This window comes from Spinacia oleracea, chromosome 6 (genome assembly GCF_020520425.1).
Source record: "Spinacia oleracea cultivar Varoflay chromosome 6, BTI_SOV_V1, whole genome shotgun sequence".
NCBI lineage: Eukaryota > Viridiplantae > Streptophyta > Magnoliopsida > Caryophyllales > Amaranthaceae > Spinacia > Spinacia oleracea.
Window position 1 is genome coordinate 133,106,403 of NC_079492.1, and position 71,917 is coordinate 133,178,319.

The window sequence follows — 71,917 nt, forward strand, 5'->3', positions numbered from 1 at the left end:
CTCCTGGTGCCGAAGCGACTACGTTGACAACGGGTTGGACGACTTGCTGGGAGAGGATCTGGTCCCGCTGCATCTGAGTTACCGGTGCCAATCCTGGTGTTGGGAGTGAAACGGGTAGAGGCATCGACATGGTCACCATTGGGGGAGGTAACGGTCGGGATGCTGGAGCGGAGGTAGGGATCGACATCATGGCGGATGTCGTCATGCCGGCCTGAGATGGGATGACCCGAGCAGCCGTCGTGGTGACGGTTGTCGTCGATGTTCCTACGGAACTTGGTTTTCAGAGCATCCCAAATTTCCATAGCATTCTTAGATTTACTATAAATCATATAAAGAGAAGCAGTCATGTAATGCAACAACATCCCAAAACAAGTTTTGTTATCTTTCTCAAAATCCCTAGTGGAATTAGCAGGGGCAGCAAGAGCAGTAAGACAATAATCTACCCCAATTTGACCCAAGAAAAACTCCATCTTATCAGACCACATCTTATAATTCTTCCCATCGAAAGGATCTAACTTAGACATATCAGGGATAAAAGGGTTGGAAAGCATGGCAGACGTAAAAGGGATAGCAGTAGGAATATTACCAGCCATTGAAAAATAAAACACGGAAGAAAAATTTCAACTTTAGATTGTAGGAACAATGACTAGTAATGAACGAATAAACTTATCTTTAACCAAGTCGTGGCGTGTATGAACACTGCCCTAAAGTTGAATTTGCCCCGTTATGTACACACGGCCTCTTGACAATCAACCTCCAGGGTTACACGACATCTATCTCGTTGGTGTAGTACAAAAAGATAGATTGAAAACGAGATTGAACGTTGCCCAAAACCGAACCAGAAAGTATGTGTTTGAGAGGAAAAAATTTCGGAGAGGAGTTAAGTTTCTGTGTATTTTTTGTGAAAGAGGAAGGCACAATAAATAACGGAAAGCTGAAGAATTATTTCGGGAAGGAAATAAATTCGGTAATCAATTAGAATCAATAAATGACTCAATTTCCGGAATAAGATCTGTAACCGTTATGGAAAATATTCGGTTACCAAAATAGCCGTTACACAGGACTGATCGGCGGTAAAAAGGGCCCCACCCACACCCGCGAACGCGCCCGGGCCCGGCCCGCGCGCCTGCGTGTGCGGTGGCCTAGAGCCTCCTCACAAGTCTTCTAACAAACCTATTAAGGAAGTGTGGATATATAAAGTGGGTAATACTTTTGTTTTTTGTCAATGTGGGACAAGCACAATTTTCATTCTTTTGAAGCAAAAACTACCTATATTTCCAACAGTCTGTTGACTTGAAAGGTTCAAGTCAATTAGTGTGTGGAGAGGTTGTTTTGTTCATCTCTCAGTTTAGCTTTGCTATGGTGTTTGTTCTCATTGCGTTGAAAATTTCATATCCGAAAGAGGCTCCTCAGCTAAAGATGTTGAGGGTTCATAGCACTCCAATGATTCTCTCTCCCTTTGAGGAGAGACATAGAGTATCCTGTGTTAAGGGTACCAAGTCACGAATCAATGTGACTTTGTTTGGCATCGCACATTCAGACTGGGACTATTCAAACCTTTCGTTCCTTCCATCATTCCAATCCCGTGGTTTAGTAATATGTTGTTTCATGGTCGGCCATCCAAGCTGCTACAATATCCCCATCTTCCTCCAATTGCATCACAAGCGCCTTTGTTATCGGAAAGCAAAGGTAAAGTTTATTTTTGCAGGTGGTTTATCCAAAGTCAAGCGGTATTTGCTTCCAGCAACCGAGGATCCTCGTTCAAGATGGTACTAAGTTTATGTAGTGTTCTTGTGGGTAAATGTGTAAGAGCTAGTAACACTACAAGAATTTGTATCTTTAACGACAACCTAATTACGACGGGTTAAAAATCCCATTGCAAAAGTCTTTTACGACGGGGCTAACAATCAAACAAAGACGGGAACCACCGTCGCAAATGTCTTTTACGACGGGTTAACGACGGGATTTTCCATTAACGACGACCCCCTTTTAAGACGGGTTGGCGACAGGAAATCCCGTCATTAATCAACAATTATTGGTCTTTAGCGACGAGATTTCCCGTCGTTAATGGTACAATTTTTTGTAGTGACAAAGCTCGTAGTGGTAGTTTTTAGTTCAGTTTTTAATTTGTAATTACGTTCGTTTATCATATGTCAAAAAAACAGAAGTAAATCACCCTCGTTCGTTTTTATTTGTGTTTGAACCAGACAATAATACTCTGAATTGTTGCTTCTAAATTCTAATATCGTACACGTCTTGGTTAGACGAGGTGTTGTTTAAGTGCAATTGAAAACTTAGTACGAAACTATTACATATTAATCACAAATGATAATTTTAGTACGAAATCATCAGTCACCAAATTCAAAAGAACATATGTTTAGCTGAAATATCACCAAGATGGCAAGACCTTTGATTTAGCTCTCCTTGGTTCAGAATTCAAATTCTACAAACACCTATAGTTTTCAATAGTACTCCGCAATGTGGAGTACACATTTCTGGTTGAGTGAATAACGCATAGCATGATTCTATTGTTCGAATAATGACGGGATTTCATGTCGCATTGTACATGTTAGCTTGTAGCTAGCTAGACATAATGCAAAAATCTGGCTAGTTAGTGATAAAGAAGCTATTAGAGATTACATTCATTTAATCGGCTACAACTTATTTTGACTTATTTAAAATTATCGAAACTTATTTTATCCAAAATTAAATAAGTCAAAAGTAAAGTTCAAGACAACATGTTATACACATCATAACATTGTTCATGATTTTTTATTAACATTAAGCACAAAATACAACCATACAAAACAAAGTACTTGTGGGGAACAACCTTATAGGAAGAACTCTTCCATCCCACAGTCTCAAAATACAACCATAAGACCCCTTTAACAAAAAAAACTAACACATAACCAACAATTCAAACCATGCCTGGTCAAACTCGAAAATTTTCATGCGGACCAAATCCTAATTCCAACTGTCATAGCCGCTTGAGTGTCTTTAGTAACAATACCAACACTAGTCACCTTATGTTCCCACATAACCTTGTTCCTGACCAGGGGCGGATCTAGGAATTTATATATTGGGGTCCAAAAAAATTATGATTTTCTTCCCTTTTAATGGGTTAAAGTTGAAAGGAAAATAGTCAAAATATTATAAACGCCGTAATAAAATATGTGGAGAATTTAAGAACTTCAGTTTTAGGTTTTCATAACAATAAAACTCAATACCTAGTCCAAAATACAGCAAAAACTTGGCTCGGTTTCAATTTAAAATGAAAAAAATGAGTTTTTCAACTTTGAAGGAGATTTACTTTATTACAATAATTGTCACTGAACAAATAGCATACAAAGACACTTGCGGGGAATTATAAATCTATATACAAAGTAATTCATTAGACCTCTAAAAAGTTCAAAATAACATGCAATAACTATAAGTCTATAAAAATGAAGTATTACATACAGAGTACCTTATTAGAAGTATTCTTATGGAAAATCCAAAAACTTTTTAAGAAAAAATAACACTACTACGGAGTATTATTTTTTGTGTTTTTATAAAGAAAAATCATGAATCATTATAGAAACGAAAACAATAAAAAGTGATGAGGAAAAAGCGACTAACAAAAGGAAAAACAAAAAACAGAATTTAGATGATCAACGCATGACAAATAAAAGATTAAAAAAAAAATCATTATTAATGTCCTATTATGAGAATTTGAACCCAGATTGCCTAGGTAAAATAGAGATCAAGTAACCATTAAGGGTGCGTTCTGTTCAACTTATTTGACCTGAACTTATCTGAACTTATCTGATCTGAACTTATCTGAACTTATTGGAACTTATTGAAACTTATTGGAACTTATCTGAATTTATCTGACTTATTGAAACTTATTAGAATTTCTTGAAACTTATTACTAATAACATTACAAATAATATTAACAATAATAAATAGTAAATAATAAATAGTAAATAGTAAATAACAAATACTCCGTAATAAATAATAAATAATAAATAATAAATAATAAATAATAATATTAATATTAATAATAATAAATAATAATAAATAATAATATTATTTATTAATATTGGAACTTATTGAAACTTATCTGAACTTATTGAAACTTATCTGAACTCATCTGAACTTACCTGAACTTATTGGAACTTATTGGAACTTATCTGAACTTATTGGACCTGAAACTTATTTTTTTAAGGTGAACAGAACGCACCTTAAGACAAAGGTACTTAATTATCATTATTATAGGTTAATTACATATACTTAATTATTATAGGTTAATTACATATACTTAATTATTATAGGTTAATTACATATACTTAATTATTTTAAGTACTCCTAAAAGCCCGGAAAACCCAAACCACTTTAGACCGATTAGTTTATGTAACACAATATACAAAGCAATTGCAAAACTTATTGTCTCCCGCCTCAGGCTTATCCTCCAAACCCACATAAGCCCCTTTCAAAATGCTTTCACCCCAGAATGATCCATTCACGATAATCTCCTTATAGTCCAGGAGATAATGAATGGATTTAAAAACTCAAAATTGAAAGTGGGATGGTATGCCCTAAAATTGGATATGGAGAAATCTTACAACAGAATTGAATGGGACTTCCTCTGGGCAGTCCTAAGCTAGGCTTTCCTCCTATCTAGATAAGCTGGGTTGAATCGTGTGAAACTACAGTCTTCTACTCAGTCAAAGTTAATGGCGAAACTACGGACCATTTCAGACCGTCAAGATCGAGGTCTAAGACAGGGAGATCCATCATCGCCTTATCTTTTCATCATTTGCATGGATGTTTTCATCTACTTGCTAACCAATGAAAGCATATCAACCTCCTCCGGGATAGGGTTTAAGGTCACTCTTGCCACAAATAAAATCCCAGGACTAATGTTTGCTGATGATAGCCTCCTATTCTGTAAGGCCACCAACGCTTCGTGCCATGACCTTAAAAAAAAAAATCGATAAATTCTGCTCGCTCTCTGGACAATTGGTAAACTTTCACAAATAATCTATCGTCTTCTCAATACTTATTCCGAATACCAGGAAAGATGCACTAGCAAACTTCTTATCAAAAGCTGGTCGTTCGAGCCTATTTCAAAGTAACTTGGAAGCCCTCCCTGTTTATATATGCTCTTTTTTCCTTCTTCCTAAGAATACTACAAAAAATCTGGATGCCACCCATCGCAGGTTTTTCTGGAACTCTGACCCTTACAGGGGAGCCACTCCCCTAATTGCATGGAATAAAATCTGCAAGCCAAAGTCGATAAGGGGTCTACGCTTACGTAGAACTGAACCAATGAACAGGGCTTTTATACCCAAGCTAAGATGGAAAATCCTGACTAACAATACCAACCTATGGGCCAATTTAATGAGGAAAAAGTACCTTAGAAACACAAATTTCTTCTCCTGTAAACATATTCTGAACCAAAGGTAGATCCTTCATAAAGGAATCCGCTAGAAACTAGGCAATGGAAAAATATCAACTTCTAGGAAGATAACTGGGCTTTTCACTCTTGCCTTAAAGACAGATAGGATGTGGACAACCGCTATGTTAATGAAAATGCAAAGTTGGCAGATTTTATTCTACCCAATAAAAAGTGGGATATAGCAAAGCTAAGAAGCAGACTTCCTGAATCGCTAGTCCTAAGGAATTCCTATACCGACTCGAGATTTCCTTGTTTGGGGTTGCACAAGCAGTGGGGAGTTTTCCGTCAGATCGGCAAACTGGCTTGCCCACAACCTGCCTAGGGATACTCCTAAATGGGAACATAGATGGACTTGGGATTTGGAGATCCCCCCGAAACTTAAAATCTTTTTATGGCAAATCTCCCATGCAAGCCTACCTTGCAGGGAATCCCTTTTCCACAGGAAGATTCTTCCTTCGCCTCTCTGTCCTAGATGCAATAGCAATGACGAATCCATGAACCACCTCTTTCTCCTTTGCGATCACTCTAAACAGCTCTGGGAGAACAGATTAATCATTCATTGGCTAGATTGCACGATTCGGTTCACCGACCTCTTGCCAGCACTATCTAATCTTCGTCGCTACCCGAAGACTCTTCTACGCTTCATCTTCCTTTTTTGGTCCATCTGGAAGGAAATGAATGGTGTCATTTTCACGCAAATAGAGTTCTTGCATTTGAGATGTTTCTTCAGAGCTAAGCACCTTCAAAAAGAATGGGATTATAGACTCCAACTGGATTCTATTCAATCCCCATCCATCCATCCACCTCACCCTTCCTCCACCTCTAACCACGTCACCTCCTCCAAACCTCTCCTGGTTAGATGGTTACTTTCATCCATCCACCTATTTCGAGATCATCTTGGATCTACGAGAAGTGTTGTTACTTTCAACCTAGGAAACACTCAGGTCTATATGGCGGAAACTATTGCGTTCCACAAAGGAATTTAAGAGTCTATTGAACTGACATCAACAAGATACATATCGAAGACGACAATCTACTGGTTATCAATGCAGTTAAAGATATTTGGAAAACACCTTGGAAATTACAAAATATCATTGGGGACATCAAGGCTCTTATGAATAGGTTTTCTTCAGTCACCATTGAGTACGTTTATAGGGAAGCAAACAGGGCAGCAAATTGGGTTGCAAATGTCGGTCATTTAGTTTAAAATTATTTGTGTATTCAGGTCTCTAGTAGTCGGACTCTTAACAAGAGTTTAGCAAATGATTATTTAGGAGTAACCCTCGAACAGAGGGGCTCCTAAATCTTTTTTTCTCACCTTGTAAATTAAAATAAATAAAATTGCGTGCATGTGAATCGATCTCCAGAATAATACGCAGACAATATTTTCCATTGTTGTCAACTTTTATTCACAGTGGTAACTTCTCCAATTGGTTGAATGTTCTTTTTTCTCACACTATTATTGAGTATTGACTAAAAACAAACACACTTTTCTCTTGAATTGAGTTGGAAACTTGGAAGGTATCCATTCCTTTCACTCTCCTCCTCATCCCCCACCACACCTCCCTCTTTCTCTCTCCTCAACAACCCAAACTTTTCCACCATTAACGGACCTTCACTTTCTCTCTCCTCTCCTCTCCTCTAATGGAATCTCCACCAATCTACCGTCTCCCTCAAGACACCCTCCACATGATCTTCACCAAACTCCCCCTCCGCGATATCATCCGTTGCCGATCTATCTCCAAGCCCTTCAACCACCTCCTCACTTCCCCCTCCTTCTGCCACCTCATCTCCTCCCTCCACCCTCCTCTTTCTCTCCTCGCTCTCCGCCCTCCCCACCACCACACCCGCCACCGTCAAGCCGCCCTTCTCTCCCCTCCTCCTCCTCCTCCCCCTCTCCCTCTCCTCCACGCCTTCGATCCTTCCTCCGATAAATGGCTCAGATTTGACCTCACTTTCCTTCCCTTCACTTCTCTCTCCCCGGTCACTTCCTCACTCGGTCAGATCTACCTCTGGGGTGACTCACCCGAGTCCCCTGCTCGCTCACTTGTTGTTTGCAACCCTTTAACCCGGGCTTACCGGGTTCTCCCCCAGCTCGGGTCCGCGTGGTCGAAACATGGATCGGTTTTATCCGGGTCCGGTGGGCGGATTCTTGTTCTCACTGAACTCGCCACCTTGTATTGGTGTGATCACAGCACTCACAATCGCAGTTACAATAAGAAAATTAGCAACAATAACAAGAATAGTTGGTTAAAGTTTTCGTCGAATTTACCCTCGAAACCTCGGAGCCCCATCTTAGTTGGGAGCTCCTTGTATGCCCTCTGTGATGTGGGATCACCTTGGAGAAGTCTCTGGAAGTTATTCAGCTGTAAGCTGCCCGATTTCGAGACGACGGCGTTGGGATGGAGTAGGGTCGAGAGGAGTGAATGGGGGGATGTGTTTGATATCTTGAAAAGACCTAGATTAGTCAAGGGGGTTGGGAACAAGATTCTAATGGTGGGAGGGCTAAAATCGTCATTTTCATTGAATGCTTCTTGCTCTACAATATTGATACTTAGGTTGGATTTGGAGAGTCTGGAGTGGGATGAGGCAGGGAGAATGCCTTTGGATATGTATAAGTGTTTTCAGGAATCTTCGAAGTTTAAGGTTTTTGGAGGAGGGGATAAGGTTTGTTTTTCGGCTAAGAGGGTTGGGAAGTTGGCATTGTGGGACAATTCCGCTCAAGGAGTAGGTGGTGGAGGTGGCGGTGGCGGTGGCGGTGAGTGGCAGTGGATCGAGGGGGCGCCTGGGTATGGGGACGGATTGTTACGTGGGTTCGTATTTGATGCTTGCCTTGGTTCGGTGTCGTGATGGGTGTGTGGTTCTTTTGGTGGATTTCTCGTCAACCTTACTATAGGGTATGTTTTAAGTTCTTAGTATGTTGTTGTCACTGTATTTTATTTTTATTTTTATTTTGAAGAACATGATCTATTATATATTTCTATGCTTAGAATGTTGAACTTGTAGGTATATATGTTGTCTTTCATCAGTTGTGAAGTGTGAGTTTGATTAGTACTTAGTAGCTAAGGAGTACAAATGTAGCTAGTTTTAGATTGCAATGACTATACAGTCTATAATCGAAACAGAGATGTTTAACTGAACTTTATGTTGAATAGGAAAAGAAAGGCAAATTATGTTGAAGCTTTCATGGCTACAAATGGTGTAAAATAAAATAGATGAAGTGAAGTATGGGAATTACAATCGTTAGGATTAGGAATAAATAAGGTAACAAGTAGAAATTAGGACGCCCTATTCCCAAGTTTTTGGTATTGGTGGTTGATGGGTGAGGAGTAGGGAATACGGAGTAGAGGTTTGGTAACACAGAGAGGGAGAGAGAGATTAATCAAGGAAATTTCACTAAATTATTTGCTATTAACGAGTACTACGTAAGATAGTTAAGACATATAACTTATTCTATCCACTAGGTATATTATCCATCTCTACCTGATGTTAAAAAATTAATTGTCTTGTAGAGGTGGGTAATCTATCCATTGGGTAGAAATAGTTATCCCTGTAGTTTAGTGGTTGTTTGATGAACATAGGAAACATTCTTATGAAGTACTCGAAAGTAGTAGACAAAAAGTTATTTGGTTGATAAATTCATTTGAGATTCTATGTACACATAATTTCTACTTCCTTCAAGATCGGAAATTTGCTTGTCTAGTTTCTTCTTGGTAAATGAAGCTTCCTACGTTAAGTTCTGCTTCCTCCTATTAACCAAACAAATTTTGTACTCCGTATTTCTTTGGAGGTGACACTGCCTAGACTTTTACTGTCCTACGTCCTACTAGACAACCACTTGGTGAATTTCCAACTGCTGGTTTCTACTCTCATATTCTCTCTCAGTCTTCAATTAGAATTATTATGATACAACCATTGTAAATAGGAGATGGTGTACAACTCAAGCCAATCCCTATTTCCATTTGAATAAAGCCTTGTTGATTCTCATAGCTTGTAATCTTTGAGTTCCCTTAGACCATTCTTTTTTTTCTTCTAAAATCTAAATAGTTTTAATCATGTACTTGCCTTCATGACAATAAATGATTAATTGTCGTGTAACTCGTGTTTGATTTTAGGATTTGGAATAAGTAGAAGTGACAATTGGAAATTAGGAGATCTTAGGATTTGTTATTCCGCCTACAAAATGTATCTTGTACCCGGGTACACCTAGCTCGTTCCTTTTGCTCATTTTCTTAGTTTTGCTCATTTTAAAAAAAAAGAAAAACTTACAATGAACAAAACTTTGCAATGAGAAAAATAAAAACCCTTGGGTACATCTAGCTCTAGGTATACCCGAGTACAAGATAGATTTTGTAAGAGAGAATAACAATATTGAGATTAATGAAAGAGAGGGAAGGGGTTGATGAGGACTTTGCCATTTTATTTAAATTAATATATATTATTCCCTGACTATCCCGCCAAGGACAAACCTAAATGTTGTTTAGAGTAGGCGAATATGGCAAATCAGCCCCATAACTTAAGTGTTATACTGTTATGTGCAAATTAGCCCTCTAACTCTTACATGTACTCCCTCCGTCCCAAAATTATAGTCCTATTTGACTAAAAACACGGATTTTAAGAAAAGTGGAATTAAGTGTGCCGGAAATTGAAATATAGTACATTGATGATGAAAAAGTAGAATATAGTACATGTAAAAAAGAATAAAGTACATGGGGAAAAGAAAATAGTACATGTTAAAAGGAATAAAATACTTTTCTTTTTGTTTTGGGGTCCCAAATGAGGATAACATGGGAAATTTGTTGTGTTCAAATAAGTAAATAAGACTATAATTATGGGACGCCCGATTTAGAAAAACAGGATTATAATTTTGGGACAGAGAGAGTAGCAAATTAACCCCACGACTATCATACAAAGTGCAATTAACTCCTTAATGACATTTCTCCACAAAAATCAGCCGGAAATGATGATCGTCGCCGGAAAAAACTTAAATAATTTTATTTTGCTCATTTATAAATATATGAATTATCTGATTTTTAGTGTATATTCACGCTTCTCACCCCCTCAAATCCTCGTTATTTTTTGTCTCATGTCTTCATCTTCTATGGAGTTTTACCTACCGTAGTAGGGTGCTCTCCCTCTTGATCTGCAAATCTGCAATTATATGTACCCATAAAACCCATTCAATGATAAAGAGTAAAACTACATTGTTGTTGGCTTCTGCAATATTCTTTCATCTTTTACTTCGTCTTGTGGTTGTCGCATGGATATTGGATTTTAATCTTATACAAATATATGTATATGAGATGTATGTACATATTTTTTTTTTTTTTTGTGAATACGAGATGTGCATGAAATTAATGATTATATTTTTTCTTCTTTTTGTTAATTTATGGTTTATAATGCGACAATAGTGGGTAACTATTATCTTTTCCGGTGGTATTTAGCCGGAAAATGATACTATGTAGTAAATTACACGTGGCATGATAGTTATGGGGTTAATTTGCTACAATTTAAAGTTGAAAGGCTGATTTGTACATAACATGTAAGTTACGGGATTAATTTGTCACATTCGCCGTTTAGAGTAACTTAGATAGTTTTTGTTTCAATTCATTTTAACTTATTTTGACTTATTTCGGCAAAAATAAGTTTCAGCAAAAGTAAGTTATTTCAATTTAACATACAAATAAGTTCTTTACCGCAAAAATAAATTCAGATAAGTTAATGTCAGTTGAACCTAACAGAACCTTAATTAGTGGTGTTTGATCAATGTAGAGATACACTTCATGTGTGATTTCCCAAGAACTAGGAAGTTAGGAAGTTGTTGGTTGATGAAACCAGTTTCGTGAAGCTAGAAAGGGAACTCTCAATTGAAAAATCATCTATTATTTTGTGAAACCATTCTGACTAGTAATTGCTGGTGGTATAAACTTCTACGCACAATGCAGGAAAAGGCGGGGATAGAGAACAGAATGAGCCATGGGCCAACCTGGAGTTGTTACTCATGTTTGATTAGTATTTTTAATTGTCGTGTTACTCATGTTTGATTTTTAGGATTTGGAATAAGTAGAAGTGACAAATGGAATTTAGGGGTATTGTGATTTGTTTTGCCCTCCTACAAAATCTATCTTGTATCCGGGTACACCTAGAGATAGGTGTACCTAAGGGTTCTTTTTGCTCATTTGCTTAGTTTATCTCATTTAAGGAAAAAAACTTCCAGTGAGCAAATTTTTCAATGAGAAAAATAAAAACCCTTGGGTACACCTAGCTTAAGGTGTACCCGGATACAAGATAGATTTTATAGGGGGGAATAACAATGTTGTGATTAATGAAATAGAGGGAAGAGATTGGTAAGGACAGACGTAACAATTTTTTAGAGTAGTTTAGACGCTTATTGGGTGTTCGATCAATGTTGAAATACACTTCATTTAATCACGTGTGACTTCCCAAGAAGTAGAAAATTAGGAAGTTGTTGGTTGATGAAAACATAGGAGGCTGTACTTCCTTGGTTCTCCCTTTAAAATCTATTTCCTACCATTTGTCGAAACAGTTCTCAACACTTTTGAAGTTAGAAATGGAATTCCCTAGGGAAAGAGTTACTTCCAATGTCCAACCAACCACTTAGTGAATTTCCAGCTGCTGGTCCCTAGTTTCTTTCACTCATGGTCTCACACCCATCTCAGTCCCCACTCTCGTATTTCCAATACTGGTTAATATTGTCATGATCGCACCCCACTGAAGTTGAGTTTAGCGTACCAATTTCATGCAGAGAGGACTTGAACGTTGTGACTGAAGAACACGGATATTAACATGGCATTAAGCTACTTGATATGTTTTCACCTTTTGAGTGCTTTTAAAGTGGATGTACATCTGAAAATCAAACATTACAAAGTATCTGAATCTATTTTAGAAATGTGACAAAACAGTCAAAACTTATTCTGGATATCACAAGCTAGAGTATACACGACTACTAATTTTAAACGGAGGGAGTACATACTGCTAATTGTGAGGTATAAGAAGTAACAATTTCTCTAATTAGGAAACTGTCAATTGAAAAGTCAATCTATTATCGTGAAAACAGTTATCTGATTAGTAAATATAATGCTGGTGGAATAAATTTCTACGCAGAATGCAGGAAAAAGGTGGGGATGGATAACAGAATGAGCCATGGGCCAGCGAACATGGAGTTGTGTAGACTACCCAACAACCATTGATGGCGATTTATGGAAAAGTCGCAGGGCGAAGATGAGAGAATTATAGATTTTAATCTCAACTTCATAACGAGATGCATCTCATACATAATGTGAAGCAGATGAAGCTGGGTCAACTGGTTTTCCTGCAGATATATTTGAAAGTATCTTTGTTCAAGCTGGCTGTTTTTCTTTTGTAGAAAAATATGACAAAAAATGATAGGTTATGATATTTACTACTCCGAACAATACTTTGCATGAATTAAATGTACACCAGTTCAGAAATTTAATTTGAAATATATTAAATTTAGTTCCCATTTGTGTTTTATGAGCTTTTGATTTGTGTTTTATGAGCAATGATCTCTCTAGTGTCAAGGTCAACCAAAGGGTAGATGTCCTTTTCAAGACACGGATTCTTTCATTTGCAAATTTGAAACCAAATACTCGTAAGAATGTAGTCGTACGAATGGAGTCGTCAATCCTAAAACGATGTCAGTCGTTTAGTTTATTTATGGATGCGCTTTGAACGAAAGGTTAAGACATTCCTCCATTTTTTTTTTTTTTTTTTTTGATTCCAATGAGCCACAAGGGCAATATAAATTACAAATGGGTGGAGGGATTCGAACCTGAGACCTATTGTCCACAGGCCCTCAATCTTAACCACTAGGCCAAGACATCATTGGTTTAAGACATTCCTCCATGATTGTACGAGTAAGGTTGTATTCGCCACACGGCAGGATATATCGTACTTAAACGAGACTTGCAGATGAACCTTAGTTGTACAAGGAAGTGTATCCGTACTAGTTGCATTACTCTTCTTTTTATCAATTAAAAGAATATTATATATTGGGATGATTTTACAATTAGCCAATGTAAATTATTAATCGTGACCATACATTTTAAATAATAAATCTACACCACTAATTTGATTGATAAATAATTAAAATAAAAACTATTTTCTGATAAAGAAAAATAAAGTAACTGCTCCATAAACTAGGTATTTCCCTTTTCCTTCCCATATACGGATATACAGTACCTTTCATTTCCAATTCTCACAACAACATTCATGGAAGCCTTCAAATCAGTTGTAAATTTATTAAGTAATATTTATACCATTCTCGTATCGTTAACAACTAACTCCTATTATTGATATATATATATACGGTTTTTTCATGAAATGCCCCCGAGGTTTTAAAAAACGCACCAAATACCCTCGCCTGTTTCGATTCACATAATATACCCCTATTTTTTTCCAAGTTTGCACCAAATACCCCTTAACTGACCTTCCGTTAGTCCTCCGTTAAGTCGTGTTTATAATTCACAGTATACCCCTTTTTATAAACTTAATGCATAATATACACCTATTTTAAAATTAAGTTGCACTAGATACCCAAATTGCAGGAATTTGAATTTAACGGCTAGTTTTTAAACCTAGGAAGCAAAATATAGCCGTTATGTTCTTGCTGCATATAAATGCTACTAGTGTTCACCTCACTTGCATACTTTCCCCTCTCCAAATTAGCCATGAGCTCTCATTCAAAAATCGAATCTTCTTCCATCCCAAATTTAGCATACATTAGAGTTCCTAATAAAAATTGCTATTGCGGGAGAAGATTTGCAATTAGGAGCTCGGAAACGGAAAAAAATCCGCAAAAGCTTTACTACAAGTGTGATCCTTGTGATAATTTCAAATGGTGCAAAGGTTTTCTTGAGCACACAAGTGATGAAGTTCAGAGCAAGGGAAACAGAGATGATGAAAACAGGGGAATGCAAGAACAAAGCTGGGGAATGCAAGAACAGAGCAGGGGAATGCATGAAGAGTTGAAGCTATTGAAGAAGAAGATCAAACAACAGAAACAGCAAATCAATTTTGCAATAAAAATTGGTGTATTAATGTTTGCATTTCTGATTTGGATAGCAATGAAGTAAAGTTGTAACAAATTTCATGAAATAAAGAGACTTTGTTCCATAAATACTTGTTCAAGCAAATAAGCTTTACATAAACTGAACTTTAAGTGGACAAACACCACTGAACTGCACAAAAAGAGGTGTTCTAAGCATTTCACTGTTTCCAAAAAATGATCTCTGCACAACTGTTTCCAAAAACTGATTCTAACTAAACTGATTCTGACTAAACTGATTTGACTAAGTTAGTTTAGCTTTGTGCACTACAATTCACAAAATATAGCCAACTGAGGTGACTATGCAGCTGCCTTTGACCTCTTCCTTGTGTTTGGTCCCCCATTTGATGTACTTGCTCCTGCTGCACCACTCTTTGAAGTACTTGGTCCAGTGGCACTTGTTCCTCCACTCTTGCATGTTCTTGAGTTGTGACCAAACTCTCTACACTTTCCACATTTCACATTTGTGTTCCTCTTCCCTTTCTTTGGTTCATTTTCCCCTCTCTTTCTCTTCTTAGCAGGTCTGCCAGATGGTCTTTTGATGGTTGGAGGCTGAATGGAAGGAAGGCCAAAGTCAGGCCACTGAGATGGATCTGCCATAGGATGAATATGTTCTGCATAGGTTAGCTTGTATGCAGCAGCCTTGAACCATGGGGATATGAAATCATGGGGGTTCATCCTTTGGTCATATATGACCCTCAGTGCATGCTTGCAGGGGATTCCACAGATCTGCCACTTCCCACAGGCACAACTTCTTGTTGCAAGCCTAATTGGGAAGTTGACATGTCCATCCCTAACCTCAAATTCACCCCCTCCACATGCTGTGGCATAACATAACCTGGACTCAGCTGTCCTCTCCTCTAACTCTTTCAATGCATATGCAGTGAGCTGACCTTCCTCCATGTCAACTGCCTTGTCAAATCTAGCCCCCACCCTCTGCATACACCAACTTCTGATTGCTGTACACCAGACATTAACCAACAAACAACAAGTTCAGGGGTATATTATGCATGAATATGATTAAACAACAAACAACAAGTTCAGGGGTAATATTATGCATGAATATGATTAGAAGATTTATACCTTCCATGAGAAGACAGGCATGTCTCTGAAGGGCTTTGTGCATGCATTGAATGACTCCACAAAGTTTGTTGTGTTGTGATCACAACAAACAGTAGAGTCAAACTTATGCCTAGACCACTGCTCAATGCAGCTGTTCAAGTATGCAGTGGCATTTGCATTGTACTCACTGATCTTTTCCATGGCCTTACCAAACACATACTCATTGTATGCATTAGCAGCTATCCAAAATAGCTTGTGGAATGCAGATCCACTGAAGCCATTGTTCTTACAATTCATGTATAGGTGTTGGCAGCAAACTCTCCTAGTTGCTCTAGGAAAAGTTTCTCTAACTGCCAACTCAACACCCTACACATCAGCAAACAACAAAAACAGGTTCATTAATATAGAAACATAAACATAAGAAAAAGTAAAGATCAGAAAAGAGTAAATATCAGATCAGTACACATACCTTCATCCTATCACTGATGAAGGTCCAATCATCTCTGTTGCAACCCTCCTGCTCAAACATTTGCCTCAAACATCTCATGAAGTAGGTCCAACTGTCACAACTCTCAGTGTCTACTATCCCATAGGCAAGAACAAAAATTTCATTATTCCCATCTATGTCAACTGCTGTCAGTAGAATGCCCTTGTAGAAACCACTTAAATGAGCCCCATCTATTCCAATTATGGGCCTACAACCCCTTAGAAACCCCCTGACTTGTGCAGCAAATGAGAAGAAGCAAGCTCTGAATTTTGGGTTCACATCCCCACTACTGGCCCCCCATGTTATAAGTGCATGACTCCCTGGGTTTGTTTGCTTAATCATCTCAGCATATCTAGGCAACAGCTCATATGCTTCAGCCCAACCACCATGCAGCTTTCCCTTTGCCATACTCCTGACCTTGTACAATAGCCTCTTTTTCACCCTCAACTGAAACTTCTCCTGTGCATACCTCCTCAATGTCTCCACTGGAATCTCTGGATTTGCCTCTATTTCCCCCAACATATGCTTACACAACCACTCAGAGGTCACTACTGGATTCTCCTCAAGCCTCCCACAAGTTCTGTGGGACCCACTGATCACCTTAATGGCCCAGCTAACATTGTCAAACAACCTACTGGCATGTATCCTCCAGTCACATGACTCCACTGCACACACTGCTGTGTACCTCCTATTATCAGCCCTCTCAACACTAAGCCCAAACCCCTCCTGTATGCAGTAACTTCTCAACACTTCAAGAAATGTGGCCTTATCATGAAAGATCAACCAGGGTTCTAACTTAATGGACCCATATGGTTGATCAGTCCATATTTTGCCATTTTTATAGGCCTTATCCATCTTTGAGGAACCATTTAGACAATCCTCAAACCCCAAATCAGGAATATCATCAGGAATCACCTCATCATCAACATCAGAATCAATCCAATCATTCAGAACATCCTCTTGTTCAGAATCTGATTCCTCATAATCAGAATCCTCACTCTCCTCTTCTGAACATATCTCACCAACATCAGCAAAAACCCCTGGTGTCTTAGACCTTCCTGTACCCTTTCTCCCTTTTCCCTTTCCCTTGGAAACCCAAGTTCCAGCCTTCTTAGCAGTGACTTTGTTAACCCTAAACCCCTCAGGTCTAGCTCTGCCCCCCTTCTTTTTCACTGGCTGAGCTTGATCAGGTGGTGCTTGATTGTTAGGCTCATCAGTTTGGTTGTTCTGTGGTGGAGTGGGATTTTGTGGTGGTGGTGGAGGGGTGTGATGTTGTGGTGGAGAGGTGGGATGTTCTGGTGGTGGTGTGTGTTGTTGTTGTTGTGGTGGAGAGGTGGGATGTTCTGGTGGTGGTGTGTGTTGTTGTTGTTTTGGTTGGGTGGGTTCTTTCTGTGGTGGGGGTGGTGGGGGTGGTGGTGTAGGTTGTTTGGTGGGTTGTTTAGGTGGGGTGGGTTGTTTCTATGGGGTGGGTTGTTTAGCTGATGCCCTCCTTTTGGGGGTTAGTTTCTTAGAAGCAGGCTTATCCTTGCCTTTTGACTTAGAAGCAACATGATTTGTGTGTTTGGGTGGGGTGGGTTGTTTCTTTGGGGATTCTTGTGTTTGTTTTGGTTGAGAGCAACCTGGAAACACCTCATCAGCATCATCTTTGCTAATGACTCTCACATACTCAACCTTCATGTCCTCACAATCAACAACAGGGACCTCCATAGCCACAGTGTACTCCATTTGTTCCTGTATTTCCCTCAAAATGTCCTCCCTTTCCTGTTGTTTCCTCATTGCCTCTTCCTCCTCTCTTTGAGCCCTCAACAGTTCCTCTTGTCTCTCCTTAAGTTGTCTCTCTTTTTCCTTTCTATGATTCTCAATTGTTGCAACAGCATTCCTAAACACCAATCCTGGTTTATCTGTTCCCTCAACCCAAATTTCAGCAGTGTCTTTACCCCAATTCCATCCCCACAGAAGCCTTAAAGTCTTATCATCATTCAATTCAACCTTACCACAAGGACCCTCAACATACAAGCTAAAGGTACTAGGCAAAAAAACATCTTGCTTAACTGATTCCTCAAAGATATCAAGAAACAACTTCAACAAACGATATTTTTCCATGTCTCCCACTCTAATATCAAAACTATGTGACCCATAACGTAGTAACAACCAAATAGCACTCATCCTAAAGGGAAAAAATAATGAAACTAACATCAATTTTCATTCCAACAACCACAATTGACCAATAACCAACAAGAAAGTTGCGCAATTTTAAAAAAAAAACTGACAATTTCACAAACCCTAACCCTAATCGATTTCGTGAAAAAAAAACAAGTTTACCAGCAAAATTAAACAGAGGAGAAGAGATTATTACCTGGAAGTAGACTAACCAACTTTAAATTCCCGTTTCCTCTTCAACACTAACTCAACTGGAAATCGCCTCAAGTTTCTCCCTTTTTTGTCGCGATTGAAGCAAAATCACAACCCACGAACTCGCCTTTAAGGTGCGCAGCAAAATTCACAAAAATATTGAAGATCTACCCAGAATTTCTAGGGTTTGAGTAGGATTAGAGCTTGAAGAAGAACAGGGGAGAGGAGAGAGAAAGAGAAAAATGTGAACGGTTTTTTTTTTTTTTTTGGTCTTTCTGTGAAAGTGAAGGAAGTCAATGGCGCTAAACCAAAATTAAGGGCAAATAAGTAAAACACCACTAACGGCAGACTAACGGCGTTAGCTAACAGGGGCATGTCATGAACAGTACGGAAAAATAGGGGTATATTATGTGAATCGAAACAGGCGAGGGTATTTGGTGCGTTTTTTAAAACCTCAGGGGCATTTCATGAAAAAACCGATATATATATATATATATATATATATATATATATATATATATATATATATATATATATATATATATATATATATATATATATATATATTGCTACAGAATTATAGATAAAATTAACGGTGTCAATCATATTGCTACATATTGCTACTCTATTAACGGTGTCAATCAATGGAGTTTACTTATTTTTTATTTTCATAAATGGATAATTAATTGAATTAAGATAAAATCTATACTAATATATTAAAAGGCGTTGCGAAAAATGTTTATGTGCCACGTAGAACTCTCCTGTTTACGCCACGTCATTCACTTGCCAAGGTTAAGGGATGTTGTTGACAATTAAAAATCAATACAATAAGGTTCGAACACAAGACTTCAAGTTTGGAGAATAACTCTCATTACCATCTTAACCAACCTCTAATTGTTGTTTATCAATGCACGTTAATTTATAAATACATGTTAACATGAAGTCTAAAACAACTAAATTTCTATGTTACCTCTTATTTCTTATGGACTATATTGGAATAAAAATAATAATTAAAATATTAGAAAAATCATGAATTAAACGATTAAAACATTAAGAAAATTACTTGGCATTATAAAGGTAATGTACATGTGTAATTGATGAACTTAATGAATCTTTTCACTTTTATGGTCTACATGTATTTTAGTCAAATATTGAGTTGAAAAAGAATTTCGAATTTTAATTATTCAAAGTAGCAACCGGGGCATCGCCCGGGCTACACACTAGTTATTGATTAAAAAAAATCAGAGACCTTTAACATAAAAGCCTTAACAATGAAGTTCAGGAGTAGTTCTTCACTTGGAAATTGGTAGTGAGAGCATTTCATTCCATTAAACCATCGTGCAGTTAGTAATCTAGAGCCTTATTGCCATTTACACGAGGACTGAAATTGTGAATAACTGGAAGAAAAAAAATCATTTTTATTTTACTGGTCAAATAAATAAACGGCCAAGATTAATCCTATAAATTTAAAGGTTGAGATTAAAACAATTATAATGGCTACCAAAAAATTGGTAGCCATTGAAAAATCTTCCCATATATTGCTCTTTTCATCGAGAACACTATTAGAACACCCTTAAAATGACCAAAACACCCCTGATAATTAGACAGTTGAAAGTTTGAAACAGAAGACAGCAGTGGTAAAACTCGTACTCTCAAACAATAGAACTGCAGTTTCAAGTGGAGTGTTAATGATCAAAACAGACACAGTTGCGCACAGTAGACAGTTGTGTAGAAATACAGTAAAAATGCGCGGAGTTTGTTAATCACAATGAGCTGTGTGACATTAACGTGTCATCAACTTTCTGCATTACTAATTTCAAACGCACCATTTTTGGCTGCCGTCCATTCCAAAGCACACCATTACAGTTATTCTAGCCCTAGCCTCCTTTGAGTTTCCATCACCGACAAATCATTTAATCAAGTATTCCCAAATTACCAAACAAATCAAGTAGTGGAATACGACACATAGTATAGACTGCCTTTATCACAAGTTATGGATATCATCCCTTATAACTTTACCAACTAAGCTACTTCACGTCTACATAGTAAATTAGTAGACAACTAGACATCATTCCTTGTAATAATTCTATTTTATTCTTATATTCAACACATTAAGATCGAGAGCCTAAATCTATTCCTTTCTTCCTAAAATCATAGTCATGTATATCACATCGGACATCCCGTAATTATAGTCATATTTCCTTATTTGAACATAAAATATTTTTCATATTACTCTCATTTCGAACACACAAAAAAATGCATTGAAAACCTCCTCATGTACTTTATTCCTTTTTACATGTACTATATTCTACTTTCTCATACAAATGAATCATCAATGTACTACTACCTCCGTTTCGAAAAAATAATGACACTTTGGCTTTTGACACTATTCGTAAATTTCCATTTGACTATCATTTGTGATTTACGAGTAAGGAAAAATATAGTCATGTGCAGTCTTGTTTGATTCATCTTAATACGGAGTTTCGGAATATCAATTTTTTATAATTTTAAATAATACTTAGTATAAAATTAGAAATATTAATGTCCAAACATTTACATTGACAAGCTTGAAAAGGTAAACTGTTCCCATTTTGAAACGGAGAGAACATATTTCAATTTCCCACACACTACATTCCACTTTGCTTAAAATCCATGTTTTTAGTCAAGTAAGACTATAATTTTGGGACAGAGAGAGTAGTATTCTCAGGTTAGGAAGCAAATGAATCAACAAATGGAATTGTAGATGCATGTAGCTAGGTTACTTAAGTTTACTACAAACTGGAGTACTATGTACTCCCTCCGTATTTATTTAAGAGAGACATTTGGCCGGGCACGGGTATTAAGAAGAAGAATTGAATAAAATAAAATAATAAAGCAAGTGGGGTTGTGTAGATATTTTAATAAGAAAATAAGTGGAGACCATGTCATTTTGGGGTGTGGGAGGTAAGGTGGATTTTTGAAATTATTTGTTTAATAGGATGGCGGGTCATAGGTAAAATTAAATATATTATTTTATTAAATAGTGGGGTTGATAAGTTACTAAATATGGCAAGTGTATCTCTTAAATAAATACGACCGAAAAAGGCAAATGTATCCTTTAAATAAATACAGAGGGAGCAATAGACACCATTCCTTGTAATAGTTCTATCTTATTCTTTTATTCGACATGTTAGGAATTCCTCTCATAAAAAGTGTCTTCTAATTTTTAATTTTATTTTCCCCTTTCCTTTATAGTTTATAGTTTGTACTACGAAGTATAAAACAAAAAATTATATTCAAAGCACAAGAAGGAAAAATTAAACAAAATTCAAAGCATAAATTTGGTGGTCCATTAAATCCACTAGCAAGCAACCAAAAAATAGCAACCCCACTTCTTAAAAAGTAGATGTATTTGTTTATTTGTATTATATTATACGGAGTAATAATAGTATAAAGTTATGAAATGTCATCTACAAACTACAAATGTTGATGCAACGTACCTACAATTGGAGGGTACGGAAAGGTTTTGGCTTCTAACCAACGACAAAGGACAAGGCCTTAATAGTATCAAAATTTTGATTGCCCATTATTATTATTATATTATATTATAATTACAATGCCAAAAAAGTTTGCAAAGATTTTTGCCAAAAAACAAGTTGTAAGAAATTTCCTCCATTAATGTGTAGTCCTAGATTGGATTATAAATCAAGAAGTTGAGGGCATGCAAGTTGGATGTTGAAGGGACGTGATTTCTAAGGTCCACAAAGATGATTTGCTCGTGGTTTATATAGTTGTTCTGGTAGCACACTAGCATTACCATTTACCAAGTACGCGTAACAATCAATTTAAATGTACATAAAAGTGATGAGGAAGTTTCCGTAAGTACTTGTAGCAACCACCGACTATGACTTGGTACCGTCGTGGACCGGTGGTCCTCGTCGAGGTGGGACACGATGATCTTCCGATCCCACGTTTGATTTTCATTTAAGGATTTTTCTGATATTTTGGCAAAGTTTTTTCAACTTTAGAGCATGATTTTCAAATCTCAAATGTTTTTGAATGCTAATGTGACCTTAAACTTGAAATTTTCCAAAGTAACTTGGTTTGATTCCAGCATTGTTAAGGGATTGTGCAGAAATTTTTCAATTTCATTTCTAATTGTTGGCCACTTGCTACATTGCTAGATTGATTTTTTTTTTAATTTGACTTCTATTGTTGGCCACTTGCTACATTGCTAGATTGAATTTTTCAATTTGACTTCTAATTGTTAACTTGTAATCTATCTATATATTATACTAAAAGAGAGGAAATCAATGTGGTGATGACAAATGTCACTCATTGATTGACCTCTCTTTTAATTAAAAAAATTAATTAAAAAATGTTAATTTAGGTAAAGTATTATTGATTTTATTATACTCCGTAAATCATAATGACTCTTTTGATAATAACATTCTAAAAATAAATGCCTGATCTTTCTCCCTTCCTAATCAAACAATTCAATTACGCGAAATATATATACTTTAGTCCAATATCATATTACGTACGAAGTATGTTTTAACTTATAGTTCAATATCATATTACGAAATATGTTCTGAAAGCCTTTTCTAATATTTTTAACGGTTTATGAAATTATTCTCTACGAAAGTTATTAACCATTTAAAGAAAAAATTTCCAAACTCTTTCCCAGATGCAAATCTATCTATGACATAAAAACAAAAAGGTAATTCAATACCAAGAATGACAATAATCCATAAAAGAGCTCTAATGTTCAACATTAAATAACATGAGAAACAACCGAATAAATTTGAAAGAGGAGTTGGTTATTTTTATTAATAGTGTCTTTCTAATATAATCAAATAATTAAGACACTATTTTTTTTAATAGCGTATGTTTAATAGAATAAAATAACAAAAAGGTAATTTAATACGAGTAGTTTCCATTAAAATTCCATGTACGAGTTTCTTTTTTCCAATCTTTGATGAGAATAAGGAAAATGTTTTTTTATGGTTATTAACGAATTTTGCTGTTTAAGTTTTGATTAAAATAGATTCATAGTATTTTTTATTTTTAAAATGTAATTATATAGATTTTCAAATAAATTAAAGGATGAGATTGCTTGATAAAAAGCACCGTTGGGATTTAAAATATTATACGTAGTAGTAGCTACCGTTATTGTAGCCATGTGATATCAAGAATCTAAAAAAAAATTAACAATGCTTGACAATAATTTTATTTTTTCTGGTAAATAGTAGAAAGTTATTACCAAAAGGCAGAAAGTATTTTTGCGTGAGAATAAAAATATATAATTATATATATATTTTTGCATTAGACCCTTTTCCATAAAAAAAGATATAAAAATAATTATATGTGAGAATATAATTAGGCAAAACATATAGCCTTATTAAGCTATTTTAGACTATAAAAATTGAAACAAAAAACAGATATTTATTTACACATTATAATAAATGAGACGTATTAATCTATATACTATAAAAAAAACATATTTTTAATCTATATATGTATACTATACTAAAAGAGACGAAAATTGATATGGAATTCACAAATGTTACTCTCTGATTTACTTCTTTTATAAATTTAAGAAAATTATAAAATATAAAATTCTCTATCCTATAGTTACTCTGTTAATTACACCTTATAAAAGATTTTGATTCTATTTTCCTCAAAAATTAAAAATAATCATGCTATTCATGGGGGATTTTTTTTGTAAATTATATTTTCTATATTTTGGTAACAAATGCAACCAATAAGATTATCTTTTTATAAAAAATAATTCTTTACACGTAGTAGAGTTTATACAAATTTAAAAGTAGTCTACAGATTTATACGTAAATTAGAATTTCAAACAAAGTAGGAAATCAATCAAATATGAATAAGATGGTACTCTGTAATATTTTAACAACTAAAGTCGATAATTATCACCGCCATTAATTTTACTATTTTATGCTTCTTATATGTTAACAACTAAATTTGATAATTGTCAATGTCATTGATGGTAATATTTTACTACTTAAAAAATGCGTAACTCCCTTCAACATGAGCAAAGCTTGTGTAACCTAATCTATACTCTACTACGTAATTCCTTTATTTTTAGATGCAACTCTTTGATTTTTTAGATGCAAATATTCTATTATTTGGTCGTGGCCCAACCTGAACCCGACTCGAGCCACTTCTTGATCATGTATGAAGTATAATATATAGATTTTCAAAGCTTTAAAGCCTACAATGTCAAAATATTAAGACAAAATGTTTGTAGAAGAATATAATCCTAGAAAAAATATATATGGCTACCATCAATACATTTCACAACTAATATCACATGTCATATAAAATATATTTATATCATCGAAAACACAATCAAAAGAATTATTAAAAAATTATGAAAATAACCACAATAAAATAAGTGGTGGGCCGAGAAAGATAAACGGGTATTAATTAAGTGGGTATTGATACATACATATAGCTAATAGAAATTGAAATTTGCATTATAAAACTTATATTAAGTTCGATTTAAAAGTATGTTGATGAATAAAGTAAATTATTGAAAGAGTCAAGTGAGTTAAGATGGGGTGGGAAATTTTGGAATGAATCTTTGGTCGAATAAAGTGAGTGGTCACTATAATGTATCATATTTGGTTTACTAATATATCATATTTGGGGTGGTAGGGCACATATGGTTTTTTGAATTTCTAACTCCATAAGCCATAGACTTTATAATTCAAATATGATTTTGGAGTATCTTACAAGGGTTTATATTATCATATATTATAACAAAATTATTATTAATATGTTTGCAACAACAAAAGTGTTTTTTTAAAGTAAATTAAAGGATTACAATATTAACAAAATGTTTTTTTATAAGTTATCTTACAAGAAGTATATATAAAATTTTGGGTAAAATTAAAATTTTGCGAAAGAAGGATAACATGAACCTAGATCTTGGATTTATTGGATCTATTTGAGAACACTCACCAATCCTAATTATACTTTTAAATATTTTTATCAATAGTATAACTAAAACAATATATTTTAATAATAAACTTATGTCAATGTATTCAAAAGTTGGTTTAAAGGCAAAGTGAATTATTAACCGAATATAGTGATGCCATATTGTCAGTTGGGTTGGTTTTTTTGGGAGACCTCCCCCAGGGATCAACTCCAATTGGGTGGGGATGAAGGAAAGTTTAGCGGGTGATGGGGATAAAAATGAATTCTCCGTGACGGTGTGATGATGGATTTTAGATTTAACCGCTCACCTCTCTTATCTTTCATCTAATTTATTGTGAATATATCAATATTTTTTACTACTAGCCTACATTTACTCCGTATAATATTTTGCTTATTTACCCAATTACTCTCATCAGACAACCGATTTGTCGAAGACTTTATGATAGTGTTTTAAAATTAAAAACCCTCTTGCCGAAAAAAATGTTGAGTTTAGGGGTGGGTTTGAGGCGGATATAGATACATAGGTGGGTAATATTGGAGCGGGGATGAATTATAGTTTTTACCTCTGAAGACGTGGATTTGGAGGGTGGGTACTGTTCTTATCGTGGGTGGCGAGGATGGGGATGAGAATTTTAGGTGTACGTGTACGGGTACGGTTAGGGATGGCAATGGATCGGATTCGGGTCGGATGTAGTAAACTCCAAATCCGATCCATTTAAAATTTGAACTCCAAAATAGCATCCATATCCATATCCAAATCCATTTAAAATTTGGACTCAAAAAACTGCATCCATATCCAAATCCGAATCAATATCTCATCCAAATCTGAATCATGCGTTAACTTTACTTACATAGAACTTGTATTTCTTAATTTTAAAATAAATTAGAAATCCTATTTTCATTTACTAAAATCTAATGAGTTTCTAATAAATTAATAAATTACAAATATAGGCGCTTTAATTAAATATATTAGATTAAATTAGGAACATCCTTTTTAAAAAAAGTTATGTACGAAAAATAATACACTTTGAAATAATTTTGAGTCTGGTTTGGACTTGGATTCGGACTCGGGTCGGATTCGGGTAGGAGTCTCTGCAGACTCTATATCCGATCCATATCCATTCGGATCGGATGTTTTTTATCGGATTCAGATTCAGACTCTTTTTTCGGATTTAGATCGGATTTTTTCCCTTCGGATCGACTCAGACTCGGTTCGGATTCGGATGTGATTGTCATCCCTAGGTACGGTTGGAGGCTCTGCCCCTCCCCAAAGTCATATCTAGCTGAATAAAGTAATTAAATACGTGAGGTGCGTGTTAAGTGATCAGGTAATGAGGTAGATGTGGCGACCCTATCAAGGTGAAGGGTAAATGGGAATGACTTTACACATGATACAGGTGATGAATGGGGATAAAAATAATTTTACTTATGTACCCTTATTCGTTTTAGTTTTCTTAATAAGTAAAACATCGAATATGGAAATAACAAATGTATCCATTATTAATTTTAATTAGGATAATATTTATAAGCTTTATTTTCATAATAATTGACTACAACTGTAGTTTAGATTTCATATAAATTTATATTTTAGATTATAAATCGTGCATCGCACGGGTACTATACTAGTTGTGTAACTAATTTTACAGACATAAAGACATGCGCTTGAGGTGTTTGGTTGATAGAGCTTTGGTACAAAATTAAGGCTTGAGGTAAGATAAGAGGTTTTACTAGTCCAAACTTCTAATGGGATTGTTTGCTTGAAAGCTAGTACTCCGTATAAAAGAATTTGGTTATATAAGTTTGTACGTAGTAATAGTTATGCCAAACTTCTAGTAGAATTATTCAGTTGAAAGATATACTAATTTTGTGAAAGTTAGTATGAATAAATCATTGGTTATAAAGGTTTGTTTTTTTTGGTGCGAAAGAGGGAAAACCCGACAAAACTAAATTACAAAACGGGGTGTCGTAACACCCATTATATCCTCAAAGAGGAGTTTAGAAATTTCATATGGGGGAGTATAAAAGTATCTAATCCTCTCTTCTTGGATGACCCCTAGGTTAGCCAGACAATCGGCAACCTTATTACCTTCTCTATAACTATGATTAATAACAATTTCCCAATTTGTAACAGAAATTAAATTCCTACATTGCTGTATAATATAATGGCACTCTCCTCCCTGGTATTCTGGATTTTTTAGAGCTTGAACGCAAGCCTCGTTGTCTAGCTGCAGCACTAGCTTCTGAATTCCCATGTCTCTTGCCATTTCTAATCCCAACATGGCTACCAATAGCTCTGCTTTATATGCGGTGCAGCTACCTAAGTTGGCTGCAAAGGCTTTGCGGAAGATACCACAGTGATCACGAACAACACCCCCTCCTCCAGCAAGGTTTTGTGCTTGTTTAGACGCTCCATCAGTGTTGAGACAAAACCAATCAGTTGGGGGTGCATTCCATCTGATGTACACTTCTCTGCGAATTGGCCTGCTGTTGTTACTATCCTCATCAGTCAGTTCAAAGCTTCTCCATACTTCCTCTAATCTGGAATGTAGGAAAGTGCCAACATCCATGGGGATTTCATTGTTCCTACCAAAAGGCACACAGTTCCTCCATCTCCATAGCCACCATAGGGTGGTGGCAAAGCAAGAAGGCCATTTTTCAGAAACCATAGGGTTGTTTGCGTTCAGATTGACGATGAGACAAGAAGAGAGCTCACCAGTGAAGAAGTTAGAGTGGTTTGCAGGACCACCCACCTTTTTCCAGACATACTTTGCTATTAGGCAATCACGCAAGAGATGCAGGATCGTTTCCTCTGAGTGCCCACATCCCTTGCAACTGGGATCATTTGCAAGGTTCCTCGCTACACGATTTGAATTACAGAGAAGTCTGTTGTGTAAAGCAAGCCATAGGAATACCTTCACTCGTTGTTGTACTCTAGTTTTCCACGCAATGTCCCACTTTGGGTCTTTGCTTTCTGCATCATCCCCCCGTATTACTTGAATGGCATGCTTAATAGTGAACTTGCCTGATTTGGTTCCCTTCCAGTAGTGGAGGTCAGCCTTTGAGGGGTCCTTAATAACTCTATGGGAAGCTATCATTCGAAGAATATCAGGTGGCAGAAAGTTAGAAAACTCATCCCACTTCCATTCACCACCCAACTCCCACATTTCTCGAACAGTTGCACCCTCAATATGTTCTGGTATAGGCATGATGGTGTAGCTGCGAAGAGGAGCGTCTGTAGCCCATGAGTGGTCCCAGAAGAGTGTTTGGTTGCCACTACCAACTGCAGTGGACGAGCCCTTCTGAACCCATTGTGCATTTTCCGTTATTCCCCTCCATACATTAGACATATTGGATGTAGGGGTAAACATATCAATATCACAGCGCCCTTTGCAATACTTGTGGCGAAGGACTCTAGACCAAAGAGCGTTGGGTTCAGTTAGGACTCTCCACCCCAACTTTGTGAGAAAGGCAGAATTCGCCTGACGGGCTGAGCGTAGGCCTATGCCACCCTGGTTTCGGGGCAACTGCAATGTTTCCCATGAGAGTAAATGTATCTTTTTTGCATCTTCATTCCCACCCCATATGAACCGGCGTGTTTTCTTGTCAATGCTATCACATATGGTGCGTGGGATCTTCGCTGTGTGCATCGAGTAGGAAGCAAGGGAAGACAATGTTGATTTGGCAAGAGTAACCCGACCAGCCATTGATAAGTACTTTGTTCTCCAGCCAGTGAGCCTGCGGTCCACTTTCGCACAAAGGTGTTTATAGGTATCTCTGGTAACCCGACTAGTAAGAGTCGGCATCCCTAGGTACAATCCCATATCATCGGTCATATCCATCTGCAGGACATTGCAAATAGCCAGTTTGTCAGCTTCCACCATATTCTTCGAGAAGTATACACTTGATTTGCCAAGGCTGACTTTTTGACCCGACGCATCACAAAAACGTTTCAAACAGTCAGTGATAACTTTTGCTTGTTCGATGGACGCCTCGGAAAATAGAAGTATATCATCTGCAAAAAATAAATTTGAGAGTAGTGGGCCTCCCCTGCTAGCATAAATGGGTTTCCAAAGACCTCCAATAATTGCTTCCTCAATGATTTGGTTTAACCTTTCCATGCATAATACAAAGAGATACGGTGATAGGGGATCACCTTGTCTTATGCCACGGGTGGGGTGGAAAGCATCAGTACGTTCCCCATTCCAGAGCACACGCATAGACGGGGATGTCACACATTCCATTATCACTTCATTCATCAGGATGGGGAAATTCATTTCATTAAGAGTATCTCGAATGAAAGACCAACGCAATCTATCATAGGCTTTCTCAAAATCAATTTTAATGGTCATGAAGCCCTTACCTCCCTGCTTTTTCTTCATGGTATGGAGAACTTCTTGGACAATTACTATGTTATCAGAGATTTGTCTTCCCGGCACAAAACTTGTCTGAGTGTTGGAGGTAATATGAGGGAGCACCAATTTTATTCTATTAACCAGAGCTTTTGTAATGATTTTGAAAGTTACATTACAAAGTCCAATTGGCCGAAACTGAGATGGTAACTCCGGGTTGTCAAGTTTTGGGATGAGGACCAAGAAAGTCTCGTTCATGGATGCGGGCAAGCCTTTTCCCTCTAGAGCAGACAGAGCCATAGAGTAAACATTTGGGGCCACGATGTCCCAATTTTTTTGATAGAACAGTGCTTGATATCCATCAGGTCCTGGCGCCTTCAAAGAGCCCATGTGCTTAACCACGTTATCGATATCACTCTTTGTATATGGACGGTTGAGCTTGTTCCAGTCTTCTGTCGAGAGTTGGGGGCTGACTCCTGACGGGATGTCATGGGAATCAGGGCCACCCTCATCAGTAAAGAGGGTCTTGAAATACCGCATAATGATCTCTTTCACCTGTTCTTTATCATAGACCCACTGGCCTTCATTGTTTTTGATAGCAGTTATGCGATTTTTCCAGCGTCGAACCATCGTACTGATTTGGAAAAAGGTTGTGTTACGATCCCCATCCTTGATCCAGTCAATTCGGGCTTTTTGATACCATAACAGTTCCTCTTGATGAAGTACTAAATCAAGTTCACGTCGCAGAGAAGCCTCCTTCTTAATAAGGCTCGAGTTCCGCCCTCTGGAAAGCGTTGCTTGGATGCCCCCAATTCGTGCAGTCAGTATTCTCTTTTGTTGGAAAATATTGTAGAAAGTGTCCTTGTTCCATTTCTGTAAGTCTTCTGATAAGGAACTGAGCAAGGGGACAAGAGGTGCAGTTGGATTCCACTTGTTCTGCAAAACTTCTCGGAATTTTTCATGGGTCATCCAGGCAGCCTGGAAGCGAAAGGGCCTATCAACAGCAAGCAGAGGGATGAAGCCATTCGATGAGATTAGCACAGGACAATGGTCAGATTGTATTGCAGGTAGATGTTTCACCCGAGCATTTTCAAAGAGGAGTCCCCATTCTGTATTGCACAAAGCTCTATCAAGTCGGGCACTTCTTCTTGTCTCAATTGAATTTCCTCTTGCCCAAGTGTGAGTAGGGCCGGAGAATTCGACTTCTAATAATTGGTTATGTTCTATCCAACTGTTAAAGTGTTGACTACGCTTTGATGTTTCCGAGCAGCTCGAGCTTCTCTCCCATCCAAACCTTGTTTCATTGAAATCTCCAGCCATCATCCAAGGTTTATTATTGCGGTGAGCAAACTCTTCTAGTGCACGCCAAAGGTCTTGACGTTTTGTGGGATCCGGGCTTGCATAAATGGCTGAAAAGTACCAGGGAATCTCCCCATTGTGAGTGATTTCCATTGTTATGTATTGCTGGTGTTGCTCTATGGGATCAACTGAAACTAGTTCCGATTTCCAGTACACCCATATCCCTCCACTAAATCCTTGAGCATCAACTCTTGTTTGGCCATTATAGCCTAGGATCGTGGCAATGCGATTAGCTTGATTGCTCCCCATGTGGGTCTCAACCAGGGCGAAAACCATGGGTTTGTTGACCCTAATTACTTCACGCAATGCAGAAACAAATTCTTTACTTCCGGCACCTTGAGCATTTCATACCATGCACGTGATGGGTGGAAGATTGTTGTGGATGTTGTGTGCACTATTCATGAGACCAGGTGAATGGGGAAAGTTGGACATGAAGGCTTTCGACATGTAATCGAGGGCTTTGTTGAGATCATATGGTAACTTGAGTGTCACCATCATCTCTGGTTGTTGCTGCATCGGCGCTAACCATGAGTGTATCTCCATTATCAATTTGTAATAGTTATTCCAAACTTTTAAAGGTTTGTAATAGTTATTCCAAACATTTAATGGAATTGTTTGGTTGAAAGTTATACGGAGTCCTAATTTTGTGAAAGCTAGTATGAATAAGTCATCGGTTGTAAAGGTTTTGTAACAGTTATTCCAAACTTCTAATGGAATTGTTCGGCCGGAAGATATACTAATTTTGTGAAAGCTAGTATGAAGAAATCATTGGTTATAGAGGTTTGTAATAGTTATAGGAAAAAATAATTAATTTTTCGGATATTTCATGAGATACCCCCGAGGTTTAAGTTTATTCACCAGGTACCCTCGTTGTTTCAGTAATCCACCAGGTACCCCTCAGGTTTCATTTTCTCGCATGACTTAACCTTGCCGTTAAGTGGCCGTTAAGTGGCCGTTAGAAACTTTTTTTCACCAGCTACCCTTGTAATTTATTTCACCAGGTACCCCTGAGGTTTCATAGATTTTCACCAGGTACCCTTATGTTTTTATGGTAATTGCACCAGATACCCCTGCTCATCAACGGCTAAAAAAACCAGCCGTTGGTGAGCCTTCTCTATTTAAAGGGGGAGCATCAGCAACTCTTCACTACAACTTTCTGTTCTTCCCATTAACCAACTCATATTTTCCCTATTTCCCAACTCACTTTCAAATGAGCTCATATTCTCAATCTCAATCTTCCTCTACAACGTATGAATCCTCATACGTTGTAGTTCCAAACAAAACATGCAACATATGTGGGAAAAAATTTGCAATAAGAAGTTCTGAAACAATGAAAAATCCTCAAAAACTATATTACAAGTGTGACTTATGTGACAACTTCAAGTGGTGCAAGGGAAGCATTGAGCAACCACTGCCAATGAGAAACAACAAAGGTAGCACAAAGGAAGGAGAAATTGAAGAAAATAGAAGCTTGAATGAAGAAATTCACCAAATGAAGAAGAAACTCGAGCAACAAAAGAAATTAATGCATGGAGCTATAAAAAATGGCATTCTAATGTTTTTTATTCTAGTATCATGTTTACCTCTTTTTCTCAGTTTAGGGGTCTACCTGATGCTCTCTTCATGGGTGGTGGGAGGATAATAGGAAGGTCAAAAGAAGGCCATTGGGTTGGGTCAGGCATGGGGTGCATGTGCTCTGAGTAAGTTAACTTGTATGCTTGCCCTTTGAAGTAGTGAGACACAAAATCAGTAGCCTCAAGTCTTTGGTGGTAAATAACCCTAAGGCCATGTCTGCAAGGTATGCCAGATATTTGCCATACTCCACAACCACAAGTCCTTGCATCTAACTTAATAGGGTATTTGACAGCCCCCTCTTTCACTTCATATTCCCCTCCCACAGCAGCTGTTACAGAACAAAACCTAGACTGTTGACTCCTCTCTTCTAATACCCCAGCAGCATATTCAGTCAATTGGTTTGGTCCCATTTCTATAGCCTTGCCAAATCTAGACCCAATCTTCTTCATACACCAACTCCCAGCCTCTATTAGATCCAAGCATCCAAGCACAAACAAAATAAAGTAGCAAAACAGAAAATGTATTAATAAAAAGGACAGGGGTGGTGTAAAACATATGCAACCACAATGTAAAAAGCAGTAAAGATAGAACATTTACCTTCCATCAGAGTGTACACTGGCATGTCTCTAAAAGGCTTGGTACAAGCGTTGAAAGATTCAACAAAATTGGTGGTGTTGTGATCACAAACCACTTGTGGTTCAAACTTGTGCCTTGACCACTGCTTTGGCACTTGGGACAGATAATCAACAACCTTTGGATCAATTTTGGCAATCTTCTCCATTGCCTTGTTGTACACATATGGGTTGTATGCATTTGCAGCAACCCAGAAGGACTTATGGACTTATGGAATGCAGTTCCATACCAGCCAGTTTTTTTTTAAAAAAGTAGCCGTTGGTGAGCAGGGGTATCTGGTGAAATTACCATAAAACATAAGGGTACCTGGTGAAAAACTAAGAAACCTCAGGGGTACCTGGTGAAATAAATTACGAGGGTACCTGGTGAAAAAAAGTTTCTAACGGCCACTTAACGGCAGGGTTAAGTCATGCGAGAAAATGAAACCTGAGGGGTACCTGGTGGATTACTGAAACAACGAGGGTACCTGATGAATAAACTTAAACCTCGGGGGTATCTCATGAAAAACCCGTTAATTTTTTGTAAAGTTGCTCATTGATTTTTTTTTTTTTTTTTTGTGTGTGTTGAAAGAGAGCCACAAAAATAAGGGTACAAATGTTGTAGGCAAGACTTGATCTTATATTTAGGGTACCATCCCTGGAGATTTTACCAAATAAATTAGTTGAAATTCGTTCAATGTTTTCATTGGTCGTTTTACACAATGAAATATCATAATGAGTAGCAATTATTTACCTTTTATCTTTTTTACATCATTTAATACAACCAGCTAGCATAACCGGCTAACATCAAATAGCTAACGCTAATTGTCAAATAGAGCCAACATAAGAAAAAGACGCATCTACGTGCAGGTAAATGGAGCCCAGTGAACAATAAGTTGAGTACGGAATTGTTTTTTTATCTGACAAGTGCAAATAAGTGCAATCTTGGCTTTAAAAACATAAAACTACAGCATGATTCATGCATGCTTAGACAAACAAATCTAAGGTGAACATGGGTGGTGTCGTACAATTGTACAAAGCAATGAGGAACACAATTTGTTTGATTTACATATATGACCCGGTATGGGCCATATATGTATTTGGGCTATTTGTGCCTTAGATGTATTTATAAAAGTCCCTAAATGTATACTTCAAACATCATTGGAAAACCCGAGCAAGGCTACTTCTCGGCGAAGTAGGAACTATAAAGCCACAAATGGTAGTGATATAAACCGAATTTAATTTCAATCACCAGTGCACCATTATTCAAGACGGTAACTACCAAAGCACTGCATACGAAATAACTGTTTACTAGTGTTCCGGGGTTGAAACGATGGAAGGAGCGTCCTTGATGTCTTGAGTTCCGATCACGTACGGTGCCTGCAAGATGAACTCCGGGCCAAGGGGGGGTCCCCGAGGCGGAGCCTCCGACGCTCAAGTCAGTACAATTGATGTATAAAATGAGGTGTTTAGGGGAGAGAGAGTAGGGTGGCTTCTCTAGGGTTAGAGAATGGCCTCTTTACCTTGCCCTTTGAGGGGTATATATAGTGCCTTTGTTGGGCCTTTGAGGCCTTGTAAGGGATATTGGGCTTGAGTGGATTTTATTGGCTTTTAGGTTAAAATGGTGGGCCCATTTTAACACCCCAACAACTAGTATTAATAGACTGCTTGATTCACATCGGTTAGTTGAACTGTTTCGAAGGGATGCGATGTTAGATGTGTAAATCACGTGGACAGTTGCAGAAATCAAGAAAGTGGGAAAAACCTTTTCTTGGTGTTGTGTCAACAAGGTTGATCGTCAATAAGTGCAGCAGGCTCATGAGCTAATAACTGCAGCGTCTACTTCTCTTTTGTGTTTTAATAATTTTACGTAGTTTGTTTAGTTTGTTCTTTGAGCCTATGTAAAAAAAATAAAAAAATAGACTACTTGTTGAGTAGTTATTACGAGTAATAAGAGATTCTTTCATAATGAATTAGATTTTTTTTGACGTGCCCCATTAAACTCCCTCATAACTCCAATAGGCCAATATGCCATAAATCACAATAAATGGCCACACGTTAGTGTTTAGAAGGTTTTTTTTGTAGTAATAAAGAAACTATGTACTAGTGTACTACTCCCAAGTCCCAACTCCCAATAGTGTTTGCCGTCTTTGGAATTTTTTTGGTTTAAATTTTGATCAAATCAACACATTTATGTCGTAGAACACAAATTAAAATACTTACGAGTTACGAGTTTAAAGTAACATGGTGACTAAATTATAGTCCTATGTAATTTCATTTGGTCGGACCATCGGATAGTTAAATTTAGATGGATACTCTCTTATTTCAGAATAAGTGCAACAGTTTGACTTTAACTCCATTCACATACTAATTTTGACTTTATCTTTTTACTAATACAAAGTATATGTTTAAAAATATTATTGTATAGTATGCTATGAGATTAATCATAATGTATATTACCAGAATATCGAAAGAATACATTATAGATTTTACGGAAATTAAAGTTATTAATGGTCAAATTTTAAAATTGTGCATCATTACGTGTGTCAATCAAATTGTTACCCTTATTATAAAACGGAGGGAGTATATAATAACAACACCCAATCCAGCTTTTTGTGTATGGTTGGTTCAAAGAAGATGGATAAAAGTTGCCAACAAAAGTTGGGTTAGTCTAAAAGCCTAAAACCCAATAAATTTAAATGAGGCCAGACTAGTCCAAAAAGTAGGCCTAAAATTCTGCTCATAATCCATCGTTTCTTAGTTGGGCTCAAGAGTCTAGATGATGAGGTATTTTAAGAGCTTAAGAAGAGTATGGTATGTTGGCAGTTAGTCAGTTACCAGTTGCTTGCATGTTATTTTCAAAATAAAAATCTATGCGTTGGATGACAACTTCTTCGGCCCAACTGTTGAACCATTTACAGATTTAGCAATTCATGCAGAACCTTCATTACAGTCTATGTCCTCCCCTTGGATGTACCTTACCGCCTCCCACAACAACACAACTTTTTTTCTTCCTCACCTATAGAACTTGGTAAGATTTTATTGGAGGATTCCAGAGGTGTGGCTTTTTCACGACTAATTCCTTCATAGGTGGTTTTGTTGTTTATGTGTTCTTAGTGGTTCATTTTTTATTTGTTTTGCTCTTTATCTTTTATTTGCTGTAATTTTCTCTTTTTGGATTTAATCCTCATATGAATCCTAAAAAAAAAAAAAAAACTACAAGGCATTCTTTGTATGAATTTTATGAAATCATGACTTGTTAAGTCCATCTCCATTATCTATAAGCAGATATCACTATATCAACAATTAAGTATACATAAATGGTTTAACTTCCTATAGAAAAGTAAAGGACCGCGGACATGCTTAATATACCTAAAATTTAAGTCCCTCTTTAAGCTCTAAAGTTATGTACTTAGTTCATGTTCGCATTCTAGGGGTATTAGTGGATAACAATATTAAGTAAGCACCAAGCAGCCAAGCAGGTAATCACATCACATTGAGACTGTCAAAAGCCCATGCCCGAGTACTGCCATCAAATTAAGCATCACATGTTAAAAATGAAGTTAACTGCTACACACAACTACTTTGTATAAATTTAAAAAAAGTTACGGACAAGGATAAGAATAATACTTTATCATGGACAGAAGTCGTTCAAAGCTGGATACTCGTCTGAAATTAGGTGCAGTGAAAAGATCAAAATCATAATGTCATACAATTATCTATCTCATCAACAGTAAAAACGTAAATGTCAGTATGGCATTCTTCCTATTTCATTCAAAATAACAACATCCAAAGGAACTTAAACCTATGCATTGAAGTATAAAGCACTGTGCTTTTTAAGAAACTGCAAATGTAAGATTTGTACCTTTATTTTCCCTGTCTTGTGAGGAGCACAAGAAGACCAAAGCCTTCCATGATCACAACCTTCACTACGAGTACCTACAAAGATATGGACAATTAAATATTTAAGTATTTCTGCCATTATTTTTTGAAACCAACTAATGGAGATTGAGTGAAATAAATCTACAAACTGAATCAATTCTCCAAATAAAATAAAGAGGGAGAATGTTAACCTTGAACCAAATCTCAAAATAAACAACTAACAAAAACATGAATCCATAATTTAAATTCGGATTTTTAATGAAATACCCCCGAGTTTTGCCATAATTCACCAAACGCCAATCAAGTTTCAATAATTCATAAAATACCCTAATTTCAATACTTAATACCCCAAATACCCTACTGACGTCACCAACCACAATTTAACTCACTAACCCCTAATTAACCCACTCATTAACCCATTTCCCCCCTTTTTCTTTCTCTCTCCCCCTTTCTTTTTCCCTGGCCTTATCCTTATCTCTTCTCCATGGCTGCCCCCTTCCACCCTCTTCCCAGATCCCCAATTGACCACCACCACCAACGTTTCTGGCGCCCTCACAACTCAAATGTTTGTTTAGGTTTGTTGAAAATCTTGCTCATTGCCATTCTCGTCTCCTTCTCACCACCCATTCTAGTCGATTCATAATCGAATTCCCTCATCCAGTCCTCCATATAATCCTCCAGTCTTCCTCTTCCCCCTAAACCTGCCGCCATGCCTGAACCTGTCACCACCAGCTTGTTGCCGCCTAAATCTGCAACCAACCGTGTCCATCGCAGATAGTTAGAATAGATCTAGAAATTCCCACCCAACATTTTTAATTTACATTTCAGATCAATTCTTTCAAAATTCAGCACAAAAATGGAGGAAGAAGATGAACAACATCAATCACATCCACAAAACGCTTCATCGCTAGGGCAAACAATCATACTAGTTGTGAATAAGCTGCAAGATATATGCTCGCAGTCAGGTGTATCGATTTAGGGGAAAACATAAAATCAAAAAATTGACAACAAAAGGCAAAATTAGAGCGACAATGGGAAGGAAATTGATTTGGGGAGGAATCGATTTCAATGTTCTTTCAAAGAAAATCAGAGTTGGGGGAAGAAGAATGGTTGTAGAAATTGCCATTGAAGAAAAGTAAAAGAAAAAAGAAATGGGTGAGTTAGTGGGTTAATGGGTGGGTTGCACTACTACAAAATACGTCATTTCTCGACGCTATGGGCTCGACGGTGTTGGCGACCGTCAGCATCAAATCGCAGTCTGTGTGTTTTCTCGACGGTCTTCCGGGTCGGTCTATCCTCTCGTCTAATACCAGCGTCGAGAAACAACATGTCTCGCGCCTGGTCATCTTTAGATGCCCTCGTGTATTTTTTGTTTAGAACCGCCCCACCCCTTTCCCCACTCCCTCACGGTTCTCACTTTCTCAAACCCTAACCTGATAATTTCCCTCTTTCTCCATATTTCGGAAGTTCCAGATCTACATCTCTAATTAAGCTCTTTCAATCCATTTTCCTCCTTTTCATCTCCTTGAATGTAATTCAATTAATTTCTCACTCAGTTTTCTTGCTTTTGGGATTCCAGATTCTCACATATGGAAAATTCTCTGCCTGCCTTAAATCTTGTTCTCATGGCGGTCAGGTCAGATCAGGTCACAATTAATATCGATTTCAATTTTGAACTCATTAAGTTGTTTTTTCTGGGTTTTGTTGGAGATAAAATCTAAGTTTGATTTGACTTTTTGGTTTAACAAATTAAATCTGATTTTAGGTTTTGATGATTCGGGAAATCAGATGATTCGGGTAATCATATAAAAAGCAAGGGCGATTTTTGTATGTGAATAAATCTGGAATTTGATATCTGGTCATTTTTGTTTGTTAATCGATTACCCTAACACTCTCGTTGTCTTACAAGTTGTAACTCCTTTCACTTTAACTTGCATCTTCTCTCAGATCCCCCTTTCTCTTAGATCTATTATCCATGGAGGTGCATGTTTCATATTGTGCAAGGTAACTTAATTTATCAGTCTCTTTTTTTTTGTTTCATAATCTCTCTTCCATATTCTGAATTAAGAATTTCAGTAGCTTGGGGTTTACTTCTCACTTTCATTGAATTAGGGACTTAGATTTCAGTCTTGATTTCGTTTTTGGTTCTATGAAATTAAGTTTTTAATTTCTTTGTTTATGGCTTTTACAGATTTTTATTTAAATGTTGGGTCTTGTTTTTCTTATTCTTTGAAAAGAATTTTATTATGTTTCTTGTATGCCAATCGTTATTTCTCTTGTGTTCCTTTGTATTTGTCAATTCTTTTTGCTGAATATGGTGATTGTTAGAGGGTATAATTAAGTACATGGGTAAATTTCTATTTTCAGTTATCACAACCTGCTTTAGAAACCTTATTATCAGCAAAGTTAGGCATGGTTTAGTTAACCTAGTGAAGTTAAATGATCACAACCAATGACCAATCATGAATATGATCAGAAGTCGTAGGCATTGCAAAGCATAAGTAAAGGGTCACCAATTTTAAATTAGATTTTGTTACTTGTATCATGTTTACTCTTTTAACTTCCTATTCTTATCTCGTGTGATTGGTCAAAATTGATGGTCTCCTATGCCGATTCATGTTAGCCGAGCCCTCATTTTGGGATTAAGGCTTTGTTGTTGTATCATGTTTATGTGGGGCGGTGGGAGGAGGATGTTGGGGGATTTTCATTTTTCAAAGACATTGAACATGTCCACTTGGAAAAAAGCAGAGTTTAGACAATCCTCATAGAGAATGCAAAATACAATTTTATTTTTCGAAGTTATTTTCATTTTAGAAATTTGTTAATTTCCCAGTCAAGTTAACATCTTTTCTTTGCTTCACTTTGATGATATTGGAATGGCCTCATTTTTGGTATTTGGGGATAGTCGATTATTAGTAAGATGTGGGTAAGTTTTTTAGTAGAAATATTATTTGTTTTTAGAATTCTACCAACTTATTTTTGCCATTTCATTTCTTTAGCTGGCATATATCGTCCTATTTCCTAGAGTATTTTACACAAACACAGGTACTTGTTGTATGGAATGGGACATCAACTTTCATATATGCCATTGCTTTAACTAACTACTACATGTGCAGACGTGCCTCATGTAGAAACTATACATACATATTCCTTATTTTTTTCTTCTGGTGCTGCAGTGCTGCTAGAATTCATGCCACATTAGTGCAAAAGAAAAGCATGTTTATACCTACACTTATTAGGTAATGACTACTTACCTTTATTAAGAATCCTAGCTGTAAATGTTTCCCTTAGAAGCATTATAGTTGGGACTGCATTCTACCAACTAAGAGCCTTCTTGAATAAGGTAGTAGATAAGTAAGGTCACTATGAGAGTTTAAGATTATGTGCTTTGACCTCTTCGAGATATTCTGATTGTTTAAGTTTGCTGACTTTTTGTGTTGGATTAAGTGGAGATTTGATTGTAGTATAAAGGTCACACGGGTTTTAAGGAGGGTAGTAGACTTAAAGTGTAATCTAGTTAGTCATATACATTAACTTTCATTATGAAATAATTAAGATTTTGTGCTAGATCTTACTAATCATGACAGTTGAGTATGGGCCTATGAGTATTCTGACTACATTTATATATTTATAATAGATACTTGGTCCCTTGCTTTCCACCAGTTAAGTGCATATAAAGTTTTCAGAGTAATTTTGTCGATGTGTTGGAAAGTCTAATTTTTATTTTGGAGATTTTGAACTACGACTTTGTTCCCATTGGTTCTCTAGTTATGTTGTTGGTTTCTAGCTTTTGAGCGTTTCATGTGTTATGTTAGTCTTAATGTATTGGTTTAAAGTGCCTCAAGCCCTTCAACTGTACTTTTGACATGCTGAAAATGTTCCATATTAAGTCAAACTGTGATCTGGTCATTGTTGGTCGCATATGCGATTGCTTGTGTTTAAATTTGTATCTCTTTAGTTGAGCCATAATTTGATTTTTTTTTTTTTTTTTGTGTATTTCTCTAATTAGAAGTTCGTTCATCTATCTCTCTATGAGTTGTAAGTTCGTTCATCTCCCAAAATCGTTTCCCTTTGCAGTTTGTATTCTCCTCCCTCTATCTCGCTATCTCTCTTCTTTCGGTTCTTCAATATTCTGGGTACAACTTTGTGTGAGATTTACTTTTCAATTTCGGTGAATCTGCTGCTCAAAGAATATGGATAGGTTAGATTTAAATTATCAATTTTGATATGTTTTATTCTTAATTAGGTTTGCTTTTGACAAAGGGACGATGAAAATGGATGATGTTGCTACCATTGGTGTGACATTCGGTTCATTGTCTTTATCTCTGAGGTACAAGTTGTTGTTATTGATTTCTACAGCATTGAATTGGCAATTTTTATATTTTCATTTGAGTGATGTCCATGTGAGGTTGTGACGAAAATAACATAAATCAGGAACACAATGAAAACGCTCATCTAAATTTTCTTTTCAGATTATAAAATTGGCAATTATGGTGTAGTTTTAATTGAAATTCTCGTGGTTTAATTGAGTTTTATTGATTTCAGTTGTTGGGGTTTATAATTATTATTAACTCTACATGCAAGTATAGTGTCCAGTCATATTGGTCAGGAAAAATGGTTTATAAGAAAGTTTTATTGTGTACACTTTACAAATTATAGTCAAAGAATGGGAAATTAGCAGTTGGCCCCTTTTAAAACACTTGCCCATATGGTATAAAGAAAATTGGTGAACAGCAGAGGAATTAAGACAGTACGTACTACAATGATATCTATCTAAGAAAAATAAAATAGTCATGTATTTCATTGTGAGAAGAGAATAAACAAAAGTTATGTCTAGGAGCACAAAAACTCTAATATGCAGAATCGTTAATGTTCAATGGTAAACTTTAAGTACACAATTTAACTACTTTTTGATATTCAGCTGGAATATTCATTTGCAAAAAAGGCAAGGACACTAGGCTGCTAAAGTTTGAAGGTGTTAGAAAATTGCAAAAGCAACCGAGACATTCCTGGGTTATAACACTATGGCTCCATACATCTGACCCTAAACCTGCCTAAGACAGAAACCTTACTAGAGGTATCGATGCAATGGTAATGACCTCAGGCAGGTAATCAAACAGAACCCTGATATCTGTCAAATTGATATTAATTGGACTATGTACGCTATGAAATCTGGTAGATATATAACAACCCACCTAGAAAGGGAAATCAGATAAGTGAAAGAAGTTGAATAAAGAAATTATAAAACTATTCGGAACTCTCACAACTGTATGAGAAGTGTAAAACTCATGGTTAGTTGGGCTTTTAGTTATTATTGTGTTCAGTTCTTATTTTCCCAAACCTTTGGGCAATACCGAAAATCATCTGATCGAGTATTCTTTGTGTAGCCTCATTAATCTATTAGTGCTATATGATGTTATGTGTACTTTTAGCAGAGTAATCTAGAGTAATCATTTTCCGTAGTCTCTTTTTAGTACTTTGGTTTCTTTTGGGATTCTTCTCAAAACAAGCTTGTTTTCTAATTTTATCAAACTGGCATTTTTGGAAACAAGTGTCTTTAATGGTTTAATAATCTTAAGGTCTTCTCTGTTTTTTGTAGACTGAAAAAAGAGATGATAACCGTTTTCCATGTGCAGGCTTTAAGATTCTAGCATTCTTGCTCAATCAATTTGGAGGCAAAGTACCTGGCTCAATTCTCGAGATTAAGAATTTTGCGTTTACAAGATTCAAAGCTGAATACCACCTTTTTTGTAAGGTTCGTTAGTGAAACCACCAACTTAGAATATTTAGAGAACCATACTTGCCTATTTACTAACACCATGACTGCTACTGCTACTAACTGCAACAGCTGGATGTGAATCTTCCAAATGCAGTCATAGTTTACAGTTCCTCAAGTTCAGTGATGAGGAGTTTGTAGTTACTTGGTCAAGTGGAATTACGAGATGTTTTGGTGGACCTCAGGCAGGTAAGCAATACACACCAACAACATCCCCTCTCCGGATTAAGGTATGATCCCGAATTCTTTTATTACAGTTTCTGTTTAACTTTATAGAACTGAACATTACAAAATAGAACTGAACATAACATGTCAATTGAGTAGTGTTTGTGTTTTCAACATTTAACTACAATTCAACATTGATGTCATAGTATTAGCGTATTTTCCTATAAACTTAAGTTGATGAGAATTTAGAAGGCATTGATCTGTGTGCCACATGATGAAGCAATTTTCCTTAATTTAGATGTACACTTCTGCCTGCCCCGGTGTTACCTAATTCTCTAATCACCCCACGAAACGCGAACCAAATAAACGAATTATAACATGAAAACGGTACAATTTTGGTCTAATTTAGCAAATTAGGTAGCGAATTGCGTACCTATATCCAGTCTCATACTAGCGAATCAGGTAACAGTGGCTCGCCCTTTGCTAATTCTAAGAACTCAAAAAGAAGAAAATGGATTACACTTGGTCTTTTCGTGGTTGCAAATCCATCATAAGATCACAGTGTAATACTCCACACAAGTATGCCAGACAATTTCCAAGGTTACATAAAGGACACATTAGAAATAGAAAATGAATTATGTTTATTAATTTCAAACATCTAATAGAAAAGTGAAAAGAAGAAAGTCATCAACTGGTGCATAATGAAACAGTAGTACTGATAAAATTTTTGTACCTGAAGACCATTTAACAACAGAATATTTGAACTCATGTAATATATCACTTCTTTCAAAAGTTGTGCAAGCATATAGTACATGGCTCTATAAAAGCGCAACTACAAATCAAACTAGTGCCTTTTAGGTAATCAAGGAGATCTCTAGGCAGCATAGAAGCTGGCCATTGTAAAGGGGTTGAGATCTTGAAACTTATATCATTCTGCTAAGATATCCTGCATTTTAATTAGGCTTATCTATACACCAAAGACTATCTAATTAGCCTGCTGCTGCACTGATGTTTCTGCAGGCGTTTGGTGTTGTTTTCAGCTGCACAGGTGCTGCTTCTTGCTGTTGCAGGGTGTGGGTTGTGCTCCTGGTGTGTGCAGGCTGTTCTGCAGGGAGTCCAGGTGCTGCAAGTCTTCAGGGAGTGTGGTGTTCGATTGCTGCTGTGTGCAATCTTGTGTTGTGTACCCATTTATTGTGTCTCCTGTGTTTGGTTGTTAGGGAGTGGTCTGTACTCCTCTAACGTTTTCTGTTGTTTCGTTGTCTAGATGCTTTTGTTCATACCTTTTGGTATTAACTTTGTGTTTTGGAGATAAATAGCTAGCTAATTTGATAGTTTGTACATGTGTAAACTTAATTTGATGATATGATATGATTTGGAGCGAGCTAAGTACGTATTATTTCATATATATAGATATTAATATATAATCTTGTCATTTATAGTTAATAGCATCTGTTTGGTTTGGTTTTAATTAACTAGTTTCAGGTTGATTTTGCTTTGGGCAAAAATGAACCATTTAAAAAAAAAAAAAAAAAAAATTCTCGACGCTTTATAGTGTCAAAACATGATTCACGCAAAAAATTGTTGGTAAGCACGCAAAAATATTACTACGCAGATGACCGTCGAGATATATGTAGCTACATCAAACACCGTCGAGATTTGCGACGCTGATTGGCGCCAAAAATATTCTGAAGACGACAAACACCGTCGAGATTCTCGACGCTGCGCGGCGTCGAGAATTTCTCTACGGCCAAATTCTCGACGCTGGCTTCGGGCGTCGAGAAAAATTTTCTCGACGCCCATAGGCGTCGAAAAATAGCCAAAAAAGCGTCGAAAAATGACGCGTTTTGTAGTAGTGTTGATTAAGGAGTTAATTTAAGGGGTTATTTAGGGATTAGTGAGTTAATTAGACGTTAATAAAAATACTCGTTTATTATTTGGTGTATTAAGTACTGAAATAGGGGTAGTTGGGGTATTAAGTATTGAAATAGGGGTATTTTATGTATTATTGAAACTTGATGGACATTTGGTGAATAATGGCAAAACTCGGGGGTATTTCATGAAAAAACCGATTGGTTTGTTATAGGATCAATGACGTCATTAAAAGTATTTGGTGTATTAAGTATTGAAATAGGAGTAGTTGGGATACTAAGTATTGAAGGGGTATTTTATGAATTATTGAAACTTGATGGGCGTTTGGTGAATTATGGCAAAACTCGAGGGTATTTCATGAAAAATTCGTTTAAATTTTCAACATCAGTTAAAGATTAAATTAAAGAACAACAAAAAATCAAAACCCAGTAAATGGGAAAATATTACAAAGATGAAGATTAAATAACAAAAGTCCCTAAAATAAAAAGGGAAAAGATTACAAATATGAAGTAGGGAAAACCATTCGTTCCAAATGCCTTTGTCTTACAAACAACCTTCCTTCACCTTGTTCCGCGATTGCAGGAATCCCTTTTGATCCCAACTCTTTCCTTGGCTTCGGATGCAACTACACTGAGAAAGAAAAAAGTTCCCCGCGAAAAATAGAATCAGATAACCAACCTAGAGGACGTCTCATACGCTTGTCTACTGCATTTTCAGTGGGAACCGTAAATGACTCGGGCTCACAAGATATAATAGGAGTTGCAGAAGTGGTGGGATTCACCTGCTAATGTCGCCTTTCAGCTTGTATTTCTCGTACTCCTAGATCTTTATGATACCTCCTTCACCATAGTGTGAGCTGGGAGTAGCTCCGAAACGAGGCCGACTAAAAATGAGCTTTCACCAACGTTAACAACTCCAGAAAAATGGTTCAAATACCAAAATATGAAAGGATTCTCACTTTAAATCTCACCAATCAAGCAGAACCATAATCTTTCTCTCATTTCTGCTCCAGATACTCTAACATTCGGGCCACATGGGAAAAACCCTTGATAAAGCTATATCTGCAGTTCCTCCGACTTCACCCCAGTCGAAGACCCCACCGTGGTATGCGCCAATTAGACCATCAAAAGCCTTTGTGGTACTAGTTGTACACAGAAGTCATGGGTGATCATTGGGAAAGAAGCTTATGTTCACTACGGGGGGCGGGAGGTTAAGGATATAAGAGAATTCCTCTGAACTGATGGCTTCGCACTACAACCATCTCTTTTTTATAGGTTCTACGGACCGATGTCTGCTGCTTCATCTGAGATAAAAATAATCATAGATATGTCGGTCATTAGAAGGAAGAACCTCCATAAATAGATTCCTTGTTCTATATGTCACTTAGTCATCTCTGCTACGTTGCGGGTCAGCATCTCCGAAAGAAACGGAGGACTTCATTCAGTGACTCTGCGATCACCTTTAAACGATCAAAATAATGTTTCTCCCTATAAGACTCTTTTGGTTGCTTTTGGAGGATTTCTTACTACTAGGTTGGATCGGCTGTCAACCTGTGGAAACACCTTTCGTTACTATTGGACATAATCCTATGTACTTTTCTTCTTGTTCTTTTCCATAACGCTCATTCTAGGACGAGTTAGAAGAATAATTCCTAATTATTACACGGATGAGACTGAGGACACCTGACCAGTGTTAAATTATTACACCACGAATTGATGAGTGAGTATTAAACCAATAATTAACAAGCGGATTTGTTTTTTTTAGTTGGCTATGTTGGTTGTTCTGTATTATGGGTTCAAGAGGCTCCCTGTGAGCCTCTAGGTTGTCCTATCCGCGGTGATATATCTGTTAGGATATAGACTAGCTAACACTTGAGCTGGGCTATATACTCGTAGGTGGGATTTAAGACATCACCGATCAATATTTTGGTTCTTCTTCGTCCTCTAGCGAGATTATCCACCTATCAGAACCCAAAGAGAGACTCTGGTTATTCCTATGATATGCGATCAACCCAAACCAGAAGAAAATGAAGGACCTGAGGCAAGATTAAACATTGGGCCTCCAATATAAGAATGCTAAGAGAAACCAGGAGGAGATAGTCCAACTAGTTTTTGATTTCCATCCCACTAAGTCTTTGACGCTCTTGGAGATTTGGAGGGAGGTGGATGTCATTTTGGCGGACACTATGTCCAAGAACTCATCCAAAAGTTTAAATCCCTTAACTCTTGTCAAGATTGAACGATCGGACATTGTTACCGTGAAGCCAGTAGAGCTGCAGATTGGTAGCCAATTTTGGTGTTCAACTCACTTCAAAGCTCAACAATCAAGTAGAACCAGAATCTTTCTCTCATTTCTGGTCCAGATGCTCCAACATTCGGGCCACACTTCTAGAGTCGATTACTGATAGGTAATTCATGCTTATATTCCTTAGGAATTTAAATTATTTCTACTATCTCTACATGGTCTCGTTCAAGTACACAAGTCTTGTTGACCACATGGAACATCAAGGTTATGATATTGATGTAAATAAGATCATTATTCATTAGTTATTTGGTTGTTGACTCTAATAGTGTGAAAGGGGCGAGATAACTTCTTTGTTAGGGTCAAGGCGGCCATCGGCTCAATTGAAGCCTCTTCTCATGCGCGGTGGTTCTATTGATGAAATCTCAAAGTTGTCATTCCAAAAGCATAACTATTACATCTCCTTACTCAAGTTTCATTGAAGACTAAGAACTATTTCCTTGATTCATTCAAGGAATACCCGAAAACACATCTACAAAAGCTTCACTTGGAGCGAGCCCAGCGCTTTCAAAAAACTTTGTACCGATCGCTTAACCGACTACGTACCAAAATCTCATCGAGGTTTAGGGAGTAAACTACCAAGGAATTCTAAAGAAAAGGGAAAGTAATAACTTGCTGCCTTTACTGGATTTTCTTTCAAAAGAACTTATGTTATAGTTTTCTTGCTAGGGTCAAAGAAAAATCAAAATCTCGGACGTGTGATGACCTCCTAGTGGGCTGATCACTCACCGTAGACTACACCTCTTCTAAGGCCAATGGGTAGAAAGTGAGAGCTTCTACCCGACCATAATAGTCTTCTTTCGGTTGAGCTATGCTTCGCTTTTTGTGGATGTTTTGTCAAGTAAAACAGAATTGAATCTGGTACCAGCTTCTGAAAGTTTGAAAGTAAAACAAAAATTATTTGCAAGCATTAAGTAAACTACCTTGTAGTGCAAATTATAAGATCAAGAGGTCTTTCGCGGGAAACTTTAGCCCGTACAAGTTCCGGCCAGAATGTTTTGGAAAGAACAACTAAATTGGAATTTGAACTACTCACAACACAGTACTAGTAGCGTAAAGGCCATAAGTAGGGGAGAAGCCATAACATAAATGGCTTTCACATCATTCTAGAGATCCGTAGACATCTAGAGAGATAGATTCTCCTGTGTGAGCAACCCGACGGTACGTTACATGTGCTCTACATGCCGCACTAAAAAAAATTTCTTCCCATCAACTTTCTTTTTTGATTTGAAAGACGGCGAAAAGCATCGCTTTAGCTATAAAACAAGCAAGGGCTTTAGCGAATTGCGCTAGCGCTTTCGTCCAAAAGCTTCGCTTAAGCTCAAAAGCTCGAAGAGCTTTAGCGAGTAAACTACCTTCCGTTCGGTTCGAAAGGCATGGTGTAACACCCCGACAATTCTCTCTTTTCTAAAATAATCTTTTAATATAAAACGTAGAGAATTATCAAGACATTATCGCCCGTGTGAAAACGTAACGGCTTATTCAGAATTTTGCAGCGGAAAACATAAAACTAACTTTAGGTTTATAAATAATCGATTACAGGTTTAGTCCCAAAAATCATCCAACGAAAATAAGGAAATATAAATAGTACGACAAGTTTAAAGTCCCAATTAACAAACCCAAGTCAACTTAGTAAATCAAAACTAAATACAAGCTCTCTATTCCCGATCACAATGATGCAACATCTTCAAACCTGCAGATGGACGATGCTTATTGATCCTTAGAGACTGCTCACTGAAGATTGGGTCATCACAGGATCAATAAGGCATAGCCATGATCAACATGCACAAGCAAAAGCACGTAATCAACAAAGCTGAGTACTACATACTAAATCAATAATAATCCTAACATGATTCTATTAAACGAACAATCCTAACATGGTACTAAATAAAACATAAGCAAGGATAATCAAGATATATTGACTTGAAGACTATATTTGACTGAACTAGACCTTTGTATCATTAACATTATTTTAATTGAAATAGTCAATGGAATGAGTTGTCTACTAGAAACTTCTTCTTCTTCACTAAGGAAGACGAGGTACGGGCGCGACTCCGTAAACCCCAATGACCTGCGATATCGAGGGACTTTTAAATAAAAATAGAACAGATGATCAATCCGGCCCCAGAAAAAGCCATAGGCTACCCATGACCCCAACTCATGACTGTCCGTCACTTTAGACGTGCACAGTCTAAAGATATTGCTACTCATTTTCACTTTACATGACTTAACTTTTAATACTTGGTTATGACTCATCAAACATAAATATTATATTCAACAAGTAAACACAACTTCTTTTATCTTTGAATTAAACCAGTGATCACAACATTCAACCAAGAGCCAATTCCAACTATTTTAATCCTTCCTTTATCCATATTTTAAAAAACCTTTATTAGGTATAAGGTTCAACTACCAAACAAGGTCCTCGGCCCTTATAAAGTAGTGAAAATCTAAAGAGGAACAACGATCAATAAAGATCTAAACCAATATTAAATACTATAAAGTTCCCCAAAACCAACATGCTTGCATCAATATTCCATGCTAACATGATTCAATTCTTATAAATAAAGTTCTATGCTCAACGCATTAATTCAACGACATTGAACATGAAACTCCAACATAAACAATTTCATAAATATATTCATCATATTCTCAATACAACACATCCAAGCACACGGTATGTACGTACCTTGTGTAAACAAACTGATAGGCCACTTTAACGAATTCAAAAGTCGCCTACAAAGAATTCTCCGCCTAAAAACAACCAATAAAATTCCCCAATCAATATCCAACAATTTACAGCAATACTAAAGTACTCTAGATACACCCTAAACACATTTTGAACCATCCCCAATATCGAAACTTAACTAAATAACCTCCAAGCATAATAACTATTAAACTAATGATCCCAAAACGTTCTAAACTCCAATAAAACATCCCTTTTAAAATTTCCAGCAATATAAAATAATTTCAAACGTCCACAAAACATAATCAACGTTCTTAAAATCATAAAAATAATAGCTTTAATAATATATAATCATTTTATTATGATTTATATCATTAAAAACCTTAAAAATTCACACTTTAATAATTAAAATCATTATTTCATTTCAATTACCTAATCTGAAAATTAATAATTCAATTATGCAAACCTATAATTCCGAAATTCATAATTAAATCATAAAGCTTATAATTTAAATTCAAGAAACGTAATTTAAATTATTAAAACATTATTAAATTCATCATTTAAACATATTATGCAAATCTGAAAATTCTAATTAGATCATAAAACATATAAATTAAATTCAAGAACATAATTTCAAATTAATAAACTTAATTAAAAAATTTAAATAACTTAGGGTTTAAGAAATAACCAAAAAGGAGAGAAGGGAACAATGTTGGTCGGCGGTCATTGGCGGCGGCAGCAGGGCAAGTGGTCGGCTGATGTAAGGTGGCCGGCGGCTAGTGTTTGCGACGTTGGTCGCGTGTTGATGGTGAAGCAAGAAAGGAATAAAGGGAATTGACAAGAGGAGGGAGAGCAAGAAACAACGACCCTGACTGTGAAGCAGCGTTCGGCGGGGTAGGTGGTCGGTTGGCCGCGACGGCACTGACCTGCGGCGGAGCAGCAAGGTGGCTGGGCTTGCGGGAGAAAACAAGCAAAACAGAACCCAGTTAAGGAGATAAAACGGAAGAGAGAGAAGAAAACACGACGAGGGAAGAGAGGAGTTTACCGGCGGGAGGGACGACGGAGGAGAGGAGCTCCGGCGGTGGTGGCGGCTGGGCTACGGCAGCAATGTAGGTAGGGTTGAAGGTTTTTGTTCTACGTGAAAGGGAAGCAAGGTTTGAGGGTTTTGGTGTTTTTGTTTCACGTGAAATTGAAGCAAGGAGAAGGGAGGAAAGAGTTTTGGGTTTAATTACTTTGGGTTTTGTCAACTTGGGCTAGGATTAGAATTTAGTTTTAGGACTTGAATCCAAAATCGATTAGGATCGTTTCCTAAATTCAATCGGTTTTCGTAATTCGAATTCTTTTCAACATAAAATTCTAAAATTATTCTTGATTGCACAAACGTTAAAATATTTAGAATATATTTAAATAAAATTAAATATACGTTAAATATATAAATATAATAAGGTTCAAAAATCGTTAAATATTTAGAACGTACTTAAAATGAAATAAATATACGTTAACTATATATTTATTACTAAAATTCATAAATTCTATTTAAATATAAATAATATACGTTAAAATATATTAATAAAATTTATAAATTTACGGGGGATTACACATGGTTTTTAGTATGTCTCAAAATGGGGCCCCCTCACTAGTCCGACTAGCTAGTCAGAGGTTCTTTCGGGCGAGAAGCAGGTCGGGACCTACGCGGGGGCATCCCCCGCAACGCAAGCAGCATTGTTCACCAATCCTGGAAAAGAAAAAGATTTGAGGGTCCATGTTGTTCGTGGAACACAAACTTCATCGTCAAGTTCAGATAGTAGGACAATGAACAAGAGGTCAGAATTCGATTCTCTTTCGCTATCAAGAGTGGAAAGAAACCCTCAACATTAAGTGTTTTCTGGTCGCTTTGGAGTTTAGGTAAATAGGCATAAAGATCACCCTAAGGTAAGATTATGGTACTGAACACTAACCCAATCAGTGGCGATGTTGTCATGAATGAAGACAAAGCAATCGACCAAGAAAGAAGATCAGGTCTCAAAACGATTTGATACGAGGCTTACTATATTATACAGGGGATTCATTACATTCCGCCTGAAGGAGATACCCGACTTCTTTGGCTTTGGTTTAGCCAACTAGTGAATGCCTGAGAAGGGGGGCTCTCGTGCTTCACTGGATAAAAACACCAGTCTACTACTTTCAGTACAGCGAGACTTAGCCGATTGAGAATATACTATGAATAGACAATAAGAAGGCATTTTGACTCTCTTTCTAGTGGGCTTGAAAGGAAACATATCATTCGGTTTACCTTATGGTTAGTGGGCGGCATAGGTAAAATCCCAAGGTATAGGAATCCTCTTAAACAGAAGAAAAGCCCCTTTCAATACTCAGTAACTACTCTTTCTATAACTCCAAGCCTGGGATAGTGAATTAGTGAGTCACTAGAAAGAAAAATTCTTCTTATACCTTTTCCAAAAGTTTTGCTTCTATTCGTAATATTTTCCATAATATCTTTGTGATAAATGATAGAAGTCATGACATTTTTAAATTAAATAATTTCTTTAACTTAGTGCATATTTTTACTTCAATGAGACAGCTTAAATATAGATTAATATTTTTAATTATTTTTATAATGTATAAGAGAGGCGAATCAATGAGTGACATTTGTCGTCACCACATTAATTTCCTGTTTTTAATATAGTATATATATACGTAGATTGAGAAACAAAGAAAATTGCCATTGTAACTCGTAAAGTGTTCAGACATGAAACAAAATAATCAGAGGGGCCAAAGAATTACGGATTACATTGAATTGATAGCGATGAAGATTTTATGAGCTTCACATTGTTCAGTATTTGGGTATATACAAAAGAATACATATTAAACGAATATATGATACATATACACGGAAGTATAAGAAGAAGAAAAAAGAAAAACTCTCAAAAAGCCTAAGTCATCCCACTCCGTAACCAACATCTTCGAGCGTGTTAAAAGTACGATTTGTTCTGTCTAGCACAAGGATCTGCATTTCAGGTGTTTCCTTCAGTATATCATACTCGTTCCAGTAGTCTTCAAAAAGCAAGGGATCCTACGTAAAATCATACAACTATTGAGATAAAAACAACTAGTCCGTACATGATAATGTGCATGCAGACTCTTCAAGGTTTCCATGGTGCGGGAGGAGGTGGAGGATTCGGGAACAGAGGAGGTACTGCTGAGAACATGGTGTTCTTATCTATTCCAACACCCTTATCACCAGATAGGGCAACAAGAGCAGCAACTAAACCTGCATTCCCTGCAAGCGTGGGCTCCGTGTAATTGTAATTTGTACGGACATCACGGAACCCATCGTGGCTGTCGGGGCCTGCAACCATGGCTCCTATTATGGTGTTCGGGTTTCCCTTCTTAGTGTCCCTCCACTTCCAACCACCTTTGCAGCTGTACTTTATTTTGTTCTTCGGTATAGATGCACCTCTGTGGTGTACGTGCTTTGGAAAGTGTTTACCAAAACCGACCAGATAGCTCATTTTTCGAGGATTTTTGCCAAGAATGTAATCAATCTACACAAATTAATCCAAATGTATTACTAAAACCGTATGTATCAGATACTTCAACACAACGAAAACAGAATTGACAAGAACCTGTGTGCGTGCAAATTGACGCAAGACATCTGTAGAGTAGAAATTAGGACCACATGTCCACCCAGGTGTATCAGAAGCCTCAAGATAATCACTGTAAAGGGTAGCCAAAAATGCAGCATTTACTACATACTGAAGAGGTTGAGGTCTTCCATGGGTTAATTGGATCAAACCTCCTACAAGATTAAGCAAGAGCATTACACTTAATATTGTTATTAACAATGCAGGAAGCAACTTGAGATTTCAAAGACAAATAAGCAGCCATACCTTTTGTTCTATTAAAGCTATTGAAATATGGCAAGTAGGAGCACATAATTATGTTAGTCTGATTGTGGAAAGCCGAGAGTATTTCTTCATAAGGATAACCAGGGCTCAAGAACAGAAATAGACGACTAAGAAGCACCTGAAAAGGAACAAGGAAATTGAAAAATGAAACGATAGTCTATTAATTGTAAAAGTCAGCCATACTATGCAACAACCATAAAGTTCCTTCAGATTAAAATCTAAGTCTTGAACTAATGGAATGATTTTCGCCCCAATGCAACACAAGAAATAATAACTAGCAATTAACAAAAGCCAGTATAGATGTAGAACAGTCAGCCGCACAGACTTTGATAAACTTTTTATCCATAATAAGCCATCACCAAGAACAGGATGTCCATGTTAAAAAGCTCATATTGCAAAAATGACAAAAGGTAGACAGTAATGCAACTCAGTGTCAAAGTTATAACTCTTGAAAGTAATGCTATCAAAGACAGGCCTTATTTGCAAGTTCAATTGTATTTTCAGTCACTTAAAGTATGCTAAAAATTATCAAATGTGGCTTGATACTGAATCTTGGAGCTCCCAAATGGAAATCTAAATGAAGGACATGAGAAGTGGCGATCAATAAATGAAGGACATGTTAATGTGTCAGCTAACTATACAAAGTCAGAATAAAATGAGATACTAATAAAAGAACCCAAGCGCGCTGAATATTACAAACTTATATAGCTCCATTTTGCAGCAGTATATTAACAAGAGAATACAAATAAGAATCAGTAAAACTTACTTGAGCTCCAGCAAGCTTGTTGTCCCAGCTTAGCACACCGTAATCGGGGCCTCCCCAGAATGCACCAGCGTGCTTGGCCATTTTAGGATGAGTTGCAATGGTAAGATAGGAATTATTTCCAGTAGCATAATATAACCATGCTCCACCCCAAAGAAATTCATCCCAGTACATGGTAGAATTGTAGAAAGTAGCAGCCTCATTTCCTTCACTGTATCTGCCTCTTTGCTCTCTTGCAAACTTGTACAACGTTTTAGCACCATGCACAAGTTTCTGAGAGTATGCTTTGTTATCCTTGAAAACAATAGAAGCTGAAGCCAAAGCAGCAGACATTTCAGCAGCAAGGTCCGAACAACTGCTACACGTAGTTACTTTGCGGTCATAATCAATGTCCTCCGGACGCATCCAGCAGTAATGATCATTAGGAGTAGTGCTCCCACCAGAAGTATCACCTGACCCAACCTGACAAAAAATACTAATCAGGCACGGCTTACTTTTGTGATTAACAAACTGATATAAGCAAGAAACCTTGATTTTTAAGCAAAAAAAATAAAATGCAACAATAGACAGTATTCTACCTGTGCCACAAGCTGATTAATAGAATCAGCTGAAGAATTAAAGGTCTTGAGAAAGTAATCAGTCCCCCACTTAATAATCTCTTTGACATGATTGAGCTCTCCTGCAGCCTCATACTTGGCGCTATATTCAATCACACTCCAACTCAACATGGTCATTGCAAACGATTTAGGAAAATTGAACTTGATGGCATCTCCAGCATCGTAGAAACCACCCTTAAGGTCCTTGAAAATGGTGCCAGTATCAGACTTCCCGTCATTCATACACGAATTACCCCTCCACGAAACGTTGTTGTGCTTCGGCAATTTCCCAGCTGTAATACAAACCACAAAATCAAGGCCATCAGAATATTTTTTCAAACAAAATCAAATTTTGAACATGACAGTGTGATCGCATCATTACAAGGGTGTTCTACTCTCCATCACTAATGATCAGATTCTGTAAGGATCTATAATAACTCACTCAAAATATAACCCATCCAAGCGATCGCTTAATCCAATTGCAAACTTATCAGCCATTTATGAAGTATTTCATTCAAATCACCCGCGCCAAAATTTCAACACACCCTGATTTAATTACTACTAATCAACCCTCTATAAAGTATTTCATTCAGATAAATTCGCGGTGAAATTCCAAAACACTCTGATTTACTACTAGTCCTATTTAAATTCACTAATTCTCTCTCCTCTATTCGAGATCATGCTAACTAAGTCAGGAAAATTAGCCATCATCGAGCTACAATTTTCATACTAAATCAGTAAAATCAAATCAATCAAGCAATCAAGTTTTAAAATAAATAAATAAAGCAGCCGATCTAAAACTCGAATATCGAAGTTTGACGAGAGAGAAAGTGGGATCATACATCTTTGAGCATTGAAGAACATAAGACCCTTATGAAGAGCCTGAGTATAATTATCCGGTGGGGGAGCAGCATGGTGACGGCGCGGTGCAAGCTTAACAATCAAAGCAATCAATCCGACCAGCAAACCAACGGCTAAGATAGAGCCAACAGTCCAAAGAAAGATCTTACGACTAACAATGATACAGCCAAGATCCACATACTTCTTCTTCTTCTTTTGCTCGGTAGGACCCAGAAGCCAGCTCTGCTGAGTCTCGTCTAGCTGCCGTGAAGATAACGCGCCTTTGTCGTAATCTTGAAGATTCCTACTTCGATCATCATCTGTGGCGGAATCTGCAGCTATTTCTAGTGGTCCTCCCCATGGATCCCTCCCATACATATTTTGTGTATTGTGGGTTGGTTATTCAGCTTGCTCTCCTCAGCAATGAAAGCGGGCTGAGTGAGCTGTGTATGGATTCGATTTGATTAGCTTTTTCAGCTCGTTCTTTGGAATGGGAGGTGTTATTGTTTATGGATTTGATCACTGGGTTTTTCAGCTTGCTCGACGGCGTCAGGAGTGATCTGGGGGAGGAAGGATGGAGAGTGGAGGTGGTGGTGAAGTTGAAGGATGATGAAGAAGGGTGAAATGGGAGTGTCGGTAGTGGTTGGTTTGATGGAGATGGGTGGGTGTGGAGGAAATAAAGTGGATGTGTCTGTTGGAAAAATAGACGTGAAAGAGAGAGTGAGACAGACAAAGAGGGCGTTTGTTCGGTGGCGTTTGTTTGGTGGGTCGCTATTTGACGTCCTCGTTCACTAAAAACGCCCGCTTATTTTTTACAAAAATTTGAATAAGACGGACCGACAGCGTCAGAGGGGCGACGTGGCAGCGCGGGTCGTGACGCGGGTCAGGACGCGGGTCAAATCTGAATCGGGTTGAAAACGATTATTTTTTCGGGTTTAGTATAAAAGGCTTTCTTTCCCACATTTTTGCCCATTTTTAAATCACTGTTCATCTTTTAGAGAGAGAAACCGCCGAGTTCTTCCATTTTAGGAGAGAGAAAGCTTCTACTCTTTGATCTTCTCTTCGATTTCTTCAATTTCTGTAAGTTTTTTGCATTTTCACTTGTTTTTCTTTGTTCGTGTGTAGTTCTTACTGATTTATCCTCTTTTTTTTCGTTCGATTTAGGGTTTTGAAGGTGTGATTGTGATATTTTCCGATTTACTTCAACATTCGGTAAGTTCTTTCTATTTTCATCTACTTTTTGTTCAATTCTGTCATCATTTGATGTTCGTTTTGTTTCTTACTGTTTTTGGTTTTGATTTAGGGTTTAGTAATTGTGATTTGTGATAATTTCGGTTGTTCTTCATTTTCGACAATATTTTTGAAGTTTTGTTGTCATTTTTTCTTCTTTTTGTTCAATTTTGTTATCATTTGAAGTTCGTTTTTGTTTCTTACTGTTTTTGGTTGTGATTTAGGGTTTTGTAATTGTGATTTGTGATACTTTCGGTTGTTCTTCATTTTCGTCAATATTTTTGAAGCTTCTTGTCCTTTTTCCTTCTTTTTGTTCAATTTGTTCATAATTTGAAGTTTGTTTTGGTGTTTTTTTCGGTTTTTTAACTGCGAGATTTAGTTTACTATTCATGATTTTATCAACCTGTAGATGTTTTAGTTTAGAATTTCGTGTATCTAGTTAAGATAACAGTATTTTTAATTTTAATTTTCGTCATATTTTCCATTTTATTCTTGTTCAATTAAAAGTTCGCTGATAAATAGTTAGTTTTTTATTCAATTAGTTAATTAGTTAATTATTTTTACCAATTAGTTATTCTTTCAAAGCAATTAGTCATATTCTGACATTCATAAATCAAGTATTAAACGAATTAGTTATTTATTTAATTTCAAACTTTCTTGAGCAATTAGTTCACTTTTTTGACCAATTAGTTAATTGCATAATCCAATTAGTTAACTATTTTAACCTGTTAGTGAAATATTCAAAGCAATTAGTTACACAATGAAATTGTTTTGTTTTTATTGCTATTTATACTGCTTATGTTCATTACACATTCTTTTTATTTGCGAATTGCAATATATTGAACTACATTCATTTATAGTTTCAGTTCACATAATGAGGTCAAAAAATGCAAACAAAGCATCTGATTATCACAATGCTGGGAAGTCGAGTCAAGATGTGGAAGGCAGTTCAAGGCCGACTGAAGATATTCCAGCTAGTCCAAAGCTGAGTGAAGATGAGAGGAAAATTGGAAGGGGGCCAAAGAAGTCGAAAGTTAAATTAGAATATACGGAAGATGGCGGGGAAGTTGTAGAGTTGGATATATAGGTATAACTCCTATCTTTGTAACTGTTATTTATCACTGTTTAATTAGTTGGATAGGTATGACTATTTGTTATTTATTTTTAAATTAATTACTTTTCTTTGAAACAAATTATTTTACCTATATGAAGTAGTTATGTAATTAAAATAATTAGTTAACCTTAAAACACAATTAGTTAAAAATTGATTTTGCAATTATCATAACTTATTTTACATTTAGTTAACTTTTTGCATCATTTAGTTAACTTTTGACTGCAATTAGTTAAATATTTTTCAGTAATTAGTTAACCTTTTTTTTTAAAAAGAATCTTTCCACTAATTAGTTAACTTTTTCCACTAATTAGTTAACCTTTTCCATTAATTAGTTAACTTTTGACTGCAATTAGTTAACTCAATAATTAGTTAACTTTTGACTGCAATTAGTTAACTTTTTCCATTAATTAGTTAACCTATTTCATCAATTAGTTAACCATCGCATGATTAGTGAAGTTTTTTTCAGTTAGTTAACCTATTTCATTAAATAGTTAACCTTTTTCTTCAATTAGTTAACCTATCTTTGTAACTGTTATTTATCACTGTTTAATTTGTTGGATAGGTATGACTATTTGTTATTTATTTTTAAATTAATTACTTTTGCTTTGAAACAAATTATTTTACCTATATGAAGTAGTTATGTAATTAAAATAATTAGTTAACCTTTAAACACAATTAGTTAAATATTTTTCAGTAATTAGTTAACCTTTTTTTAAAAAGAATCTTTCCACTAATTAGTTAACTTTTTTCACTAATTAGTTAACCTTTTACATTAATTAGTTAACTTTTGACTGCAATTAGTTAACTCAATAATTAGTTAACTTTTGACTGCAATTAGTTAACTTTTTCCATTAATTAGTTAACCTATTTCATCAATTAGTTAACCTATTGCATGAATAGTGAAGTTTTTTGCAGTTAGTTAACCTATTTCATTAAATAGTTAACCTTTTTCTTAAATTAGTTAACTTCTTAAGCAATTAGTTAAATATTTTCATTAATTAAATTCTTTTGTTTTGTGTAGGGGTTACAAACTAAATTGTAGACCAGAGGCGTTGATTAATCTTCTTAATTCTATAAAGAAGAATGATAACAAAGTGAAAGCCATTAAAGAAATTGATTTTGGTGGTTTGTTGAGTGTTCGACTTCATGAAGTCAACACACGCCTTGTTCCATGGCTACTTCAACATTTTAATTGTGTTGGTCATATGCTCCAGTTTGGAGAAACACATAATGTTCAGTTATATGATTATGATGTCTATGACGTCTTTGGCTTGCCATGGAACAAGGATTTTGATGTTCAAGAGACGCCAAGAAAGCGGGTTGAAGGAGATGCCAACCATGAAATGATTCAAAGATGGAATGAGAAGTTCCACAAGAAACCAACTGTGCAGGCTCCCACCTTGACGGAGTTGGAATCTTTTTTGAAAACAGATGAATGTGGAGATGATTTTAAACGTGCCTTTGTGGTATATGTTTTAGGTAAAAATTTCTAAATTAATTATGCTCAAGTTATTTACCTTTAACAGCAAGTTATAGTTCACTATTTACATTAATTAGTTTACCTTTTTTTATTAATTATTCTTCTTTTTTCATTAATTAGTTCATTTTAATAATTAGTTTACCTTTTTTATCCATTAGTTACTGTTTTCATCAATCAGTTAACTTATTTTACAATTAGTTAACCTATTTTACATTTAGTTAACTTTGTTCATCATTTAGTTAACTTTTTACATCAATTAGTGAACTATTTTTATGAATTAGTTAACCTATTATCTTATTGATTTCTGTAATTATCTTATTGTTTTTATAGGTGTATTTTTGGCTCCTACGTCTAACCGGTTGTTAGACATCAAGGTTTTGAAGGCTGTTGAGGATGTTTCACAGATTGTGAAACAAAATTGGTGTAAATACGTGTTAACCCAGCTTGGGTTTGCTGTCGAGAGGTGGAGAGCGAGTGTCAAGAATGACAAAGTTGGTGGCTGTGTTCTATTTTTGGAGATAATTTATCTCCAAAGATCGTTATTTCGGGGTGTAGTCCCCCCTAAGGAAATCCCACTTGTTCAACATTGGAATGATGAACAAGTGACTGAACGTCTGGTTTCCGAGGAGAAGATGGGTTTTGGGGTAGCTTTGGTTGATATAACCAGCTATCCCGTGTCTAAGACTTTTGCTGATTTGTTAGGGGGTCTTAACCCTATCAAACTCGAGGTCCCTGAAGCTTCTGCTGCTCCTGAAGCTTCTGCTGCTCCTTCTGCTTCTGCTGCTCCTTCTGCTTCTGCTGCTCGTGCTGCTTCTGGTGCTCCTGCTGCTTCTGCTAAACATTCGGAAGGTGCACCGGATAATTCCCAAGTTCATCGAAGCAGGATTATTGAGTTCCGAATTCCGAAAAGTCTTCAAACAGATGCTGAAATTCAAGCTACCTGCGATGATGTAAGTCATGATAATGTTCATATTTATTTTTGTTGTATTGTTTTTTTAATGAATCTTTTTAATAGTTAACCTATTTTGTCAATTAGTTAACTTTTTTATGAATTAGTAAACCTTTTTATTCAATTAGTTAACCTGTACCATCAATTAGTTAACCTTTTTATGAATTAGTAAACCTTTTTATTCAATTAGTTAACTTGTACCATCAATTAGTTAACCTTTTTTATGAATTAGTAAACCTTTTTATTCAATTAGTTAACCTATCTCACAATAGTTAACCTTTTGCTTAAATTAGTTAACCTATTTCAGCAATTAGTTATCTTATTTCATCAATTAGTTAACTATTTTTTCTCTATAAGTGAACTTATTTTTTAATGAATTTTTCCAATAGTTTCATCATTCCATCAATTAGTTAAGTTATTTCATCAAATAGTTAACCTTTTCCTTTAATTAGTTAACTTTATACAACAATTAGTTAATGTATTTCATCAATTAGTTATCTTTTTCCATGAATTATATAATTGTTTAGATAATTCAATTAGTTAACTATTTAGCTGTTGTTTTCTTTTCTTAATATTTTTCTTTTTTTTGTGTGTGAAGGAGTTGCAATTAGCAATGAGAATATATTGTCGCGATTTATATGTTGTGTCCAGTTTCCATAAGGACCGTATAAATTTGTTAAAGAGTCGGCGACAAGAATTATCAGACAGTCCAGGATACAGTGATCCTGTGTTTTTGGAGATTATTGACTCAATTGTTGCCTATGCTGAACACTTGAGAAACGAAAATAATGTTGTTAATGATGATGCTCGTTGTGATACCGCTTGTGGTGATTTTGTTGAGAAGTCTCCTTCTCATGTTGGTGCTGCTCACAAGGGGTCAATTCAGAAGAATGTTGGTGCTGCTGACAAGGGTCCTGGTGATAATGGACCTGGTGATAAGGGGCCAATTCAGAAAAATGTTGAAGGTTCTGGAAATGTTGCTCCCCAAGTTGCTGAACCTGAACGAGAAGCTAGGAGTTTCTATAGCAGTCTTCCCATTGGTTCTGCTACAAAAGAAGTGTTCTGCATATCTGAGTTAATGGAGAGATTTCCAAAGACCCTCGGTCGTCTGAGGAGACTGGAAAAAGAAGTTATTGACTTCTGTTTCTTGGATGATGAGGCACTTGATCAACGGTAAGTTAACAATTTGTTATCTTGTGAGATGGATTAGTTAACTGTATATGTCATTTAGTTGAGATTTTTACATAATTCAATATTTTCCTTATTTATTTGTTTTAATTTTTGTGTAACATGGCTGATGTTTTTATTTTTGGGATGCTTCACAAAATAAATAGGGAGGAAATGCAATGTTTGGTTCCTGAGAAATATATCTTATCCAACATTGTTGAGATTTGGTCTATTCTCTTGAACAAAAATCAGTTCATGTTGAATAAAGAACAAAACAATTTCTATTTTTGTCTTGAGTACACGGTTCGTTTCTATTTTACGTAATTTTTTTTATTAATGTCCTTTACTTTTTTATGTTGTATTATGTTATCGTTTAAATAATCAGTTACTTATCTTTTTACCACAATTATTATTTTTTTACATCAATTAGTTAACATTTTCCATCAAGTAGTTAACTTTTTAACTTTTTAAATCATTTAGTTAACTTGTTCTGACAATTAGTTAACCTTTTCAAACAATTAGTTAAGTTTTTCCATCAATTACCTACACTATAAAGTAACTAGTTTTGTATTCATTTCAATTAGTTTGTGGTATTATTAGTTAATTTTTGCTATCAATTAGTTAACTTTTTCTATCAATTAGTGAACTTTTTCTATCAATTAGTTAGCTTTTTCCATGAATTAGTTATTCTATTAAGGTACCTAGTTTTGTATTCACTTCAGGTAGTTTGTTGTACATTTAGTTAACCTTTTCTATCAATTAGTGAACTTTTTCTATCAATTAGTTAACCTTTTCTATCAATTAGTGAACTTTTTCTATCAATTAGTGAACTTTTTCTATCAATTAGTTAGCCTTTTCCATGAAATAGTTATACTATTAAGGTACCTAGTTTCGTATTTACTTCAGTTAGTTTGTTGTACAATTAGTTAACTTTTTCTATCAATTAGTTAACTTTTCCTATCAATTAGTTAACTTTTGCAATCAAATAGTTAACTATTTTTATCAACTAGTTAACTTTTTCCATGAATTAGTTATCCTTTTCCATCAATTAGTTACACATTAAAGTACCTAGTTTTGTATTCAGTTCAGTTAATTTGTTTATACTGTTTTCTAATTAAATTTGGTTTTTTGCTTATGCCAGAGGAAGCTTGAAGGTGCTCTTAAGACGAAGTCAGCTGAATCTCTAAATCGAATTATTGAAGAACTTATCAATAGTTGGAAATATTGGGTGCAAATCAATGACCACAAATTCGATCTGAAAAATGTGGGAATGGTAAGTTTTTAGTTTAGTAGTTATGCCTTTATATGTAATACTTCCTCCATTTTTTAATAATTGCACCATCTTGGTTTTAGCACTATTCACATATTCTTATATAGTTATTTTTTGTGATTTATATGTAAGGAAAAATATATTCATGTGGGATCTTGTTAGATTCGTCTCGAAATATACTTTCAAATTATCAAATTTTTATAACTTTTTAAAATGTATAATGAGAGATATTAGTGGTTAAAATAGTGCATTGGCAAGCTTGAAATCACAGATGGTGCAATTAAAAAAAATGGAGGAAGTAGTTAATTTGTGATATTAAATAGTTAAGTTTTTATATATTTTATTTTGATTTTTCTTACTTTTTTTCCTTGATTCATTTGCAGTTTTTCTTTCCCATTCATTACAAAGAACACCTCTCTCTGTTGATTGTCAACATAAATCAGAGAAGTCTTGTCTATGTTGAGAACATAATTTGGAGTAAGAAGATTCATGATGATTATATGGCAATGGTGTCATTGCTTATTGAAGGATTTGCACAGTTTCTGCTAGAGATTGGCCATGCGGCTGCTGCTGATTGCTTAACTTTTGAAATGTCAATTCTGGACTTTCCTGGGAGATCAGATAACCCAGATCATGTAGATTGCGGAATTTTTTTGATGACAGCAATGCAGTACTTTAATGGCAAAAATATTCCCATGGATCTTTCCTATGTAACTCTACTTTAGTTAAGATTTTCAAGCAATTAGGTTATCTTTTCTAGTTTCAATAGTTTCAAATTAAGTATTTCATGAATTAGGTAACTTTTTTCTTCAATTAGTTAACTTATTACTTCAAATAGTTAACCTTTTTTCAGTTAGTTTACTTTTTACATTAATTAGTTTACCTTTTGCATCCATTAAGCTTTTAACAATAATTAGTTAACTTTTTCCATCTATTAGTTAACTTGTCCCATCAATTAGTTATCTTTTTCATCAATTAGTTATCGTTTTAACTTTTTAACAACTTTTTCTATCAAGTAGTTAATCAATTTAGGTAATTTTTTACTGCAATTAGTAAACTTTTTACTGCAATTAGTAAACTTTTTACAGCAATTAGTTAACTTTTTACAACAATTAGTTAACTTTTTACTGCAATTAGTTAACTTTTTATAGCAATTAGTTAACTTTTAACAGCAATTAGTTAACTTTTAAATTTATTAGTGAACTTTTACAGCAACTAGTTAACTTTTTTAATCTATTAGTAAACCTATTTTTTGTTTCATACAATCAGTATTTAGTACACATACATTATCTTATATATTATGTTTTTATTTCAGCGCGGTACAAGGACAATGTTACGGGCTAAGATTTGTTCAACCTTAGTCCTTTCTGATATGAATGAAATTCGGGCTGATGTGCTGGAGGAAATGGAATCATTCAACATGATTAAAGTTGGTATTTGCCATGCTGTTCGTGATCGCCGAAAGAAAAAGAAAAAAGAAGAAGAAAGACAGAGAAAAGAAGTAGAAGCAAAGAAGAAGCTAGAAGAAGAAGAGGCTGTAAAGTTGAAATAGCAGGCTGATTTTAAAAAGGCTGAAGCTACAAGGAAAAGGTTAGAAACAATTGCAAAAAGGAAAGCAGCAGCCCAAGAGAAGCCAGAAGAAAATGACAATGCTCCTTTGAGAACATACAAGTCATCAAGGCGAATTGCCAAGAACAACGAACCAGTGGTAGCAGCTGAAGCAGTGCCAACAGTAGAAGCAGTGCCATTCTCTGATATGGATCAAAACAAAGCTACTCTTGCACCGAAACAAAAGAGACCAAAAGTTGTTCATCATAAGCCACCTTCCAGTTAATCAGTAAACTTATCTATCAGGTTGTTTTTAGTTGTTATTTAGTAAACAATTTAATAATGTGAATATTTTTATTAACTGCTCTGTTTGGTTGATATATTTTGAGCAATAGGTGTTTTGAAACAGAAATTTAATCTTTGAATATTTTGGGCAAGTAGCTCTTTTGGTATATATATATATTTAGTAGGAGCTTATTTTGAATTATTTACTTGGTATATTTCATAAGTCAGTCAAGCTTATTCAATATATTAGTTAAACATTAAATTCAATTAGTGAAATATCAAATTCAATTAGTTAACTAATTGATGCAATTAGTTAACTAATTGATGCAATTAGTTAACTAATTGCTGCAAAAAGTTAACTAATTGATGGAAAAGGTTAACTTATAGATTGTAAAGGTTAACTAATTGATGCAAAAAGTTAACTACTTTTAGGTTAACAATATTAGTTAAACATAGTCATCCTGCATATTGTGACATCAACAATAATTATAGTAACTTAAAAGTCAATTTGTTAACTTATTGAGGGAACAAGTTAACTAATTGATGGTACAAGTTAACTAATTGATGAAAAAAAGTTAACTAATTGTACAACAAACTAACTGAAGTGAATACAAAACTAGGTACCTTAATAGTATAACTAATTCATGGAAAAGGCTAACTAATTGATAGAAAAAGTTCACTAATTGATAGAAAAAATTAACTAATTGTACAACAAACTAACTGAAGTGAATACCAAACTAGGTACCTTAATAGAATAACTAATTCATGGAAAAGGCTAACTAATTGATAGAAAAAGTTCACTAATTGATAGAAAAAGTTAACTAATTGTACAACAAACTAACTGAAGTGAATACAAAACTAGGTACCTTAATAGAATAACTAATTCATGGAAAATGTTAACTAATTGATAGAAAAAGTTCACTAATTGATAGAAAAAGTTAACTAATTGATAGTCAAAATTAACTAATAATACTATAAACTAATTGAAATGAATACAAAACTAGTTACTTTATAGTGTAGGTAATTGATGGAAAAACTTAACTAATTGATGCAATTAGTTAACTAATTGCTGCAAAAAGTTAACTAATTGATGAAAAATGTTAACTTATAGATTGTAAAGGTTAACTACTTTTAGGTTAACAATATTAGTTAAACATAGTCATCCTGCATATTGTGACATCAACAATAATTATAGTAACTTAACTTTTGAAAATAAAATCAATTTGTTAACTAATCGAGGGAACAAGTTGACTAATTGATGGTACAAATTAACTAATTGATGAAAAAGTTAACTAATTGAGGGAACAAGTTAATTAATAGATGGTACAAGTTAACTTATTGATGATAAAAGTTAACAATTTTTAGAAAAAGGTAACTAATTGATGATAAAAGTTAACTAATTTTTACAAAAATGTAACTATTTGAGGGAAAACGTTAACTAATTGAGGGAGCTTATTTTGAATTATTTACTTGGTATATTTCATAAGTCAGTCAATTAAGCTAATTCAATATATTAGTTAAGCATTAAATTCAATTAGTGAAATATCAAATTCAATTAGTTAAAACTTATTAATGAAAATAGTTAACTAATTGCTGCAAAAAGTTAACTATTTGGTGGAAAAGGTTAACTAATTGATGGTAAAGGTTAACTAAAGGGTGGTAAGTTCAACTAATTGATGCAAAAAGTTAACTACTTTTAGGTTAACAATATTAGTTAAACATAGTCATCCTGTATATTGTGACATCAACAATAATTACAGTAACTTGACTTTTGAAAATGAAATCAATTAGTTAACTAATTGAGGGAACAAGTTAACTAATTGATGAAAAAAGTTAACTAATTGAGGGAACAAGTTAAATAATTTTTATAGAAAGGTAACTAATTGATGGAAAAAGTTAACTAATTGATTCCAAAAGTTAACTAATTGCTGCAAAAAGTTAACTAATTGATGGAAAAGGTTAACTAATGGATTGTAAGGTTAACAATATTAAATAATTGAGGGAACAAGTTAACTAATTGAGGGAACAAGTTAACTAATTGCTGGTACAAGTTAACTAATTTGATAAACACTAAAATTCAATCCAATGTCACTAAAAAAGTTGTTCTTTTGGTGTAAAAGTTCCAAATTCTGTAGGTGCTGTTGACGATGTCCTTATCTCAAAGTATCCTTTTTTTCTTTTACTTCTTCCTTTTGTCTTCACTACTGGTGGATTTTCAACTATTATTTGTGGTGCATTTGATGATGATGATGATGTAGACGATGTTATGTTGATTGTGGTTTGTTGTGCTTCAACATCGTCTTGTGCCTTTTGTGCTGCCTCCTTTTCTGCTGCTTTTTCTTTTTCTAGAACCTTATTTATGCTTTCGTTAGCATGAGCATAAGCCTCTTTAAGCACCTATTAGTTAAGATTTAAAGCAAACTAGTTAGACTCTTGAAGTATTTAGTATTTATTGTTATGTATTAGTTAAATAATAGTTAGTAAAAACCTTTTTAGCTGCATCACTCCCTTGACATTTAATAACCAAGTTGTACAAATTTCTTGCCATCTCATAACGCCATGGAGTAATTTTTCTCTTTTCTGTTCCATTATCTTCTCTATGTTCCATTCTCTTTCATACTTCACTTTTTGCAAACTTTGTCCACCTTTTTGAAATGTATTGCTCTGGAATGTTGACTATAGAATGTATATGTAGAACTCGTATTGCATGGAAACATAGCCATGCTGCATATTGTGACATCAAAATATTTTAATAAATTAGTTAACTAATTGATGGTACAAATTAACTAATTGATGAAAAAATTAATTAATAGATGGTACAAGTAAACTAATTGATGAATAAAGTTAACTAATTGTACAACAAACTAACTGAAGTGAATACAAAACTAGGTACCTTAATAGTATAACTAATTCATGGAAAAGGCTAACTAATGGATAGAAAAAGTTCACTAATTGATAGAAAAAGTTAACTAATTGATGAAAAAATTAATTAATAGATGGTACAAGTAAACTAATTAATGAATAAAGTTAACTAATTTCTGTAAAAAGGTAACTAATTGATGGTAAAGGTTAACTAATTGATGCAAAAAGTTAACTAATTTATTTTGATATTAGGTTATACACTTTTATTAATTGAACATGTTAAACATATTATTTGTTCATGTAAAATCTCAATTCAATTAGTTACATTTTAGAAGCAATTAGTTAAGTTTTTATACTAAATAGTGTATGTAAAAATGCAATTAGTTAAGAGCATTAACTAACATGATTCTTCGAAGTTCCTACAAGTGCATTTAATGGAATTTGTTGTTGGATCAAATGCTACATAATGGGCAGTATGTTCAGGCCAAGATTCATGTTGCACTTTGTAACCAAAGAAATTTCTATTGATGTAGTTGACATTTGAGATGCAACCCATTGCATACTTGAATTCTTTTTCAAAATCTCTAAACAATGTAAGTGTGTAAACATTTGCCGCATGTTTTATCATTCCGACCATTGGAAAATCAGATTTAGGCAAAGCATTTCCACAATCATATTCATTTTGATCTTCTTGATATCTCCAACGATCCACTGTTGCTCCAAAAATGTGAAATAATTCTGTTAGTGAAGTTGATTTGTTCCCTTTAAATCCAATTGCATTGTTAGTGCTCTCACTCCTGTGTAACAAGATTGAATTAGTTAAACATTCTATTTAATTAGTTAAGCAGGTACAAGAATTAGTTAAGCAAACAAAGGAACTAGTTAAGAAGGTGAAACATTTAGTTAAACATTTTGTTTAATTAGTTAATCTTTCTGATTAATTAATTAAGTAGGCAAAGGAATTAGTTAAGTAGATGAAACAATTGGTTAAACACTGTGAAGTATTCAAAGCAATTAGTGAAGTATTCATAGCAATTAGTGAATTATTCTGAGCAATTAGTTTAGCATTAAAAAAAATTAGTTATATTTAAGCATTTACCTTTGTGAAGACAATATTCCAGCTGAGAAAAAATCTTTGTTCAAAGCTGTACACCATTTTTCTTTTATTGTATAGAGATTTGTAAACCAATCATGATCTTGAAGGTTATACTTAGTAATCATGTCAAACCAAGTGGTTTCAAATTCGTCTTCATTGTAACAACGATATAAGCACTTCTTGAATGTGTCTTTGAATGTATTGTCAGCTTTTAAGTCTCCAAATCTTGACACAACATTCTTTTGTAAGTGCCATAAGCATAATCTATGTCTTGTATTAGGAAACACCTGTAATTTTTTTGATGAATGATGTATTAGTTAAGAATTTAAACTATTTAGTTAAGTCAGAACAAAATTCTGTATTAGTTAGGTGATCTGAAAATGATGCAAAAAGTTAACTAATTCATGCAAAAAGTTAACTAATTCATGCAAAAAGGTAACTAATATATTATTAAAACAAAAGTTAACTAGTTCATGCAAAAACTTATCTAATTCATTCCAAAAGTTAACTAATTGATTCAAAAAGTTAACCAATGTATGTAATAGGATAACTAATTGATGGAAAAAGTAACTGATGAATGGTTATCAATTTAGTTAAACTTTTCAACACATTAGTTAAAGACCAGTAGCAAATAGTTAACAATTTTTAGCAATTAGTTAACTATAAAACCCAAATAGTTAATACACTCTTACTTGTTCAATAGCATTTGCCATTGCTTGATCTTGATCTGTAAAGATAGTTATAGGTGCTTTGCCTCCCATAGAGTCCAAAAATGTTTCCAATAGCCACACAAAAGTGTGTGTCTTCTCATCAGCAATAAAAGCACAACCAAACATCACATCACTCCAATGGTTGTTGACACCTACAAATGGCGCACAAACTAAATTGTATTTGTTTGTTCTGAAAGTTGTGTCAAAGACACAGACATCACCATATACGTCATAATCTTCTTGCATCATTCCATCCCTCCAAAACATGCTTATTACTTGGTTTGCCTCGTTCACCTTTACTCGAAAATAAAATGTTGGATCTTCTTCTCCTCTCTTAATTAACATGTTCACAACTGCTTGTGTATCTTTTCCTTCTAGTCTTTTCATTTTCAATCTACTTGTGAAATTCATGTGGTCAACTAATGTGTGTCCAACCACCCTTGCGTCGCCAGCTTCATTACACATATATCTATAGGAATCTGCTGGTGTTTTTCCTGATAGTGTGAGTCCTTCAATTACTTTTCCCTTTTCTTCATCAATTTTTCTTTGTGATCTGAAAATGGTGCAAAAAGTTAACTAATTGTTGTAAAAAGTTAACTAATATATGCAAAAAGTTAACTATTTGTTGTAAAAGGTAAATAACTAATATATTATTAAAATAAAAGTTACCTAATTCATTCAAAAACGTAACTAATTGATAGAAAAAGTTAACTAATTGATGAAAAAGTTAATTAATGGTTTTAGAAAGTAAGTAATTGAGGCAAAAAGTAAACTAATTGATGCAAAACGTTAACTAAATGTTTTAAAAAGTTAACTAATGCATGGAAAAGGTTAACTAATTTATGAAAAAAGTTAAGTAATTGATGGAAAAAGGTAAGTAACTGTTTTATCTAGTTTATTATTAAAACAAAATTATTTAAACGCTTAAGTAATTAATGTCAAAGCCTAACTAAATATATTGAATGGCTAACTAATTACTTGTATTTTGTTTTGTACCTTTCAAAGTTTTGCAGTGACTCTCTTGTTAAGGCATGATTGTGTTCTATAACATGATGAAAGACTATAAACTTTCCATCATTTTGTAACTTCAATCGTATAGATGCGTTGCACCCTGTTATAGTAAGGTTTTGCTGCCTTGGGTTCTTTGACTGCTCTTTCTGTTTGCTCTCACTTGATACAGTTGCTTCTTCTTTCTTTGTGTTCTTTGTGTTTTCCTTTCTCTTTTCTTCCTTTGAACAACAAAAGTATCTTTCCTTTATCTCTCCCGTTTTTTGATCTCTCCTTAATGTATTTTTTCTTATTGAAAATCCAAGAAGTATTGAATGTTTGTCATAAAGTTCATGTAGTTCATCTACAGTGCCAGTATATCCAGTCAAAGGTCCTCTAATATCATCCTCTGTTAAATCGTTCCAAATATCTTTTGAACCTGTAAAATGAACAAAAGTAATAGTTAACAAAAGAAACTAATTAGTTACATAATTCAGGAAATTAGTTAACCAATTGAACTACAATGTTTTTTGATTAAATTTTTTTTTAATTTTTATTCTGCAATCAATTAGTTAAATAAATCTTCTATTTAGTTACGTAGTGGAACCAATTAGTTAAGAATTTTTTAACTAATGGATGGTTAGGTTAACTAATTGATGCAAAAAGTTGACTACTTTTAGGTTAACAAAATTTGTTAAACATAGTCATCAACAATAATTATACTAACTTAACTTTTGAAAATGAAATCAATTAGTTAACTAATTGAGGGAACAAGTTAACTAATTGAGAGAACAAGTTAACTAATTGATGATAAAAGTTAACTAATTTATGAAAAAAGTTAACTAATTTATGAAAAAAGTTAACTAATTAAGGGAACAACTTAACTAATTGATGGTACAAGTTAACTAATTGATGATAAAAGTTAACTAATTGATGATAAAAGTTAACTAATTGATGATAAAAGTTAACTAATTGCTTCAAAAAGTTAACTATTTGGTGGAAAAGGTTAACTAGTTGCTTCAAAAAGTTAACTATTTGGTGGAAAAGGTTAACTAATTGATGGTAATGGTTAACTTAGTGAAAAATGAAATTTGAAAAGTAGCTTTAAAAAAAATTAGTTTAGTATTGATATTAAGTAGTTAAGTTTTTAAATAAATCAGTGATT

The 71,917-nt window shown here is 35.3% G+C and overlaps 5 protein-coding genes and 1 long non-coding RNA gene across 15 annotated transcripts; 2 read left to right on the top strand and 4 right to left on the bottom strand.

Annotated features, from left to right (window-relative positions):
- The first annotated feature begins 6,927 nt into the window (after positions 1-6,927).
- Positions 6,928-12,942, top strand: LOC110791673 (SKP1-interacting partner 15). 2 transcript variants are annotated; one of them, XM_021996441.2, is made up of 2 exons: positions 6,928-8,337; positions 12,573-12,942. In XM_021996441.2, exon 1 carries the CDS (start codon positions 7,085-7,087, stop codon positions 8,288-8,290), a length of 1,206 nt encoding a protein of 401 aa, XP_021852133.1. In that variant the 5' UTR covers positions 6,928-7,084; the 3' UTR covers positions 8,291-8,337; positions 12,573-12,942. The 2 variants fall into 2 exon arrangements, with proteins under 2 accessions (XP_021852133.1, XP_021852132.1); XM_021996440.2 differs by having other exon boundaries at positions 6,930-8,337; positions 12,566-12,942.
- A 1,886-nt stretch (positions 12,943-14,828) lies between these two features.
- On the bottom strand, positions 14,829-17,529 carry LOC130463621 (uncharacterized). Its single transcript, XM_056832806.1, has 3 exons — positions 16,060-17,529; positions 15,612-15,956; positions 14,829-15,464 (listed from the first exon to the last, which is right to left on the bottom strand). Exons 1-3 carry the CDS (start codon positions 16,930-16,932, stop codon positions 14,829-14,831), a joined length of 1,854 nt encoding a protein of 617 aa, XP_056688784.1. The 5' UTR covers positions 16,933-17,529.
- LOC130463992 (uncharacterized) lies at positions 17,530-18,815 on the bottom strand. Its single transcript, XM_056833311.1, has 2 exons — positions 18,434-18,815; positions 17,530-18,244 (listed from the first exon to the last, which is right to left on the bottom strand). The coding sequence occupies exon 2, from the start codon at positions 18,241-18,243 to the stop codon at positions 17,536-17,538; it is 708 nt and encodes a 235-aa protein (XP_056689289.1). The 5' UTR covers position 18,244; positions 18,434-18,815; the 3' UTR covers positions 17,530-17,535.
- Positions 18,816-32,184: 13,369 nt separating this feature from the next.
- On the bottom strand, positions 32,185-33,768 carry LOC130462812 (uncharacterized). Its single transcript, XM_056831732.1, has 2 exons — positions 33,255-33,768; positions 32,185-33,123 (listed from the first exon to the last, which is right to left on the bottom strand). The coding sequence occupies exons 1-2, from the start codon at positions 33,436-33,438 to the stop codon at positions 32,675-32,677; spliced, it is 633 nt and encodes a 210-aa protein (XP_056687710.1). The 5' UTR covers positions 33,439-33,768; the 3' UTR covers positions 32,185-32,674.
- A 4,587-nt stretch (positions 33,769-38,355) lies between these two features.
- Positions 38,356-44,527, top strand: LOC110791674 (uncharacterized). 9 transcript variants are annotated; one of them, XR_008923926.1, is made up of 10 exons: positions 38,356-38,786; positions 38,916-38,977; positions 39,098-39,154; positions 40,327-40,389; positions 41,228-41,286; positions 41,397-41,480; positions 42,072-42,258; positions 42,787-42,905; positions 42,999-43,156; positions 44,112-44,527. It is a non-coding gene; the product is annotated as an uncharacterized lncRNA (long non-coding RNA). The 9 variants fall into 9 exon arrangements; XR_008923925.1 differs by lacking the exon at positions 41,228-41,286 and having other exon boundaries at positions 38,359-38,786; positions 43,024-43,156; XR_002534157.2 differs by lacking the exon at positions 41,228-41,286 and having other exon boundaries at positions 38,362-38,796; positions 38,916-38,947.
- Positions 44,528-52,710: 8,183 nt separating this feature from the next.
- LOC110791676 (endoglucanase 25-like) lies at positions 52,711-56,807 on the bottom strand. Its single transcript, XM_021996442.2, has 6 exons — positions 56,057-56,807; positions 55,197-55,507; positions 54,622-55,080; positions 53,838-53,973; positions 53,574-53,746; positions 52,711-53,492 (listed from the first exon to the last, which is right to left on the bottom strand). Exons 1-6 carry the CDS (start codon positions 56,430-56,432, stop codon positions 53,091-53,093), a joined length of 1,857 nt encoding a protein of 618 aa, XP_021852134.2. The 5' UTR covers positions 56,433-56,807; the 3' UTR covers positions 52,711-53,090.
- Positions 56,808-71,917: the final 15,110 nt, after the last annotated feature.

Excerpts from the sequence above, each read along its gene's own strand:
- LOC110791673 (XM_021996441.2), top strand. The coding sequence starts at position 7,085 with ATGGAATCTCCACCAATCTACCGTCTCCCTCAAGACACCCTCCACATG.
- LOC130463621 (XM_056832806.1), bottom strand. The coding sequence starts at position 16,932 with ATGGATAAGGCCTATAAAAATGGCAAAATATGGACTGATCAACCATAT. Across the intron at positions 15,957-16,059 it reads TCATCAGTGATAGGATGAAG|GGTGTTGAGTTGGCAGTTAG; the intron begins GTATGTGTACTG and ends GCTGATGTGTAG. Across the intron at positions 15,465-15,611 it reads TGCCTGTCTTCTCATGGAAG|AGGGTGGGGGCTAGATTTGA; the intron begins GTATAAATCTTC and ends TGGTGTATGCAG.
- LOC130463992 (XM_056833311.1), bottom strand. The coding sequence starts at position 18,243 with ATGAGTGCTATTTGGTTGTTACTACGTTATGGGTCACATAGTTTTGAT.
- LOC130462812 (XM_056831732.1), bottom strand. The coding sequence starts at position 33,438 with ATGGAGAAGATTGCCAAAATTGATCCAAAGGTTGTTGATTATCTGTCC. Across the intron at positions 33,124-33,254 it reads AGTGTACACTCTGATGGAAG|AGGCTGGGAGTTGGTGTATG; the intron begins GTAAATGTTCTA and ends TGGATCTAATAG.
- LOC110791676 (XM_021996442.2), bottom strand. The coding sequence starts at position 56,432 with ATGTATGGGAGGGATCCATGGGGAGGACCACTAGAAATAGCTGCAGAT. Across the intron at positions 53,974-54,621 it reads ACAAGCTTGCTGGAGCTCAA|GTGCTTCTTAGTCGTCTATT; the intron begins GTAAGTTTTACT and ends GTTCCTTTTCAG. Across the intron at positions 53,493-53,573 it reads GTCAATTTGCACGCACACAG|ATTGATTACATTCTTGGCAA; the intron begins GTTCTTGTCAAT and ends TAATTTGTGTAG.